Below are 72089 nucleotides of genomic sequence, written 5' to 3' on the forward strand. Positions count from 1 at the left end.
TTAAATGGGCACAAATGGAGAACAGTGACATTATACTCTTCACCTTCTGCATGGTCAAGTGCCCCGATGCTTCCAAGTCACTGGTTCTCGAAGAAAAGGTGACTGACTGACCAGTCGGTAATAATTTATAACCATCTCTCACATCAGAATTACAGATGTTTCACAGCACAGCAACATTGTTCCACCACCCACAAGTAAGGTGTATTTGTTTCTCTTTCTCCACTTAAACATAGAGAACTAGTAGTGGATACAGTTTCTTACATAACAGCCATTATTATCATATCACAGGCATCGATTATAAGCCAGGCTATATGCTTGATATTTTCATAAGGTATGTCTTTGGATTCTTGTAACGGTGATATGGGTTAAGTTGCAGACCAGGACTCCAGATATCTGAAAATGTACACGTCTTACCCAAATTTACATAGCCAAACTTTGAAAGAAAGAGGTTTTTAAGAACCTGGATCAGGATGTCTCCTAGTGCCCTAACTTCTCAAGAACTTGGATGAGAGTATATAAACACAAATGCTTACAGGGTCAGGTGTGTTGCATAATTTAGTGATGCCTGATAGGTGCATGATGTACCTAAAAAACTCGGACAGTGCTCTCTTTCCATCAGGATTTTTTCAACTCTTGGTCCATGGACCAATGCCAGTCCACTGAAAATTCCATGCCAGTTCATGAAAGAGTTAACTACCCTGATCTTGTATGAAGATTACAGACCCAATAATCTTAGTCAAATTTGCTTATGCTCAGTAATTTCTGTTTTAGCAGTCTTCGAAATACTTTCTCCTATTTTACCATTCCCTAAGTGTAAAATGGTTGAAATGCACACTTTACATCAGCCAAGTCTTGCTTGTGGACATAGAAACTACAAAATTTTAGAACGGATGTTTCAAGAGAGGACTAGATTTCAAACCAAATCTTTTACCTGAAAACTCCTGAATTTTAAATGTTTATTCTAACTTTGGGGTTTTAATTTTTCTTAAACAATGTGCTGATCTTGTGATATGTCTACCTAAAGACCAAGTTTGACATAAAATCTGCTGGCTTTAAATTTCTGTGACAAGTATTAGAAAATTTAGAATGACCTCCTCATGTATAGATATTTATGCAGTTACTTTTTTTCTGAGGATGTGATGATTCCATGTGCATGGGGGATTTATCTATGTTTGTATTGTGTGGAATTAATCTATCAATGTAACTCAGAAATTAATTTATAACATATTCCGATATTGTTTATGTTATTTCCAAAGGGGTCAATTAACTTTTTCTGTTTTCTCATCCATGTCTAATCTTAGTGATGTTCTCATCCATCACTGTGAGTTTTCTCTGTGGATCTCACTTCTACTATGCACAGTTCTTCTGGATTAAATTTCATTAAGTCTAAATTTTACCTGTACATTGTTAGCAAATACTAAATGCCCTTTGTGTATATGTTTTCTTTTCTAGTAATATTTTTTAATAATTTATTAATTGAATAAATCCTGTTTATTTATATTTGTGCCTTAGCAAACTCTGGAGAACCTGGTGGTTGACTCCCCTTGGGTAATGCTTCATCTTCTAAGAATTTTATGAAGTATTTCTGATAATCCTGTATATATTGTGCTGGCCATTGATATGAAGCTGTGTGGAGATTATTAGAGGAAAGAGAGCTCAAAGTTGGTAGAAACTGCCTTCTTTATGTAGGTTTAAACACTTGGGTATATATTTCATTCTACTGCCTGAGTAATTTAATTAAAAGTTTCACTTCCAAAATACTTGCTGAATGAGGACATGTTGTAAAGTAATGCTCATTTAACAAGTCTGACAAATATAAGGAGTCTGAAATCCATGAAGAATGTGACAGAGATTTGTAATTGATTCTGTCTTATAATCTATTGCCTCTTCTTAGACTAAGGCTATGTTTTGTTTGAAATCCAGTCCATCTTGTTCATAAGTGTTACTGAGACAGAGCCTGTAATAACTGCGTCAGCCTTCTGAGATAATACCTTGCTGATTTACCACTAACTCACTGTCAAGTCCCCTTAACCCTGGGTATTTAACCATTTCTCTTTTAATCTTGAAAAGCTTTATGTTTTTCTATGACTGTATTTACTGAAAGAAAAAGTTCTATTTTTTTGAAATATATTTAATGCTTATGTTTTTAAAGAGAAAATGGGACTTTTTAAAAGAGTTTGAGTCCTATGACAGCCTCAGGAGATAATCAAAATCTAATACCACAGGCTTCATGCTTGTTCTGTGGGGAAAACAAAATTTGATGCTGTATCTGAAAATCAAGCCAATTTAAATTGAGTGTATACAGAGTCTCCCTCTTTTATTTTCCCCGCATCGTGCTGTGACTGTGCTCCCAGCCTTCATCGGCTGACACATTATTTCACAGTTCTCAGTTTGATGTTTTGCTAGGGTTTGCCAGTCCCTTCCAAAAGCATGTCCAATCCCTTTTATTTCATGAAAAAAGAAATGGCCTAAGAGAGAGAGACTATCTATTTTGTCTTCTCTATTCCATTTATAGTATACAATAATTGTTATCATGCTAATTATAATATTACCAGTAATAGCTACCACTGAGAATCTATTCTGCTAAAAGTAGTTGTAATTCGTTTATATTTTTTCAAGTCCTAAAATCTACTCTGCAAGGAAGATAGGAAGTCTCTTCTTTTTCACAATGCAAACTTAAAATCTCAGTGGGTTGAAGTGTTTACCTGGGATCTTCTACCTCCAGGCCCATTGTTCTTCTCCTATTATCACCGTGACATATAGAGGAAGCTTTTTTCCCCTTGGTTTTAGGGAAACACGATTTTGCCTTGGTCATACAGTAAAATTTTCCTTCTTTCTTACATTTATTTTGTTTGTTTGTTAGTTTTTAATATTTTTATTGTTTGAGAGAAAGAGAGAGAAAGAAGCATCAACTCACTGTTCCACTTAGTTATTTCATTTAGTTGTTCACTCACTGGCTGCTTTGCATATGTGCCCTGACTAGGAATGGAACCTATGACTTCGGCATGCTGGGACAATACTCTATCTACTGAACCACCCAGCCAGAGGCTTCACATTCTTTTGATACCTGGTTTTAAGCTCATGTGTGGCCTAGAGAAGTGTGTGTATGTTCCCCACCTTTGTGCTGAAGAGATTTTACTTTTCTGAGAAAAGGAATCAACATTTCCAAGTTATTTTTTCCCCTTTAATGTACCAAATCCTTTAATGAGCTCTGGAGACACCTAGATATTTAGTACATAAATTATACTAACAGTTAACCTTCACTAAGCAGTCCATTACATGTTAGCCACTGTTTGAAGAGTTTTATATTCATTATTAATCCATCAAATCCTCACAATAACCCTATGACTGTTTTTACCCCCATTTTCAGATGGGGAAACTATGGCATAGAGAATTTAAAGAGTAGCTTGCTGAAGGTGATAGAGGTAGGAATCAAACTTAGAGACTGTAGACACATAGCCCCAGTTGTTATATATTGTATATATTACACTATATCATATCTCCATATTGTAATTCCTATACTCAAGGGACCCATACACTGTTGAAGGAGACATGTACAGATGAATCATATGTCCTTTCACAGGGTATCATGTTGATTTACACAGAGCATTACAGAGTAATAAAATAGGAATTCCTATAAGAACCTGGTAGATATTAAGTATGATGAACAGGGGAGAAGAGAGGACGAGGAAGGCTTCTAAGAGAAGTAGCACCTGCTCTGAGTGAGCTTTAAAATATAAAAAGTCAAGAGGGAGAAGCCTTCTGATCCAAGGCAGCCAAGATGTCAAAAATAATTTTGAAATTTTCTTTTAACTCTGTAACTTTAAATCATCTAATATGCATATGTTCTATTGTTGATCATACCTCACATTTGAATTGCACTTTACAGCTGTTTTATCACTCATGTAGTGAGATAGGCAAAGCAAAACCGTGATCTTTCCTCCTTGAGAGATGCTGAACTTGTGTTAGAAGTAAAGTGTTACTAAGATGGTTACATAGGCAATCTGGTGGTAGTGCCAAGACTCTGAGACCCCAGTTCTGTGAACTTTCTATTAGACTCTGGCTTCTGTCAGAAAGTCAAGTTAGGCCCTGGCTGGTTGGCTCAGCGGTAGAGCGTTGGCCTGGCACGCGGGGGACCCGGGTTCGATTCCCGGCCAGGGCACATAGGAGAAGCGCCCATTTGCTTCTCCACCCCCCCTCCCCTCCTTCCTCTCTGTCTCTCTCTTCCCCTCCCACAGCCAAGGCTCCATTGGAGCAAGGATGGCCCAGGCGCTGGGGATAGCTCCTTGGCCTCTGCCCCAGGTGCTAGAATGGCTCAGGTCACCGCAGAGCGACGCCCTGGAGGGGCGGAGAGTCGCCCCCTGGTGGGCAGAACATCGCCCCTGGTGGGCGTGCCGGGTGGATCCCGGTCGGGCGCATGCGGGAGTGTGTCTGACTGTCTCTCCCTGTTTCCAGCTTCAGAAAAAAAAAAAAAATCACCATGTCCCTGAAATCTTTCCAATTAACATTGATGATTATTGATCACTGAATGCATATAAAAGATAAGGTATAATGTCTTTAACTTAACATGCATGATCTTTTTAAAAATATTCTTTAGACATTTCTATGTGGTAGGTATCACTGCTTCCATTTTATAGGTGAGAAAACTGAAGTTTGGAGAGGTTATGTAATTCTCCCAGTGAAGTTTACCAAGACCGGTAATAAAGCCAGAGTGACTCTAAAGACTTTAATAAGCAAACTAGATAAGTTGCATCTAGTGGACAAATTGAAACCCGTATTTAAATGTTGGTGCTAAGATGTAGTTATTAGTAATATTTGTGATTGACTATCTTACTTGGCAATTCTGGAATATTCTTTCTGTTTGAAATCTGGATTTTTTTCCCAGTTACTGACTCCAAGACAAAGCAACCCTCAGTACTCTGTCTTGCCAGTATACTCTGACTGTCACTCAGAGCTGACTTTTAGATCAAAGATTTGTTGTAGGATAATACCTCTGGCAAGTATTTTATTTTCTGACTTCTATTTTATTCTAGGAGCAATAGGTGGGCAACTGATGAGGTGGTGGCAAAAAGAGAAAAAGAAAAAAAAGACTGGGAGTTATTCCACCAATACTAAGATGCTCGACTATGCACCCTCCTCTTGTTGGAGTGAGAGCACACATCTTAACATTTAAAGTGAACATCACAGTCCTCTTATCACACGCTGTCTTCAGAACATCAAACAGAGCCAACTATTATCATCTGTACTTCACAGAAGAGGAACTGAGGCTCAGAGCAGTTAAGATGTTGAAAGATAATATGGGTTAAGATAGAGGCAGAGTTTAGGTAGAAGTCTTCTCATTCACGCATTACTGTCCTGTGCTATTATGCCCTTTATTACATTCCCATCATTAACATTATTTTTTTGCCATGGTCCTAATTGGGATATTCTTGATACCCTTGTTCTCTCCATTGTTGGCATCTAATTTTTCAGAAGCTAATTATCCAACTTAAAATTTGTTTTAAATGATTTGTCACTTATTCTGCCAAGTCGCTATTTCTTTAGCAATTAGGTACTAGTCAAGAGAACCAAACACTGGTTTTAAATGTATTGTCTACCCTCCCCCAATCACTAAATGTCACAACATACTGCAGTGGTTTCATCTATAGAAGGCAATCATATTCTTCGTGGGAGAAATCTGAAATTAAGGTGAAGAACATGGGCTCTTGGGTAGATTACATGGGGTTCCTGTCCTGACTCTGATTATAACTCTTTTTTTCCTTGGGAAGCTCAGCTCCTTGTTAAGTGTGTATGAAAGCAGCAACAAATATTATATTGTTGTGAGAATCAAATGAGATGCATGCAAGGACTTAGCATAGTACTTCACATACAGTAAACATTACAGAAATAAATTTTATTATAACATTTTATAGGAATTTTAAATTGTATTATTTTATTTTTTAGTGAGAGAAGGAGCATTTGCCAAATTTACCATGTCACTAATATCATCTAGCTGTTTAGACATTCTGTCTATTGCTTGGACCCCATTCCTTTCATCTTCTAGAAACATTTCTGTGGATTTCTAATTGTGGCTTGGACTACTGTTCTTTTTTTTCTTTTTCTTTTTTTTTTTTTTTTGTATTTTTCTGAAGCTGGAAATGGGGAGGCAGTCAGACAGATTCCCGCATGCGCCAGACCAGGATGCACCCGGTATGCCCACCAGGGGGCGATGCTCTGCCCATCCGGGGCATCGCTCTGTCTCTACCAGAGCCACTCTAGTGCCTAGGGCAGAGGCCAAGGAGCCATCCCCAGCACCCGGGCCATCTTTTGCTCCAATGGAGCCTCGGCTGCGGGAGGGGAAGAGAGAGAAAAGAAGGAGAGGGGGAGGGGTGGAGAAGCAGATGGGTACCTCTCCTGTGTGCCCTGGCCTGGAATCGAACCGACACTCTACCACTGAGCCAACCGGCCAGGGCCTCTTTTTTTTTTTTTTTTGTATTTTTCTGAAGTTGGAAACGGGGAGGCAGTCAGATAGACTCCCACATGCGCCTCACCGGGATCCACCTGGCATGCCCACCAGGGAGCGATGCTCTGCCCATCTGGGGCGTTGCTCTGTTGCGACCAGAGCCATTCTAACACCTAAGGCAGAGGCCATAGAGCCATCCTCAGCGCCCGGGCCAACTTTTGCTCCAATGGAGCCTTGGCTGCAGGAGGGGAAGAGAGAGACAGAAAAGAAGGAGAGGGGGAGGGGTGGAGAAGCAGATGGGTGCTTCTCCTGTGTGCCCTGGCTGGGAATTGAACCCAGGACTCCCACACGCCAGGCTGATGCTCTACCACTGAGTCAACTGGCCAGGGCTGGACTACTGTTCTTTAGGCATTTTTACAGCTGCCTTAATGAGTTCTTCCAGGCAAACTACTCTTTCCCCAAGATATTCTTCTCCCTGGTCTCCTCTATTCACCAAAAGACTATCACCTGTGAGCCATCATCTCGTAATTTATTAGAATCTGATGTTTGATAATGCCTTCCAAGATCTTCACTGTTGCTGGTTTAATTATTTCTTTTCATCATACTGAGTTTTCTGGAACACTTGTACTCATTGCATTATTCTGATATAGACAGTCTCATTTGATCTTTAGAAAAAAAATCTCTCATTTAAGTGCTGTGATTTCCATTATAGAGATGGAATAACCAAGGAACACAGGGACTTATACACTTGCTCAGGTCATCCTACAGCAAGTAGCAGAATCCTTACCACACTTCGTGGTCTTAAGACTTCAAAACCCTTGTTGGAAAGAACAGCAGTGCTTTTTGGTTAGTTTCAGAGGCATTTTGGAACTGTCAAAGCCTTTCTCAGGTGCAAAATGGCAGGGGAGCTAGGAATGAAGACTCTGTCATGTCAGCATATGCACCTAGCTCAGTAAGCATATTAGAAAGAATACATGCAAATGCAACTGGCTTACAGGCTGTGGAATTTTAAGAGGCGCATCAATAAAAGAACCAAAATCACAAGGACATTTTGTTGCAAATCCTTGCCTTTGTGATGAAAGCAAGTGCCTGAATTCCAGCTGTGATTGTATCTTTTTTTTTCAGAGAACAAAGCTTTATAATAGTATCCTTGTCCCAACTAGACTGACAAATTAACACCTACTGATGGTGGTCCACACCTCTCCACCACATGGGGATGGCAGCTGTTGCTATCAAGCATACTGAGGAGAGTTGCTATTGATTTCTTAACTCAAAAAAATCTATCTAGTGTCCTTTATGGATAGTCCTTAAAAAAACAAGCAAATATATGTATACATCAAAAATATACCTATATTGGACAATGTATATATACATTTGCTCATTAATTCATCCAAAGATAATTTTATCATAACGAAATGCTAGCTCTGTGAACAAAGCATGCACTTTGAAAGTAGAAAGTGGTGTTTATTTGTTCTATATACATTTATAAAACATATTGCATGCATATGTTTCATATAATTATGTGTATTCACAATATGTTCATGTTCAATAGGTAAGAGTTTATGGCAGGGGTCAGGAAACTTTTTGGCTGAGAGAGAGCCATGAACGAAACATATTTTAAAATGTAATTCAGTGAGAGCCATATAATGACCCGTGTACATTACGCATTATCCAATAAAAATTTGGTGTTGTCCCAGAGGACAGCTGTGATTGGCTCCAGCCACCTGTAACCATGAACATGAGCGGTAGGAAATGAATGGATTGTAATACATGAGAATGTTTTATATTTTTAACGTTATTATTTTTTTAATTGAAGATTTGTCTGCAAGCCAGATGCAGCCATCAAAAAAGCCATATATGGCTCACGAGCCATAAGTTCCTGACCCCTGGTTTATGGTTACGTGTATATATGTTCCTTTAAGGCCAGTGGCCATGACCATCATTGTGCAGGTCTTATTAGATTCAGGCATATGGTAAAGGAACAATGGAGCCAGAAGATGGTGGGCCATTCTGTTTATTAAAGTCTTTCAATGGCGGACGAACAGACAGGCAGGGAAAACCACTTCCCTTTCTCCTATCTTAGGCCCCCACCAGTCTTAGCAACTCCAGCCAAACAGGCCAGGCAGAAATCAGGACTCCCAAGCCCTGACTTGGTTTTGGTTGCATGACCAGGACTCATTCTCCAGATTCACCCTCTGGACTCTCTCTCTCTACTCTCTCTAGCAAAAACAGGGGGGAAAAAAACCCTTCTCCAGCAAACAATGGCCTCTCCCAAGCAGGAAGGCAAACCTCAATTTGCAATCTGCTGCCCTGAGGGCAAGCACCCAGCCTTCCATAGACTACACAACATGGCACTGCCACAATATAAACAAGCAAACTTAAAAAACATTTGTTTACCCAACAGTTCCTAAAACTGTTATATATATGATGTATGTGCATACATTTCTTTTTATCTTGCTTCATTTATCTATATGTCTGTCTTCATTTCAAGATGTGTATGAATCTACCCACAGACTGCTACTAGAAGGAATACGGGCTTTAGAGTAAAATAGGTCTAGATTTGAAATTCAGCTTTCCCACTCAATGATTATATAACCACTGACAATTTGCTTTCCCACTATAAGTCTAGGCTTCCTTCTTTGCAAATATAAGATATTGAGAATATCTACCTTGGCATTACCATTGTAACAATGGAGAATTTAGGTGTAGCACAAAGGAAAGGGAATGGCACCTAGTAAACAGTCATAATGTTAGCTGTGGTAATAGTGAGGATTAAGATATACAGTACAGCCCTGGCTGGTGGCTCAATGGTAGAGCATCAGCCCAGTGTGTGGAAGTCTGGGTTTGATTTCCGGCCAGGGCATACAGGAGAAGCACCCATCTGCTTCTCCACCCATCCCCCTCTCCTTCCTCTCTATCTCTCTCTTCCCCATTGCAGCCAAGGCTCCACTGAAGCAAAGTTGGCCCAGGCTGAGCATGGCTCCATGGCCTCTGCCTCAGGTGCAAGAATGCCTCTGGTTGCAATCGAGCAATACCCTAGATGGGCAGAGTATCACCCCCTAGTGAGCTTGCCAGGTGGATTCCAGTCGGGCACATGTGAGAGTCTGTCTTTCTGCCTCCTCGCTTCTCACTTCAGAAAAATACAACAACAACAAAAAAGCATACAGTACATTCAATTCAGCCTTAGTTATACAGATTTTATATTATGTCACATTATATTAGTATATATGACATATGCCTATAAAATACTTACAGATACTTTATGTGTATATGATAGCACTTAATCAAATACAATGTGCCTACCTGTTTGTAGTTTTATGCAGTAAGTATATATAAATATATTTAATTCAACATGCATTAATTAGAAATTGTTTTGAACCAGCCCCCATGTTTGTTTCTGGAGTGTTAAACTGTATGTTCTGTATTTAAACAGTACTCAAGGTATTCAGAAAGAAAGATCCACAAATAAATCATTATAATGCTATATAAAATGCAATGGCAATAGCAAAATGAGAGGAAGAGAGAATCAGTTTCTTCTGCTTTGGAGGATGAAGGAAGGGATTCATGGGAGAGGAGGCAATATAAACAGGTCTTAAAGAATTAAAAGGAACCCATAAGGGCTGGGATAGAGGGAGGGGCAGCAGCCAGTGCAAAGACATGGCAGCAGGTGAGTCTGAAAAAACAGATTAGCTTGTGAGTGGCTTTTTCTGTTGTATTACATAGTTTGAACTTTATAGGTAATGAGGAGCCATCCAAGACTTTTAATTTAGAGTGTAAACTGGCTGCATCTATGCTATAGAAGGTTGTTAGGTAGAAAAGGTAAGATAAGGAGAAACTGGGGGAAAAAATCACTTTAAAAATGACTTTTTACCAAATAATTGTACTTGTGTAATCTCTTCCACTTTAGAAAGCCATATTCATTATTGTAATTGCTTCTCATGCAACCCTATAAGGCTCACCTGTATTCCCATTAGATTGTTAGCTCCTGGAGGCTCTGTTTTGCTTGTCTCCGACTCTCTAGTGCTGTGCAGAGTGCCGGAACAGAATAAAATGTAGAACAAGGGCAGGTTTAAATGTAGGATAAACGAAAGAGTGGTTTTCTTTTTCACATTATAGAGATAGAAATGGAGATTCAGTAGACTGAGGTCTTTTTGCAGCCACATCTGCTAGCTTCTAGGAAAGTTGTTCCCCTACCAACATATTTAAATAGGACCATATGTGGCATTCATAATGTTATCGTGAAATTTATTGTGAGTGGTATAAGGTGATTATCTCATTGTGCTTTTAATTTGCATTTCTCTAATGATTAGTGAGGTTGAGCATTTTTTCATATGCCTATTGGCCATCTGTATGTCCTCTTTGGAGAAGTGTCTATTAATTTCTTTTGTCCATTTTTTGATTGGATTGTTTATCTTCCTGTTGTTGAGTTTTAAAAACCAAAAAATTGGTTTGCCTAGATGCGAACCAGTTTTCATCATCTTAATATGCTTCCAAGTATAAAGTATATTGTGTGTACATAAACTCATTATTATCTTTTCTCTTGCAAGGATATTTTCAAAGTTATTTTCAATTCATCAAGGATATAAAGTGCTAAAATTTCACATAGACATGGGGAGAGCCAGAGGTACAATCCAAATTGTCTGACTACAAATAGGCATCTGTAAGTTTTGGGCAAGTCACCCATATGGATGATTCTGCATTTTTAGTCAAGTGCTAAATTGCTGTTTGCTTATGGAAGGAAGATATCTGGATTTAGCAAAATAAATGCAGAACATATATCATTTCAGATAAACATTGGGTAACTTGTTATTATTTCCCATGCAATGTTAGGGACCTTTCCCTCACATTTCTAAATTCATTCTTTCCATGCTCCATTTTAAGCCCATTGAAATTTTAGCAATCTTCCTGCTTCAACTCCTGTGTTGATACTCCTGATATTCTCAAGGTTTCCCTAGAATACACCTCTCTCTTGAGCTCTCATTAAGTAGGCCATACTGTCTTTTGATTGTTTCTCAATTTCTTTTTATTAATTGAATTTATTGGCATCATATCAGTTAATACAATAACATAGGTTTTTAGTGTACAATTCAATACTACATCATCTGTACACTGCACTGTGTGTTCACCGCCCCAGTCAGGTCTCCTTCCATCACCATTTTATCTCTCCCTCTACCCTTTTCGACGTCTCGCAACCTTCTTTCCTTCTGGTAATCACCAGTCACCATACTGTTGTCTGTGTCTATGAGGCTTTATTTATTTATTTTTTTTTGCTTAATCTCTTTTTCACCTACCCTTCAACCCCCTTCTCTTCTGACAGTTTTCAGTCTATTCTCTGAATCTAGGAGTTTGTTTCTATTTTGTTTATTTTGCTTATTAGAGTATACATATAAGTGAAATCCTGTGGTATTTGCCTTTCTCTGACTGGCTTGTTTCACTTAGTTAGCATAATGCTCTTCAGGTCCATCGATTTCCTCTTTTGCTTTTTTTTTTTTTTTTACAGCTAAGTGATATTTCATTGTGTAAATGTACTAGAGAATTTTTACCCACTCATCTACTGATGGGCACTTGGGCTGCTTCCAAATAAATCTTGGCTATTGTAAATAATGCTGCAGTGAACATAGGGGTGTATATATTCTTTTAAATCATTGTTTAGGGTTTCTTTGGATGTGTTCCCAGAAGTGAAATTACTGGATCATGAGGCAGTTCCATTCTTAATTTTTTGAGGAAACTCCATACTGTTTTTCACAGTGGCTACTCCAAATCTGCATTCCCACCAACAGTGCTTGAGGGTTCCCTTTCTCCACATACTCACTAGTACTTTTTGTTTATTTATTGATGATAGTCATTCTGGTGTGAGGTTATATCTCATTGTAGTTTTAATTTGCATTTCTCTGATGATTAGTGACATTGAGCACCTCTTCATATGTCTATAGGTCATTTGTATGTCCTTTTTGGAGGAGTGTCTATTTTAGGTCCTTTGCTCATAGGTTTTTTGTTTGTTTGTTTGTTTTACTTTGGTGTTGAGTTGTTTGAGTTCATTTTAGAAGTTTGATATTAATCCCTTATCAGATGTATCATTGGAGAATATGTTTTCCCATTAAGTGGGTTGTCTTTTCATTTAATTTTCTCAACTTCTTTACCACTAAATGAGAATAATAATCATGCTGTGAGGATTTAATGACTAACTTTTAAAAAAATATATAGAATAATTCATAAAATATATTGACTTCAACAGTATAGTATTGTCGTTATTCATTGGTCAAATACTGCTAATTTCTAACAAGAAGCACTATATGATATGGTTATTTAACATAACTATCAGTAGTATTATTGTCCTCTCACCTCCACCAATGTCTCAAGCATTTTATTGCCTCCCTCATGTGACAGTATCATCACCTTCTGCAAGAATGACCTATGAGTATGTGTTTGGTGTTCTAGCTCAGCACATGGAACATGGCAGGGGACTCGATTCTACTTTCTAGACTTCCTTGCAAAGAACCACTAAAGCAATCCTCCTAAAACTCAGGCTGTCTTGAATATCATTTGTGGCCTTATTTCTGAGAACATGTTTGTCAGAGTCCAGGGGCCCTTAGGAGGGGTGATACTGAGGGGAAAGAATGCATGTGGAGCTGACATGGAGGAAAAGGCAACAAAGCCACAATGCACTTTATTGTTCAAGGTCAGTTTTTATATAGTACAGGAAGATTCACACAGGCGCCTGTCGGCACCAGCTGAATCAGCTATAGATAAGGCAGTGGGTTATATAACGATGAAGGCAATAGCTCATGCACTCCCACTTCCAGATCATGTCCTCTGGCGTAGCTTCTGTGCAAGCACCACAGGCTCTAGCCTGCACCGGGGCCTCACAGTGTTGTGAAATGGACCTGCCACTGACTGTGTGACCTTTGAAAAGTCCCTCCACTGCCCTCTTGCCATGTCTTCTGTTTACCTGTTTCTGCACCTTTATTCACACCTGTCCTCATCTGATATATGTTCCCACTCCTGCACCATAATTTGCTTATTGCAATGCTAGTGGTTGAGGCCAGGCAGATTCTCATTGAATTTGGGATGATGGTAGAGAGGCTGCAGAGCCGGAAAGCGTTGGGCCACATTCATTTATTGGAGGCTCACAAAGACAGGGGAGCAAATAAAAAAAAAAAAAGGAAAAGAGCTGATAAACAAAGGAAAACCTGCTTTTTTACAGTGAAGGGCAAAAGAGCAGGAAAACCACACCTCACAGTGGCAGGAGAGCAATCTGGGAGAATCACCCCGGAGGGAAAGTACCCATATAGCCTTACATAGACCATACATACCTGACACTGCCAAGTGCTCATGCGCTAATCAGGCACAGTGCTTGCAGCTGGTAAACCAGAAAGCAAGCTTAACACAGCTGTCTTCCCCATATTCCATCCCTTTAGGGTTGCTCATCTCATAATCTACGCAACAGGTATCTTCGTGATGGTCCCTGTGTGAGGAGTGAAGTATGTTACATAAACAGAAACAGTACAGACTACAGCAAGAGAATTATGAAAGTAAAAGTTATGGGTGAAATGAGAGAGTGGTCAGCGGCACCAAGAGAGGCTAATCTTTCCCTTCCGGCAGAATGTAGGCCAGAGTTTTGTCCACAGACAGCACAGCAGCTTGTACCAAATGCCATGCTGGGCAGACATAACAGACCTATTGGCCTATATACACCAGGATCTGCTGGTTCTATATGCAATAAAATAGGAAAACTCATTATTGGCCATGAAGAAATTACAAAGGTTCCCTTCATAATGCTGTCTTCCTGAGCACTCAAGGGATAGTACTCTTCTATCTAAGGCGGCCAGGTACTTGCTTCCCAGGGAATAATGGGAGGTCCACCTCTTGCCTTTTACCCCATGGTGCCAACAAGACCACCCTGTAGGTGGGGAACCTGTACAGTTCAGGGCCATGTCCATTGAAGCTGTTGTATACCTGTGTCCATCTAAATAGTCTCAGTGTCTGGATGGAAGGCTATGGCTGTCCACTTGGCAGGTTGGCCCCTGCTAGAAACATCAGTATACCAGGCATCATTGGGGATGGGCATTTACCCCTCCTGGTAGGGACTGACTTCAGGTTCTGCCTCCTGAGCCCTAGCAGCACCTGACTCTAAGGTTGCATAGGCTACTATATCCAAGACTTCCTGCAGTTCTGTTAGCAACAGACTGGTGCTAAGAGCCCAGCACTGTTGCAAGTATGTGCCACACTTGGCCAGGGTGGAGGTTTGGGCCATATCACTACAAGGTTTGGTTGCCCAGTCTCTCACCCATCCTGCAATAGGGTATCTGGCCTTGACCATATTCGGAGTTGTGGTCATAATACCCACAGTGGCTAGGAAGGCAGTATACACAGCTGCCAAATGTTTCTCCACTATTTGGTAATGGACTTCAGCGCCTTTACACAATTGGGACGAAGACCCAATAGGTTACCATAGGTACTCTGTCCATTGCTATAAGCCCCAACCAAACCCCTCAGAGGTGACATGGACATCAAACTCACAGGGCCTGGCAGGATCAAACACATTCAAGGCCTGTGCTGCCTTGACAGCTCTCAAAGCTGCTGCAAATGCACCTTGTGCCTGCTCAATACAATCCCAGTGAACCACTTTCTGAGTAACATTATATAAGGGGTTCAATAACTAAGTCAAATGGGGTATGAATGCTCCCCAATACCCCAGCAGACCTAGGAATTCCTGTAACTGCTTTACCACAGCAGGATCAGGGAACACTTGAATCTTATCTATAATTGTGTGAGGGGTAACTTTTGTCTTACCCAACCAGAAAACCCCCAGGAACTTAACAAATAACCCCGGTCCTTATAATTTGCCCTCGTTGACAACCCAGCAACATGCTTTCAAATGGGATTTCAAAGTAGGGACTGCTTGTTCCAATTCCGGAAGAGAGTCACTAGGTAGCATAATATCATCAATATAATGATACATACAAATGGCCGCTGTTTCCATTTAGCCTGGTCAGCAGCCACCAGCCCATGGTTCAAGGTGGGGCTATGCAAATAGTCTTGGGGTAACACTGTAAAGGTCCATTGCTACCCTTCCCAAGTGAAGGCAAATTACTCTTGACTCTGCAGATATATATATATATATATATATATATATATATATATATATAGAGAGAGAGAGAGAGAGAGAGAGAGAGAGAGAGAGAGAGCATTAGCCAAATCTGCCACAAAGTGGTATGTCCCCAACTCATGGCTTAGCCAATTCATCAGGTTAGCTATTAGAGGAACAATAGGATGCAAAGGGGGAACAACTTTACTAAATTCTCTGTAATCTACTGTCATTCAACAGGTTCCACCTGGTTTGTGCACAGGCCATACCTGGAAGTTGTAAGGACTGTGTGCTGGCCAGGTGATCCCCACCTTTTCTAGTTTGAGGATAGTCCCACCGATTCCTATATGACCGCCTGGAAGGTAGTACTGCTTCATGCTAGTCACACACCAGGGAATGCGTAATTGCAAGGGGGAATGTGCTGCATGTCCCTGCAACACTGCCTTTACAACTTGGACTCACAGGTGGAACTCCTTGGCTATAGTTCCAACCACATAAGACATCTTGTAAGAACAAAATATATTCAGGAATCGGAGATACATATGCCTTGTATGGCTTAGGAGGCAGTCTTCCTCTCCCCAATGAAATAGTTATTGGCTTCAATCAAACAGTCTGGCCCTCATAACTGTCAATGGCCACTGAGGTCCCAGTGGACTGCCCTGGGTTCGCGTAGAGGAGAGAACAATCTGTGCCTGTATCCACCAAGGCCAACACTCATTGTACATTAGAAGGGGACCAATGGATAGCCAGTTGCACATGTGGCCTCTGGTCCCCACCTGACCCTGTTAGATAAGTCCCCCAGCCTTCCCCTTATTCAAACTGGAACAATGGGTCTTGGGGGTCCTCCTCTCCCTCAGCTGTCTACATCATGTAATCTTGTAACTGTGCCACCCATGCACCAACTGTTTCATTGGTAGCTGCTGGGGCTGTTCATCTCAGCGGCTGGAACCTCTGTTCTGATTTAAACTGCTTCCAAAGCTCCAAAAGAACTTAACTTAGGCTACAGGTGCTGAGGTATCAATGTATTGCTGATAGATGCTCTCACTTGAGTTGTTGCATTTCAGCCATAGGATTATCCTGTGGAGTAACTGATGTCATGTCCCATATTTTAAACTCAAGGAAACTGACCTTTAGAGAAGCTAAATATTTTTTTCCCAAGGAACTCACACCTACTGATAAAACTAAGATTTTCTGCCTGATGTGATTCATTTCTATCCTGACAGAAACCATATGCTCTCAAAAGAATTTTCTTCTTTAGTGTGAACCTCAAAATTGTTCTTCATAAATCTCTCTGTAATCTGTACTTTATATATTGGTTTTGTTCCCTTGAAAATATTATGAACTTCTTGAGTACAAGAATTACATCTGATTTAATTCATCTTTGTATGTCTTGTTTCACATTGCATAATAATAATGAAAGCTACAGTTATCCAACAGCTGTAAAGTATCAATACGGTGCCATCAATTTTTTTTGTCTATCTTCCTACTCCTTTGAATTAAAAAGAAATAAAATAAACAACAAGAAAAATAGCAGACCTAGTGATATTTAGTGATAATTGTTAACTATTACTAACTTTGTTTTATAAGTAAGAAATCTGAGAAATAAAGCCACCTAACTGAGTAAGGAGCTCAGAAACTCGGCTAGATGAACCTGCTGTGGAGTTCTGCTCTCTCCACTTAGTTCACTGCCCCATTGATTTCAGCATCACGGACTGAGCAGACACTTATGTGTACTACAGGTGCTCAAAGTTAAGATCAAATTGATGAGACATTGCCCATTTGCTTTGTTTGCCTTTGGAGTTCTGAAAAGAGGCAATTGAAAAGTTGTTTATGTGAAAAGACCAACATTTTAAAAATCATAACTTTCACTGGTTTCTCTCACCCGTTTCTTTTTTTCCAACAAACATTTATTGAGATTTTAGTATGTATCAGATACTGGCTAATGGTTAAGAATATAATAAGTTTAACAAGCTGAACAGAGGTAGCTGTTCCTACCCTCTGAGCGCTCATAGTTCAGTAGGAAGGACAATCAGGAATCAAGTGATTTTAGGTGTGATCAGAGTCAGTCCAGATCAAATACAGAGATGAGTTGCTGCAGGCTCAGCCTGGAAAGGCATGCATGGGACAGCATCTGGGAAGAAGGATTGTGGAAGCTTCTGAGACCCAGACAATATGGGGATAGCAAGAAAAGCATTGAAGACAGAAGGAAGAAACGGTATAAACTCACTGCAATATGAGGGAAAATATCATACGATAGGGAATAAGAGTATTTTAAAGTATGTGGTATGTGAAGACAAGGGGCTAAGGTGGTGAGCAGAGAACAGAGTTCATGGGCACTGCCACCAGGTTAAGCTGTTGGGACTTTAACAAAAGGCCTTGACAAAGCTCTGATTGAAAGATATCTTGAGTCAACCTAACCGATCAGAGCTAACGGAAACATTACAAAGTCAATGTGTGGCAGCTGTGTTAGGCTTGCTCGCTGATGTACTAGCTGAATCACTTTGCTTGATTAGTGTGTAAGCACCTGGCAAAGGCATGTGTGCATAGCTTATATAAGGCTCTGGGTGCTTATTCTTGAGAAGGATGGGGGTTGTGGATGGCAGGTTGCTTGACCACTACTGTGAGAGGCTATTCTTGCTGTTTGTGTGCCAGAGAAGAGGTTTCCCCCTGCCTGTTTGCTTGGCCACCTTTGTGAGACTTTATTAAATGAAACGGCTCTAATGTTTTCTGGCTCCGCAGTTTCTCTACTGTCGGCATGAATTTAGTGTGGATCTGCCTGGCCTCGGCTACCGGCATTACAGTCAACTATATCACCGGTCCTACCCTTGTATATAATAAATAAAGATTTAGGACTTGCTGACCCTTTTACAAGATTTCAGTATAGCTTTAAGAGAGTACAACAACAAGCCTTAATTTTCACAGCCTAAGTTGGGTTTTCAGCTCAGCTAAAAGAACAAATCGCCTTCTCCTCTGTGCCCTGAGTTTGTTTCATGGCTCACTTATGTAAGAGAACAGAAATGGAGACTTGCAGTACCATCTTCACATTGTTTTCCTGATGATAATCACACCACAAGGTGTTATTCCAGAAACGATTTTATTGCTACTTTGTCATTTTCAAAATGATGCCAAATACAAAAAAATAAAATAAATAAAAAATGTTGCATGAGTAACAAAGTTGGTTTCACAGAGAGTTATGGGGGAATCTTCTGATATTTTTTCTCCTTAGGCAATCAGTGTTTCCCTTAGTTAGAGTGGGGAGCCAATCTATCGAACTGCTGTGAGCACCCCTTTGAAATCTACAGGGTGATAATTTAAGTGAAATAGAAATGGAGAGAAGGAAAAGGTCACATCCTTGGAAATCTTTTGTGATAAAGGATTTTCCAGGCTGTGTAATAAGATGGCACAGAGGGGATCAGCATTACAATTAAGTTTGCAATCTTGTTGTACCCAGTGACTCCTTCTAAATATTATCTCTATTTAGTTTCCTTGCCACAGTAAGGGCGATAAATTCCTCCAAGGCTTCTAGCTTTGTATGAGGACTTATTTAGCCCTGACGTTTCCAGCTGTATCTAAGGAAATAGTGTTGTCGTTTTTGAATCTTCCTTTCCAGAGTCATGTCTGTAATTTCATGAAACTTACAAATTGCTTTCCAGATTTATGAGTTCTCAAATTTCCTTAAACCATACCATCTTTTGTGAATGGAGAGTAGCATGGGAAAACATAGAATTTAAGGTCAAGTAGTCTTAAATTTGGATTGTAAGGCTGCCACTATTTAACTGCAAGTCACTCAACCCCTCCAAGTCTCAATTTCCTCCTTTAGGCTTGTCAGTTTTGAATTAGATAACCTATGAGAATATGCTGTTACGTGCCCCAAGTTTAATCAGTATATAAAGTTCCCTTCTCACCTTTTGATTCTCACCTTTTTCAGGATTATCGTTCCCCTTTCTCTCCAAATTCTGGTCACTCTTTATGATCCATTAAGCCCTATTCATAAGGAAAGTTTCTGTGTTAGTGCAAAGGATAAAGTATGAATAAGACATTTTCCTGACCTTCAAGGATCTTTCCATTTAGAAAGGGAAATAAGTTACGTTTATATAAATCAAGCATGACACTGAAAATATCATCACACTGTAAGAGGAATGGAAGTTTATGTGAGTGGAGGACAGAAGTTAATTTCAGCTGGAAAAAAAATAGGGTTAAACTTCCCAAGAAGATACTGTGAAGTCTTACCCTTATGATATGGGTAAGATTAATACCAAAAGAAATCATGGGATAAAAACAAATACAAGCCCTAAGTATTTTATCTGTAATTCTAAAGACCAACACTCTCTGAAAGTAAAAAAGTTTTCCCATACTTCTAATAGTAGCAAAATCTAAAATTAATTGATATACTAGAGACTTCATCAATTTCATTTAATGTGAACATGATATGTTTTACTCCAGAAATATTAATATATTTTTTAATTAAAGAATGCCCCAGCCCTACTGGGGGCATTATGTAATATGCAGTTGCATTGGGTTATCTTTATAAAGTACTCTTCCACTTTACCAATTCTATAGCATTTATCTGGCTGCATTGGTTTTAGATAAGCAGTTTTATTGTGGTACTTTATTATATATAGATAGAGTCTAAGACAATAGTGTGGATACTGTTGAGTGAGTTAAGAAAATATCAAGTCATTTAGTAATGCTAGGAGGTTTAGTGAGGAGATAAGAAGCCTGGCAAAGATCATGAAAGGATTTTCTTTAATTGGTTGCAGTATGTATTGAGCACCTATGAAAGTTTGAGCATCATTCTAGGTGTTGAGAGCATAGTTCTGAGCATACTGAACTACTGCAATGTGGTTGTAATTTTCCTTTTATGGTTCCCAGTTGTCTGAGATTGGTGCCACTAGACCAATTGTCTTGTAGTGGGCAGTGACAAGTTGGGTATGTAATGGAAGCACAGAGAGGTTAGGTATCTTGTTCAAGCTTTTGCACCCAGTAAGTATCAGAGTCAGGAAATTAAAATCAGGTAGGCTGGTGTAAGAGGACATACCTGAGCATAACCCCACTGCACTATTTCTTTTGTATTTAATTAAAAATTATGCACGAGAGTCAAATTCCTCTGAGGGATTTGATGATATCACAGAAGGCTTGTCATAAGCTGGGTCACAAAGAATGATTGAAATGTGCTGTAACAGACATGAGGATCAGAATTCCAGGTTGAGATGAAATCTTCTGTGTGGGGTTAGACAGCACAGTGGGTAAGAAAGAGCTTGTCCTCTAGAAGCCCAACTACCTGGTTTCTGCTTCTGACTTGGACACTTAATAGTTGGATATTTTTTCTTCTTTTATTATTTTCAGTTTTTCCCACCAGGATCCACCTGGAAATCCTATCTAGGGCTGATGCTCTGCCCATCTGGGCCATTTTCACAACCAAGCTGTTTTTAGCACCTTAAAGGGAGGCTTCACGGAGTCATTCTCAGTGCCTGGGACTGATGAACTTGAGCCAGTCGAGCCATGGCTGTGGGAGAGGGGGAGAGAGAGAGAAAAGAGTGAGGGGAAGAAGTGGAGAAGCAGGTGGTTGCTTCTTCTGGGTGCCCTGGCCAGGAATCAAACTCAGGATATCCACACACTGGGCCGACACTCTACCACTGAGTCAACCTGCCAAGGCCAATAGTTGGATGTTATTGAGGAAACTACTTACCTCTCTTTGTCTTATTTTTTTTCTCATCCCTCAAGTGGAAGAAATAATAATACTTACCTTGTAAGGATTAAATAAATTATTATATGTCAAGATCTTGGGACATATGACTATAAAAAAAATAGATGAAGTCCTTGCTCTCATGTTGGCTATTTGTGTTGCTTCTACATAACACTTGCTATAATTTTAAATTATGCAATTATATTTATTTATTTGATGATGTCTGCTTCATTGTTCCTCTGGGGTCCTATGAAGCAGAGATTCATTCTGTTTTGTTTATTACTATCTTTAGCACAGTATCTCATGCATAGTAGGTCTCAACAAATATAGGCTAAAAGATGGGTACATGAATGCATAAATAGTATAAATAGATAATCAGGCTGTATATTCTTTAACAGATAAATAATTTAGTTTTCTTCTTTGTTATCTTTTTCTTTCATTTCTTTTTCTTTTTTTTTAATCCACCTTTGGAAACCTGGGACACTGAATGACTGACATTTCAAAAACATTTTTCCCAGTGTGTTCTATTTTTGAGCTGAGCTCCTGCATTAACAAAAAATGTTTCCTACTGTAGATACACACACAAGACGAGTTGCATTGTCTAGGCACATTGGATAACAATTTAATTTCGCACATCACAAATGATCAGCATCAAATAGTCAGAGTCGTATTTCATATCTTTTTCATGGAGAGCTTTAATCGTCTTCAGCTGCTTTCACATTTCATACTGTAAAACAAGGCTAAGTCAGAGCTTAATGGGGAAGAAAGAAAGGTAAAATGATAAAACTAAAAGTGAATAGTCACTCTAATCACTGATTTCAGAAAAGCACACATGCTGTAACTTTGGACCCAGAGTAAGTAGTATCTCAGGAACCAAGCATGGATGCCACCTGCTCCAGTTTTATCTACAAAGAGTCTCAGTGCAGGCTACAAAACACCCTAAACCCAATCACTAATATCTACGGGGATCCCACATTCTCTCCTTTCCAAAAGCCAACATTCTTTTAGAAGTTCAGGGTCCTTTCATCAAAATGATGCAGTAGATTTGAAGCAGTTGGAGTAAGAGAATTATCAGTTCTTAGATATGTTAACTTTCTGCTGAGTGCTTCTGCCCTTAAACCAGAAGCAACAACTTCATCTGTAGATTCTACTCAAATCCATCGTTCTCTTTATTCCAATTGACTATGTCTCTTGGTGAGACTCTCATTACCTTGTAGATGAATGATTATTCATAGGCTGCAGTAGACCTCCCTCCATCTTTTCTCTCACAACATAGCTCCCGCATCATCACCAGAGTATTCTTTCTAAAATGAAAATCTGCATACAGTTCTTTAAACCACCCCTTTCTGAATAGTACATATGTTTTAGCATGTCAGAAAAATATCTTTGAATTTGGAAACCTGCCACATTTGTCAACAGTTTACATCCTTTTGGACTCAGTTCCTAATAGGATCACAGTGAAAAATCTCCCCCAAATACCATGGATGCCAGTGACTCTCCCTCCTCCATGTCCCTGACAATTTATGTTTTGTCTCCATTAGTCTGATCCCTTCCTTTGTTCTCCTGATTGTATTTACACAATCCACACATATTGCTCATGAGTCTATGAATTATTTTTTTTCCCCTGGAATCAGGTAAGCTCAGTCACGCATCTGCAAACACTGGGGTTGAGTTGAGTAGGCAGCTATGCTGACCTGGTCCAGGCTCTCAGGTGTTTGGGGTCCAACTGGCTATAGCTAGTCTAGAAGGGCCTTGGCATGTACCAGTGGGATCTCTGTGTATTCTCTCATCCTCCAGTAGGCTAGTCCAGATTGATTCGCATGGCAGGGGCACATCTCCAAGAGAGTAGAAATAGTCAAAGTGTCATGAGGGAGGCCTTAGCTCAGAACTGGCCAATCATCATTTCCATCACCTTGTATTAAAGATAGCTCAGAAGGGCAGCCCACATAAAAGAGTTGGGGAAATATACTCTATCTCTTGATAAAAAGAGCTACAAAATCACATTGTAAAAAGCATAACTAGAGGCAGGGGAAGAGGGGATAGAAAATTGTGGCCATTTTTGTTATCAGTATACCATATCTTGTCACTAAACAAAAACTTTCTTAAATATAATCATGTTTATCCCTGAGCAACTATAACAGTACTTGGCATAGAGCGGTTAACTACTTATTGTTGGTTCTATTCGGCTGAATTATAGTACTTATAATTTGATATGCAGTTCTTAAAATCCTTTAAAATAGAGGAAATAAATACTTGCAGGGGTGCTTATAGTTAGATGGCTGTTTTATGAAAAAGTTGAGTGAAATGAGATGTTATACATGACCAGAAAATTATGTAATAGTTAATACTTCACTGACCGCATGCTATGGAAGGTAGATACTTTGGTTCCTATTTTGTATATGAGAAAAGGGACACTCTGAAAGGTTAATGAGAAGGCCAAGGTCATGTGGGTGGTTCCTGGGAGAACCCAGGACTCAAGCACACAGATTTTTTATTTTACTCTAAGTGTTGTATTTTCTGAGTGTCTCTTTAGTATTTAAAACACTGTTTGGAGTAATTTTATCAAACCATTGACATGCTGGTCATTGCCTTACTGGTAAAGGTTTTCAGGGAAGGAACACCTATGTAAGAGATTGCTTTTATGTGCAAATCTTTTCCAGTTTATTCATCATTAAAAGGGCAAACACCAATTTCTTTTGTAGCCATTGTTATTGTTTAGACTTCCAACAAATTTCACGGTCTCCAAGCATTTGATCAAATACTGTTTTATGCAAGGATAGCAATCAAAAGTCTGAAAAGTTTCTTCCTCTGTAAAAACACCACTCTGAAAAGCAAGGAGGGAAATTTTTTTCTTATCTTTAAAATTTTCAACTCTTTGTTAATCCAAAAAAACTGAAAATATTTCAAATCAAACATGGCCACCTACCATCTGGCTGAGTTAGAAGTTTAGTAATCTCCTTATCAGCCAAGCAGCTGGAAGTCTAGATAAGTCCTATATGTAAGAAGTCAGTGTCAACTTGTTTCCAGATAATAGCAATGGGAAAAAATATATTAGAAAAGAAGGAGTTCATCAGTAGGAATTAATTTAGGAGTTTTGCTGGTATGCACTGAACTTTCAGTATTGGTTAGTTTTTCATCTATTGAACCAACCAGATACTTAAAGGATATTTTGTGAGTCAGTCATCCACCAGTATGTATTATTTTAGTGTGTGGTTTTCAAAGTGTTTTCTGCCCAGGCATTTATTCAAATTTCTGAAGTGTCACTGCTGTATTTGACTTTATATTGTAGATGTGTCACTGCAAACTTGCCTGCAATTTTTTTCTTCCCATTTGCAAATGGAAACTTAATTGAAATACACTAGGAGAGGTATTGGCCAATTAAAGAAATCCTCCTATCGTGTGAAATTGCCTTTTCTCTTGAGAATAAGTATTCCTTAATGTATCTATTTTGTGAATTAAATTTCCATGCAATGAGTTTCATATAACTGAGCTCATGTGTGTGCCTTAGGGCACCTGGGAAAATACATCAGCATCAATTTAGTAATAAGCCCTTTCAGAATACCTCCCACATCCCCATGCCATGTGAGAATTTTGGATTGAAAAAATTTCACTTATTATTGAAGTGATTATGTGTACCCTTATTTAACTCTTCAATTAAACTATGACTGTTTAAAAAACCTCCACCCTGTCTACTAGATTACTCTATAAGGCAGAAACACACGATTAAGGTATCAAAGTTGTTAAAGTAAATTGATATATCAATTTAAACACCAAGTCTACATGGTCATTTGGGCATTTTCTACAGTCAGTGATGTAGAAGGCAGTTCTGCCTAAGGAAATGAGTTAGGGAGTTGGATAATCCACGACAAGTCTTGTCACTTCTTTGTGCACCTGTTAGCTCATGTGTAAAGGCCTGGCACAGATCCCTGGTATTCATCCGATAACCAGGTTGTAATTGCCACCTTTACTGGTGTCATCGTTAATGCCGTTCCCTCTCAGAGATCACTCTTCATTCCCTAGGCAGGCAGCGATGGAGCCAGGCTCTACTGCTCTTTGCAGCTTCCTCTCTTTCCGGAGTAGCCACTTCCTTCTTGATATCCAGGTTGTCTGCTTTCATTCTTTGCCTTAATTGCATCATAGCAGTAGTATGTCTATGTTGTCTTGGAGTCTATAGACACTTGGCATGAAACAGACAGAGAACCTGACTACCTTTACAGCAGGAATGCAACTTCCAAGTCCTTTTGTTATTCAGTTGCTCAGGCTTTGAAATAAGATACTGTTCCGTTTACTAATTGATTTGAGGTGAGTTATTCAGCACCTTCTAATTACCAGGTTTCTTATCTCTAAAACAGAATTCAAAAACCTAATCTTAGAGTTGTTAGAAAGAGGAAACAAATAGTGAATATACATTTTTAGCAGAGTGCCTTGTACATAGGCAGCACATGATAGATGATGGTGGCAGTTATTATTTTCCAAAGGAACTGCTTATCATACCCCACACCCAGATTCCAATTTTCTGTTGACTGTTTCCTTATAGAGATTCTGAGATCCTTTGTTTTCATGTCAGCTTTTCATCATCTATAATATTATCCATTTATTAGTATTCATAGTTGTAGTGATTGTTGAACAGTCTTTTATATATTTTATGGTCCTATTGAAACAGAGATCTGTTTAATCTTGCCAAAGAGATGTATTTAAAATAAAACAAATACATTATCCCTCTACTCAAAGCTTCCTCTGATTTCAGGGCTATTTTTGAACCGTTTCTTCTCGTCTCTCTAGTCTCACATAGGCATGTTATGTAACCCTGTTCCCAATTCCATGAATGATGTGTATTTCTCTAAATGTGTCTTTCTTTTTCCGATATCATTGTGGTGCATAGTTTGCTTTGAATGTATTTTCTCCTTTTATTCTCTGAACAATCTACCTTAAAGCTCACCCTTCTGTAGACTCATGCTTACCTTAGAGTTTGGTCTTCCTGGAATTCTTACCGCACCATTGACTGATCTACATTGCAACACTATTCCAGTAACATCGAACTTGACAGTTTACCTCTTTATACTATCATCTTATAATGCAGGGTCTATCCTTTATTAGATTTTATATTGCCAGTAACTGCTATGCCTATTAATGCTAGGTTCTTACTTTCTCACTGACTTTTTTTCCCTTTCCCTCTGTGTGTGTGTGTGCATGCCTGCACACACGTGCACGCACACACACACACACACACTTTCTTTTATAAAGAAGTTATTCAATGCCATGTAGACTTTTCTTTTTTCTAATAGTTACCACACTCCAGGGTAAATACCACATAATATAAACAAACTAGAGGAGTTCTCTCTTTACTATTTAGTTTGTGGACACATATTCCCAGGGAATAGGCAGATACTAGAATAGATATTTTCTCCAAATAGTACAATGTACATTCACAGTTGTAAAATCAATATACCATTTACTGAAAAAGGGTTAGTTTTATCTGCTGTGTGTAATGCACTACAAATTACTCAAATGAGATTGAGCCCAAACTTCCAATTGGTGAAAATTGTTCAATGAAATTATTTCTCATTCATACTATGGAATAAAGCCTCAATAAACAGTATAATTTTGTGGTTTAGTTCAAGAAGGACACTTCAATAAAATTCTTTTGTTTATATTTTTGAAAATTTCAGGCAGTCACCCATGCATTGAAATTAAACATATGCTCTAATATTTAAATGGGTAAGTATTGCTAGAAATACCATTGAAATCTAATACGTTCAAAATCAGTGTAAGAGTTTTTTCTTATAGTTGTCAGTTTGCCTTGAAGCAGGATATTACTAATTTTAAATATTGAAACAAGTTATAGAGTAATATAAATACTCATAAATTAGTCTTCACTCATAGGGTATAAATAATTAAAAATCATTTTGAACATTGGCTTCCATAACCACATATTTATTCTTAAAAATATTTCTAAAACTTCCTGATCTGTGGTGGGACAGTGGATAAAGCATCGACCTGGAACGCTGAATGGGCTTGCCTAGTTAAGGCACATGGGACTAGCAACAAGAAATTAATGCTTCCTGCTTCACACGCCACCCTCCCGCACCTCTCCTTTCTCTCTCTCCTCTCTCTAAAATCAATAAAATAAAATCTTTTAAAAAACATTTCTGACATCAAGGAAGCTTTATAATATACACACACAAAGCATGTTTGTATGTACGTATATGTGTGTTTGCAACAACAATTAACCTTTTTGTCATGCAAACTCATAAAAGAGTTTTTCTTGGTGCATTCTAATCTTTGACTTTTAGCATGCATTTTTGCAAGCTTACACACTTATTACACATAAAAGCTGGAACTATAATTAGGCTTTAAATACTCTTTATGTTAAAAGGTATTTCATATGTCCAAAAGAATTTTTTTGTTTATCACATACATAGAACATCAATAACACTCTGTGAGTTTACTTCTGAACTGTCTTTTACTTACCTTATATTATATAAATTTATATATATCTTTATGAAAATTAATATAAATACATCATAATGGATAAATTGGTGTTCACCTTTTATTAGCTTTATGAGATTCATACATATTGAAGCATATCACTATAGTTCATTTATTATTGATTCTATAGAATATATGTGAAGCCTCAAATTTACATGATAATGCCAAACTGCTTTCTACAATAGTTGTATCAGTTACACCCCTTCCAGAATAATGTGAAGTTACTGTTGCTCTATAAACTTGCCCATTTTGGGTATTGTCAGACATACTAAGTAATTACAACCTTAGTGAAATGAAAATGATATCTACTGTGGTTTTAATTTTTCTTTTTATTAATGAAAGTAGACATTTCTCAAATATTTAGTGATCATTCTTTGTTTTTTATTCTGTAAAATGTCTGTTCATGTCTTTTGGCCAGTCTTCTATTGGTTTGGATATTTTATTTTTACAAATCTAGTAGTACTGTATACATTATGCATATTATTTATTTAAATGTGTTGCAAATATATTGAAACTTGTGTTTTCACTCTGTTTATGGTAACTAGAAGAACACAAATTCTTAATTTTAGTATAGATGTATTTATCAATTTTGTCTTTATAAATTGTGTTTTGTGTGTCATACCTTAATAATTAATTGTCTATACCACCAAGTAAAAAGATAATTCATTTGTATCTTTTGAAATTTTAATTATGTAATTTATTTGGATTTGCTTGTTTGTGTGATGTGTGGTAGGGGTTATTTTATTTATTTTTTCATGATAACCAACCTTATTTGCATCATTACTGCAGTTACTAAATAATACATTCTTTACCTTTTCATTTCTACTATATATAAAATTTCCATTATATTTATGGGTTTAGTTTCTAATTTTTTTGTTATGTTTTAGTATTTATGTTTTTTTAATTTTATTTAGACAATTAATTTTAACAGGGTGACATTGATCAATTAGAGTACATAGATTCAGAGAAATCATCTCCAGATGATTTTGACATTTGGTTTTGTTATATATCCATCACCCAAAGTCAAATTGTCCTCCATCACCTTTTATTTGATTTTCTTTATGCCACTCCCCTCCCCCCACTCGCTCTATCTCCTTCCTTCCCCTCCCCCTGGTAACCACCACATTCTAGTCCATGTCCACGAGTCTCAATTTTGTGTCCCACCTATGTATGGAATCATACAGTTCTTACTTTTTCTTAGTCTTTTTGTGGAGTCATTAGGGTTTTCAATGTACAGTATCATATCATCTGCAAAAAGTGAAACCTTTACTTCTTCTTTCCCAATATGAATGCCTTTTATTTCTTTTTCTTGTCTGATTGCTCTGGCTAGAACTTCCAGCACTACGTTGACTAAGAGTAGAGAGAGTGGGCACCATGTCTTGTTCCTGATTTTAGAGGAAAAAATTTCAGTTTTTTGCCATTTTAATATGATGTTAGCTGATGATTTGTTATAAGTGGCCTTTATTATGGTTGAGATATTTTCCTTCTATAACCATTTTGTTGAATATTTTAAACAAAATGATCTATTTTATTGAATGACATTTCTGCATCTATTGATATGATCATATGGTTTTTGTTCTTTGTTTTGTTGATACGGTATATTTCATTAACTGTTTTACATATGTTGAACCATCCTTGTAATTCCGGAATGAATCCCACTTGATCATGATGAATTATTTTTTTAATGTGTTGTTGTATTTGATTTGCTAGTATTTTGCTTAGGATTTTAGAATCTGTATTCATTAGAGATATTGGTCTGTAGTTTTATTTTTTTTTTTGTCTTGTCCTTGCCAGGTTTTGGTATAAGGGTTATGTTGGCCTTATAAAATGTGTTTGGAAGTATTGCTTCTTCTTCAATTTTTTGGAAGACTTTGAGTAAAATAGGAATCAAGTCTCCTTTGAATATTTGATAGAATTCACTAGTGTAGCTGTCTGGCCCTGGACTTTTATTTTCTGGGAGGTTTTTGATAGTTGTTTTTATTTCCTCCCTGCTTATGGGTCTGTTTCGGCTATCTACTTCATGACTCAGTCTAGGAAGATTGCATTGTTCTAGGAATTTATCCATTTCTTCTAGATTTTTAAATTTGGTGGCTTATAGTTTTTTATAGTATTCTATGATAATTCTTTGTATATCTATGATATCTGTTGTGATTTCTCCTCTTTCATTTTGAATTTTGTTTATATGAGTCCTTTCTCTTTTTTCCTTATTGAGTCTTTCCAAGGATACATCAATTTTGTTGATCTTTTCAAAGAACCAGTTCCTTGTTTTATTGATTTTTTCTATACTTATTCTGTTCTCTATTTCATTTATTTCTGCTCTGATTTTTATTATTTCCTTTTCACTGCTGGTTTTGAGTTGCCTTTGTTCTTCTTTTTCTAGTTCCTTAAGATGTGATGTTAAGTTGTTTACTTGAGCTCTCTCTTGTTTGTTCATATAAGCCTGTAATAATATGAACTTTCTTCTTACTACCACTTTTGCTGCATCCCAGAGATTCTGTTATGTTGTATTGTCATTTTTGTTTATCTATATGTATCTTTTGATCTGTGCTTTTATTTCTTCTTTGACCCACTCATATTTTAGAAGTATGTTGTTTAATTTTTACATTTTTGTGGGTTTGTTTACTTCTTTTTCATAGTAGTATTCTAGTTTCATTTTTTTCTTTTTTTTTTAAATAAATTTTTATTAATGTTAATGGGATGACATTAATAAATCAGGGTACATATATTCAAAGAAAACATGTCTAGGTTATCTTGTCATTAAATTATGTTGTATACCCCTCGCCCAGAGTCAGATTGTCCTCCGTCACCCTCTATCTAGTTTTTTTTCTGTGCCCCTCCCCCTCCTCCTAACTCTCTCCCTCCCTCCCTCCTGCATCTTCCCTCCCCCCACCCCTGGTAACCACCACACTCTTGTCCATGTCTCTTAGTCTCGTTCTTATGTTCCACCAATGTATGGAAGCATGTAGTTCTTGTTTTTTTCTGGTTTACTTATTTCACTCTGTATAATGTTATCAAGATCCCACAATTTTGCTGTAAATGATCTGATGTCATCATTTCTTATGGCTGAGTAGTATTCCATAGTGTATATGTGCCACATCTTCTTTATCCAGTCTTCTACTGAAGGGCTTTTTGGTTGTTTCCATGTCTTGGCCACTGTGAACAGTGCTGCAATGAACATGGGGCTACATGTGTCTTTACCTATCAATGTTTCTGAGGTTTTGGGGTATATACCCAGTAGAGGGATTGCTGGGTCATAAGGTAGTTCTATTTGCAGTTTTTTGAGGAACCACCATACTTTCCTCCATAATGGTTGTACTACTTTACAGTCCCACCAACAGTGGATGAGAGTTCCCTTTTCTCCGCAGCCTCTCCAACATTTGCTATTACCCGTCATGTTGATAATAGCTAATCTAACAGGTGTGAGGTGGTATCTCATTGTAGTTTTGATTTGCATTTCTCTAATAACTAATGAAGGTGAGCATCTTTTCATATATCTGTTGGCCATTTGTATTTCTTTCAGGGAGAAGTGTCTGTTCATGTCCTCTTCCCATTTTTTTATTGGATTGTTTGTTTGTTGAGTTTTATGAGTTCTTTGTAAATTTTGGATATTAGGCCCTTATCTGAGCTGTTGTTTGAAAATATCATTTCCCATTTAGTTGGCTGTCTGTTTATTTTGATATCAGTTTCTCTTGCTGAGCAAAAACTTTTAATTCTGATGTAGTCCCATTCATTTATCTTTGCCTTCACTTCTCTTGGCATTGTAGTCAGGTTCATAAAATGTTCTTTAAAACCCAGGTCCATGAGTTTAGTGCCTATGTCTTCTTCTATGTACTTTATTGTTTCAGGTCTTATATTTAGGTCTTTGATCCATTTTGAATTAATTTTAGTACATGGGGACAAGCTGTAGTCGAGTTTCATTCTTTTGCATGTGGCTTTCCAGTTTTCCCAACACCATTTGTTGAAGAGGCTTTCTTTTCTCCATTGTGTGTTGTTGGCCCCTTTATCAAAGATTATTTGACCATATATATGTGGTTTTATTTCTGGGCTTTCTATTCTGTTCCATTGGTCTGAGTGTCTATTTTTCTGCCAATACCATGCTGTTTTGATTATCGTGGCCCTATAATATAGTTTGAAGTCAGGTATTGTTATGCCCCCAGCTTCATTCTTTTTCTTTAGGATTGCTTTGGCTATTCGGGGTTTTTTATAGTTCCATATAAATCTGATGATTTTTTTGTTCCATTTCTTTAAAAAATGTCATAGGAATTTTTATGGGAATTGCATTAAATTTATATATTGCTTTGGGAAATATGGCCATTTTAATTATATTTATTCTTCCTATCCAAGAACAAGGAATATTTTTCCATCTCATTGTGTCTTTTTCTATTTCTCTTAACAATGCCTTGTAGTTTTCATTATATAGGTCCTTTACATTCTTTGTTATGTTTATTCCTAGGTATTTTATTTTTTTTGTTGCAAACGTGAAGGGGATTATTTTTTTGAGTTCGTTTTCTAATATTTCATTGTTGGCATATAGAAAGGCTATGGACTTTTGTATGTTAATTTTGTATTCTGCGACCTTACTGTATTGGTTTATTGTTTCTAATAATCTTTTTGTGGATTCTTTGGGGTTTTCGATGTATAGGATCATATCATCAGCAAAAGGTGATACCTTTACTTCTTCTTTTCCGATATGGATGCCTTTTATTTCTTTGTCTTGTCTGATTGCTCTGGCCAGAACTTCTAGCACCACGTTAAATAAGAGTGGGGAGAGTGGACAACCTTGTCTTGTTCCTGATTTAAGGTGGAAAGTCCTCAGTTTTATGCCATTTAATATGATGTTGGCTGATGGTTTATCATATATTGCCTTTATCATGTTGAGATATTTTCCTTCTATACCCATTTTGTTGAGAGTCTTAAACATAAAATTGTGTTGTATTTTATCGAAAGCCTTTTCTGCATCTATTGATAAGATCATGTGGTTTTTGTTTTTTGTTTTGTTGATATGGTGTATTACGTTAACCGTTTTGCGTATGTTGAACCATCCTTGAGATTCTTGGATGAATCCCACTTGATCATGATGTATTATTTTTTTAATATGTTGTTGTATTCGATTTCCTAGTATTTTGTTTAGTATTTTAGCATCTGTATTCATTAGAGATATTGGTCTGTAGTTTTCTTTCTTTGTTCCATCCTTGCCAGGTTTTGGTATGAGGGTTATGTTGGCCTCATAAAATGTGTTTGGAAGTATTGCTTCTTCTTCAATTTTTTGGAAGACTTTGAGTAGAATAGGAACCAAGTCTTCTTTGAATGTTTGATAGAATTCACTAGTATAACCGTCTGGGCCTGGACTTTTAATTTTTGGGAGGTTTTTAATAGTTTTTTCTATTTCCTCCCTGCTGATTGGTCTGTTTAGGCTTTCTGCTTCTTCATGACTCAGTCTAGGAAGGTTGTATTGTTCTAGGAATTTATCTATTTCTTCTAGATTGTTGTATTTGTTGGTATATAGTTTTTTATAGTATTCTACAATGATTCTTTGTATATCTGTGATGTCTGTGGTGATCTCTCCTCTTTCATTTTGGATTTTATTTATTTGAGTCCTGTTCCTTTCTTCCTTGGTGAGTCTTGCCAAGGGTTTGTCAATTTTGTTGATCTTTTCAAAGAACCAGCTCCTTGTTTTATTGATTTTTTCTATAGTTTTTCTGTTCTCTATTTCACTTATTTCTGCTCTGATTTTTATTATCTCCTTTCTTCGGCTGGTTTTGGGTTGTCTTTGTTCTTCTTTTTCTAGTTCCTTAAGGTGTGAAGTTAAGTGGTTTACTTCGGCTCTCTCTTGTTTGTTCATATAGGCCTGAAGTGATATGAACTTTCCTCTTATTACTGCTTTTGCTGCATCCCAGAGATTCTGATATGTCGTATTTTCATTTTCATTTGTCTGTATATATCTTTTGATCTCTGCGCCTATTTCTTCTTTGACCCATTCATTTTTTAGGAGTATGTTGTTTAGTTTCCATAATTTTGTGGGTTTTTCCCCCTCTTTTTTACAGTTGAATTCTAGTTTCAAGGCTTTATGATCAGAGAATATGCTTGGTACAGTATCAATTTTTCCAAATTTGCTGATATTGTCTTTGTGGCCCAACATATGGTCAATTCTTGAGAATGTTCCATGTACACTAGAGAAAAATATATACTCTGTCGCTTTGGGATGAAGTGTCCTGTAGATGTCTATCATATCCAGGTGTTCTAGTATTTCGTTTAAGGCCACTATATTTTTATTGATTCTCTGTTTGGATGACCGATCTAGAGTCGTCAGCGGTGTATTGAGGTCTCCAAGTATGATTGTATTTTTGTCAGTTTTTGTTTTAAGGTCAATAAGTAGCTGTCTTATATATTTTGGTGCTCCTTTGTTTGGTGCATATATATTAAGGATTGTTATGTCTTCTTGATTCAGTGTCCCCTTAAACATTATGAAATGACCATTTTTTTCTCTGAGTACTTTTTCTTTCTTGTAGTCAGCATTATTAGATATGAGTATTGCTACACCTGCTTTTTTTGGGGTGTTGTTTGCTTGGAGTATTGTATTCCAGCCTTTCACTTTGAATTTGAGGAGTGATGTCACGGAAATGGCACCGTGAGCAGCGAATCCGACAAATCTCCCCAAAATCTCAACAAATTTATCAACTAGAAACAGAAAAATTTATCCTGGGAGCATTCCGCAGTTCCACACACACTGAAAGCAAAAGGACTGTTATCACTTGAATCTGAGAGCCAGCTAAAGGTGTGAAGGAAGCTAACTACTGCACGGACGTTCATTCAAGCCGAGGAGGGAGTACGCCTGTGGTGAGTCAACCCACGTGTGCAACTGCCTGCCCACACTCGGGAGCGGCAGCTTGGGCGCTGGTGGCCTCCCGCGTACCCTGAGAAACTGTGCGCCCCAACCGACGTGCGAGCTCACTTGCACCACCAGCATCCCCAGTGGCCCGCGCACTGCCCTGAGAAACCGTGCGGGCACGCACCCCGGGCTGCGGTCCGGTCGCACAGCGAGCTCCCTTACACCACCAGCGTCCCCAGCGGCCCACGCACTGCAAGTGAGGGTCCCCATCCACCGGTGTGCCCTGAGAGGCAGCACGCGTACCCCGTGTCGCGGTCCGGGAGGGGCGACAAGGCTGTCTTGCCCATTCTGGAGATTCTCTCTGTGGGCGGGGCACCTCACCCAGCCATTCAAGCTAACAATCAAGCATTGGGGGAGGGGCGCGCAGGCAGCCTGAAATACTTTCTGGAGCACAGCTGTGGATCCAATCACTGAAATTAGCTTAACCCATGAAATCTGCGCACCCACGGGGCTCTAATTGACAGTATCTCTCTCAGTTCAGCCATCCAAGACAAGAGACATGATATTTTTCAGTGCCTCTCGCTAAAGGGGTGGGGGCAACTTCTGATTGACAGAGCCTCCATATTCAGGGATATACGTTAACAAGAGGGACTTGCAATGACTAGTGCCTCTTCTTCCCAGCCAAAATAGATTACAAAGTGTGGAAAGCCTGGGTTGAGTGGTCCACTGAATGCTAGGCGCTGAACAGTCACCTTGACAACAATTGACTCCCAGCCCCACCTGATTACGCTGGAGGCTCTGACTGCCAGAGCATTACCCAGAGCCTTGCGCTGAGTGGGGATAGAGTGGGGATTTACCAGCTCTTTGAGCCTCTTACTCCCCAGACAGAAGCAGTGGCAGCCTCATAGCTGGATCACCAGACAGCTAATTCAGGAAGGGGAGACTAGGAGAGAGACTCCAGGAAAGCAAACTCTCTCATTGTTGGACCTTGCAAATGCCAACAAGCCTTGACTACCAGCGAGACTAAAGCCAATTATATGACATTGCCATAGAATCCCATCAACTGCAAATCCCTACCTAAGCATGACACAGGGGCAGAGCCTTGGGTAGAGTCACCGACCAAGAAGAAGGAGAGAAAAGAAAAAGGAAGAAGTTAACCTCTCAAAATCAAGAAAAATCCACAGACTTTATAACTTGTTCCACTAATTCTTCATTGTTGTTGTTTCTTTCTTCTATCTTATTGCCTTTATTATTATTTCTATTTCCTCACCTCGGTCCTTTTACTCTCTGCCCATCTTATACTTCCCTTTTCTTGAACTACACTACCCATGAGTGTTACATTTTATTTCTTTTCTTCATCATTACTCTCCTTTAAGGTTACACTCCAAAACCCTTAACTCTTACTCTCTCCCCTTTTGTCTTTTTTTTCTCTTCCTTTTTTTTCTTCCTTCGTTTCTCTCTTTTTCTTATTTTTTCCTTTCTATTCATTTCTTCTTTCCTCCTTTTACTTTTCCTCCCATTCAATCCTCAATCATGAACAAATTATTTAATTTGGGACTGAAATTTTTTTTTTTGTTTTTGTTTTTTTTTCTTTTTGCTTTTGTTTTTGGTTTTCCTTTGTTTGTTTGGTTTTGTGGCATTTTGGGTACTTTTTACATTGCTTTTTAACTCACTAGCATTCTTCCCAACCCAAGGTCTCTGTTGTAGTTAGTCTTCGCTCCACTTAATACAACAGATTTTTACTTATTATTTTTATTTTTTCTTCTTTAATTATTATTTTTTTCTCTCCTTTTTTCTGTTTCCCTCTTACCCCTCTCATTATATCTCTTAGTCAACCATCACTTACAAGCAAATCATTTTATGCTTGTCTAAGATTTTCTCTCTCTCTCTCTCTTTTTTTTTTTTGCATTTAGTAGGTCCCTACTCCCTTTTTTACCCCTTGAACTCTTCACCCCAAATCAGGCCCTTCGTTATAGGCAGTTTTTGTTCCATTTAGCATAATATAATTCACAGGTCATCACGATAATTCCCCAAGGAGGGGAGAGGAGGGGAAGAGAAGAAAGAAAAAAGAGGGAAAAAATAAATTATTACTGTTTTTTTTGTGGGGTGTTTTCCTTTTTTTATTTTTATTTTTTTTCCTTTTTATTCTTTATTAATTCTAATTAATACTATCAACAAGACCACCCTCAGATGCCAATAAGAAAAAGGAAATCAAATATTATGGATACAAAAGATAGAGAGGTAACACAAATAGATGAGGAAAAATCTATGGACAAAAGATTTAACATATTGGAAGCCTTGGAGCCAAATGACAGAGAATTTAAAATAGAAATCTTAAAAATACTCAGAGATATACAAGAAAACACAGAAAGGCAATTTAGGGAGATCAGAAAACAACTCAATGATTACAAAGAATATATTACCAAGGAAATTGAAACTATAAAAACAAATCAAACAGAAATGAAAAACTCAATTCACGAGCTGAAAAATGAGGTAACAAGCTTAGCTAATAGAACAGCCCAGATAGAAGATAGGATTAGTGAAATAGAAGACAAGCAACTTGAGGCACAACAGAGAGAAGAAGAAAGAGACTCAAAAATAATAAAAAACGAGAAAGCCCTACAGGAATTGTCTGACTCCATCAGAAAGAATAACATAAGAATAATAGGTATATCAGAGGGAGAAGAGAAAGAAAATGGAATGGAGAATATACTCAAACAAATAATAGACGAGAACTTCCCAAGCCTGTGGAAAGAACTAAAGCCTCAAATTCAAGAAGCAAACAGAACACCGAGTTTTCTTAACCTCAACAAACCCACTCCAAGGCACATCATAATGAAGATGACACAAACCAATGACAAAGAAAAAATTCTCAAGGCAGCCAGGGAAAAGAAGATTACAACATATAAAGGAAGGCCTATTAGATTATCATCAGATTTCTCAGCAGAAACTCTACAAGCTAGAAGAGAGTGGACCCCAATATTTAAAACCCTGAAAGAGAGGAACTTTCAGCCAAGAATACTATACCCATCAAAGCTATCCTTCAAGTATGAAGGAGATATAAAAACATTCACAAATACAGAAAAGATGAGGGAATTTATCATCAGAAAGCCCCCACTCCAGGAAATACTAAAGGGGGTTTTCCAACCAGAGTCAAAGAACAAAAGAAAACAAAACCACAAGTAACAGGTCCCCCAAGAACACAATAAAACCAAACTTAAACTGTGACAACAAAAGAAAAAAAGGGGGAAAAGGATGAAGATTAACAGTAGCAAAGGACGATGAAGTGCAGAAATACTCATAAGATAGGGTACTACAATGAATATGGTAGGTACCCTTTTCATTACTTAATGGTAACCACCCTTGAAAAAAATACCACAAAAACACTTGACTTAAAAAAGGTAGCAACAGAGGAAAGAAGTATGGAATACAAACAAACAGAAACAAATGATAGAAAAACAAAAGAGAAGAATCAAACAAGATACAAAACTAACAGAAAGCAATTTATAAAATGGCAGTAGGGAACCCACAAGTGTCAATAATTACACTAAATGTAAATGGATTAAACTTACCAATAAAAAGACACAGAGTAGCAGAATGGATTAAAAAAGAAAATCCAACTGTATGCTGCCTACAAGAAACACATCTAAGCAACAAGTAGTATTCTAGTTTCAAAGCTTTATGGTCAGAGAATATGCTTGGTATAATTTCAGTCTTTCTGAATTTGTTGATGTTAGTTTGGTGGCCCAACATATGGTTAATTCTTGAGAATGTTCTATGTATACTGGAGAAAAATGTCTACTCTGGCATTTTGGGATGAAATGTCCTGTAGATGTCTATCATATGCAATTGTTCTAGTGATTCTTTAAGGTCCATATTTATTTATTGATTTTCTGTTTGGATGAACAATCTAGAGCTGTCAGCAGTGTATTGAGATCTCCAACTATGACTGTATTTTTGTTGGTTTTTATTTTTAGAACAGTTAGTAGTTGTCTTATATACTTTGGTGCTCATTGATTTGGTGCATACATATTAAGAAGTGTTATGTCTTCCTGATTCAATGTCTCCTTTATTATTATGAAATGACCACCTTTGTCTCTGATTACCTTTGCTGTCTTGTAGTCAGCATTGTTAGATATGAGTATGACTACAACTGCTTTTTTTTGGATGTTATTTGCATGGAGTATTGTTTTTCAACCTTTTACTTTGAATTTGTTTTTATTCTTGTAGATTAGATGTGTTTCTTGTAGGCAGCATACAGTTGGATTTTCTTTTTTGATCCACTCTGCTACTCTGTGTCTTTTTATTGGTGAGTTCAATCCATTTACAGTTAGTGTAATTATTGACACTTGAGGGTTTCCTATGTCCATTTTATATATTGCTTTCTGATAGCTCAGTATCTTGTTTGGTTCTTCTCTTTTATTTTTCTGTCATTTGTTTTTGTTTGGTTCTATTCTATATTTCTTTTCTCTGTTTCTTCTTTTTTTAAGCCATGTGTTTCTGTGGTGATATTTTCTGGGGTGGTTATCATTAGGTAATAAAAAGTATATATATATATATATATATCATATTCATTGTATTACATTATCTCATGAGTTCTTCTGCACTCCATTCTCCTTTGCTACTATTAATCTTTGTCCTCTGCCCTGTTTTGTTGTCACAGATTAATCTTGTTTTTTATTGTGATCTTGTTGGAGCTTTTACTTGTAATTTTGTTTAGTTTTGTTCTTTGTATCTGGTCCGATAACCCCTTTTAGTATTTCTTGAAGTGGGGTGTTTACTGGTGATAAGTTCCCTCATCTTTACCATATCTGTGAATGTTTTTATTTCCCTTTTGTATTTGAAGGATAGCTTTGATGAATATAGTATTTTTGGCTGGAAGTTCCTCTCTTTCAGTACTTTAAATATTGGGGTCCACTCTCTTCTGGCTTGTAGAGTTTGAGCTGAAAAATCTGATGATAGCCTAATGGGCCTTCCTTTATATATTGTATTCTTCTTTCCCCTGGTTGCCTTGAGGCTTTTTTCTTTGTTATTAGTTTGTGATAATTTCATTACAATGTGCTTTGGAGTAGGTCTGTTTGGGTTAAGGTAACTCAGTGTTCTGTTTGCATCTTGAATTCAAGTCTCTAATTCTTTCCACAGGCTTGGGAAGTTCTCATCTATTATTTGTTTGAATATGTTCTCCATTCCATTTCCTCTCTCTTCTGCTTCTGATATACTCATTATTCTTATGTTGCTTTTTTCATGGAGTCAGACAATTCCTGTAGGGCTTTCTAATTTTTTTGGAATTTGTGAGTCTCTCTCCTCTTCTCTCTGTATTATCTCTAGTTGCCTGTCTTCCATGTCTCTAATTCTCTTCTCAATCTGGCCTGTTCTATTAGCTAAGCTTGTTATCTCATTTTTCAGTTCATGTATTGAGTTTTTCATCTCTGGTTGATTCCTTTTTATAGTTTCAATTTTCTCGATGATGTATTTATTTTGTTCATTGAATTGTTTTTTGAGCTCTCTAAATTGCCTTTCTGTGCTTTCTTGTATTTCCTTGAGTATTTTTAGGACTTAAATTTTTAATTTTCTGTCATTTAAGGTTTCCAAGCAATTAAAATATTTTTCTAGAGATTTTCATCATCAACCTTATCTACATCTCTATCCTTTTTATTCATAATGTTTGATTTCTTTTTCCTTAGTGGCATTTGAGAGTCGTATTTTTAATAAAACTAGTAAGATAATTTTTAAAAAGTAATAAAATAATAATTGAAAAGATACAGTGAAAAAAATGAAAATTCTATTGTATTATGATAAGTGGAATAAAATCTACATAGTACAGGGTGCCAGAACTGAGGGAAAATTACAAAAAGATAAAAAATGAAGTCAAAATTATGCAAAATGCCACAACAAAAACTATGAATCCAAAATAAAATTATTTTTTGATAAGTGATGATCAAATAAGCAAGAAAGAAAAAGAAAAAAAGAGAAAAGTAGAAAAAAAAATAAAGTTAAGGTTTTTGAATGTAACCTTCATTAAGAAAACAAGAATGAAAAATATAACAACTATGAATAATGAAGTTCAAAGGAAAAGAGAAGAATAAAATGAAAAGAAGATAAAATTATCAAAGTGGGGGAAAAAACAAAAAAGAATTCATAAAAAATGTAATTTTTTCCTGATTTCATCCTGGCTTTTGAGAGGTAGCTTCTTTCTTTCTTTCTTTCTTTCTTTCTTTCTTTCTTTCTTTCTTTCTTTCTTTCTTTCTTCTTTTTTGGCAGATGGCACTAAACTACAGGTTTTGCCCTGTGGAGCTCTTGAGCAGAGATTTGTTGTTGTGTCACTATGGCAATAATGTAGGCTGGTCCTCAGTCCCATTGGTATTCGGGGCTTGTTAGGGTTTGCTGGCTCTGACAATGAGAGACTCTGTTAGTTTTAGAGGTGCCTCTCCCCACATCTCTTCCTCCTGAGCTAGCAGCCTGGGGAATTAGCTGTGAGGTTGTCTGAGCCACTGCTTTCAAAGGAAGAGGCTCTAAGAGCATCCAGGTCCTTTTTCTAGCACTGCTCAAAGTACAGTTGTGGTTAAGGCTGTGCCAACCAGAGCTGCCAGAAAAAGCAGGCAGGACTGGGAGCTGATTGCAGATCAGGCACCTTTCTATGGGCCCACGGGCATGTCTAGTACACCTCAGTGCTCTGCGGGTCTAATCTCCACAGGCTTCTCCCTTGTGCATTGTTTGGTAGCCCACAGCAAGCCGCGTGCACGCCTATCCTCCACGACTTCCTCAGTGCACACAGAGGTCTGCTCCTACCCATTTAGGTGCACAATGCCTGTGATTTCAGTCAGTGCTGGAAATGCAGGAATGCACTTTGAGACCTCTATTGGCTAGCGGAGGTGTCCCACCTGGACAGGTCCAGGCCTAGGGATCCCAGCCCTGTGCACTTCCCCTGCTGTTGGTCGGGGAGCTGAGAACACATAGAAATGCTGGCTACAGCCAATGCAGAAGTCCATCACTGACAATCTCTGGCCTAGCCCTTCTACCCTCGAGCACATGCGCCGATGCCAGAGGCACTAGATGGAACCTGGTGCGATTGCAGACCGGGAGTGCATAAAGCCACTCTGGTGCTTGCCTTCACAGGCAACCCACATCAGCAACCTCCTTCAGGGCCTGCCGCCTGTGCTAGCCCTGCATCTGGGATTTCAGGCCGAGCCAGTGAGCTTTCTCCTCTGCTTGATTATTTACCCTATCCCAGCTTCTTCCCTCTGCCCCAGATATTTCATTTCTCTCAGTTCCAGACGAAAGCAGTCCTTCCTTAGATCAGTGAGGACAGTGGAATACTCCGTTCTTCGTCTTATTTCCTTCAGAGTGGATTATATATTCAGCCAACTTTTCGCCCAATCATACCTTTGTCTGGTGTGTATATATTTCAAATGCTCCTAAGATTTTTTCTCTGTTTTTAGTTGTTCAATTTGTTGAAATTTCAGGGGGAGATATTGGGAGCACCCCCTCATAGTGCCATTTCTGTGACATCACTCTAGTATTTATGTTTCTATTAATGCCTCTAACAATCCATTATACTGGGGAACAATTTTTTTATTTTTTATTTTCTGTTGCATGAGGTTTTAGAGCTGTTTCTATATATGTCTGCATCGCTGATTCCAAATCTGAAATCAATTTTTTGGTGCATGCTCTAGATTTTATGCAATTTTAATTTATTTTTGTTACAGTTAATGGCATGCATTGGTTTTTAAATTGTAGTTAAAGGGCAATGACTCTTAGCTTGAACATAACCACAAGGCAATTAATGTTTTACAAACATCACATTTACATAATTGTAGTTGTTTTTAAATTTAAAATGTTATTATCTAATAAAAAAACATCCTCTTATTTTGTTTTAAGATTGAATCATGGCTTCTTTGAGTAGGCGTAAATGTAAGAATAGTCCTGACACCTTCTGTTATATATGTGGCTGTTACACACTTCAATATCAAAGGCGCAATAATTCATCATTTGTGACATGTGCATATATTGCCTATTTTCAAGTTCCCCCTAGCGATCAAGACAAGAATTGGGCTCCTCATATTGTGTGTCATAATTGTAAGGAAATGCTTCGTGACTGGACAAAAGGAAAACGAAAAGTAATGTATTTTGGTATCCCCATGGTTTGGTGTGAACCTAAGGACCACAGCAGTGACTGTTATTTCTGTCTGATCCATATAAAGGGCATCGGCAAGAAAAAACGGCATATGATTGCTTATCCTAATATTCCTTCAGCAATACGACCTATCCCACACTCTGAGACACTCCCGTTTCCAGTTTTCAATGGTTTTATTTCTTCTAAGGACGAAGAAAGTGAACATGGTAATCAAGTGTATTTTGATAAGATGCATGAGGAAATGGTTGTAGAATCTGAAGGGTCTTCTTCTGATGCCAAGCAGTCATTTATCCCTCAGCAGTTTAGCCAACCTAAATTAAATGACTTAGTAAAAGATTTGGACCTATAAAAGAAAGCAGCTGAATTATTAGCCTCCAGGCTTCTAGAAAAGAATATACTTCACTGGTCAGCTAAAGGATCACATTTCAGGAAGCGTGAACAGATTTTTGTGGACTTTTTTTCTGAAGACAAACACTTTGTTTACTGTCATGACATCAGTAGTCTTCTCAGCCAGCTAGGTGTTACCACTTACAGTCCAACAGAATGGTAGTTATTTCTTGACAGCTCTAAACAGCATCTGAAATGTGTTCTCCTACACAACAGTAATGTTTATGCAGCGGTTTCAATTGGCTATTCAACTCATCTGTAAGAAGATTATAATGACATAAAAATTGTCCTTGACTTTTGAAGTATGAGGAGCATAACTGGATCATTTGTGTGGATCTTAAAATGGGAAATTTCCTGCTAGGGCAACAGAGGTTTCACAAAGTATCCTTGCTTTCTGTGTTTGTGGGACAGCTGAGCTCGGGAGAAACAGTGGACACAGAAGCAGTGGCTGAAACGTGAAGCTCTGGAAGTAGGAATGCAAAATATTGTGAATGAACTGGTAGTTAATCAAGGCAGGATCATTTTTCCCACAATTCACATCAAACTTGGCTTAATGAAGCAGTTTGTTCAGGCTTTGAATAGAGATAGTGGATGCTTCCAATATATTATTTCTGCTTTTCCTGCCTTGTCTTTTGAGAAGATAAAAGCAAGTGTATTCGATGGACCTCAATTTTGAACCCTCATACATGATGAAGAATTTGCCAGGAAAATGAATAAAGAAGAAAAAGCAGCATGGCAGTCTTTTGTGGCAGTTACAAAGAACTTTCTTGGCAACAAAAAAGCAGAATACTATGAACTTCTGGTTCAAAGGATGCTGTTGGCTTTCTATGACATTGGATGTAACATGAGCATTAAGATTTACTTCCTGAACAGTCAACTGATAAGTTTCCTGAAAATCTTGGAGCTGTTAGTGATGCGCAGACTATTGCTGGCATCAAACGAGATTATATTTAACAAGTACACAACACAAGAGCTACAAACACAAATTTTTGCCTAAATAGAATTTAAATAAGCTTTGCACAAATTTTATGATTAAAATAAGTGTTTTAATATGTTCTATTTTGAAATTGTAGACAAATACTGATGCAATCATATCTTTTAGTGTATTAGTGTATTTACTGCATTATATAAATTATTATATTTTCACAAAGATGATGCCCAAGAAGACATTCTACTTCATTATGTTAAACTAAATGTTGAAAATTTTACAATAAGATGAAAACCTAAAATCTTAAATTGCAAAAAAACTGTAGCTTACAGAGATAAACCAATGTCAGATTTGAGATCAGCACCCTTGAATTAGGTAAGAACAAGTGTTTCTGTGGATGCAAAAAAATTTTTGTTCCCCAGTGAGCTGTTTATCTTAAATATGGATGAGTATTATTCATCAATCTTATTTAGCTTCAGAAGTGTGCTGGTCATCCTAGGCCCTCTGTTCTTTTACATAAAATTGTTTAAATTCTTCATTAATTGCCAAGTAATATCTATTTGAATTTTGATTGGGAATATACTATATCCATTGGTTAATTTGTAGTGAACTGATATCTTTAAATTACTGGGCCTTTCTCTAGGAATATGGCATGCCTCTCCTTTTATTTAGGTATTTTGTATACTTTTCTTTTACATCTCTACTGAGGTAAATTGACATACAATAAACTACACATAGCTAATAGATTGTGACATATGTATTCACGCCATGACATTATCACCACAAACAAAATAATGAACATATTCTTCATCTTCAACAGTTGCATTTGCCTATCTCTATCCCTCCTTCCTATTTTAATAAGTTTTGAGTTTTCTCCATACAGGTCCCATGCTGTTAATATAAAATGTTTTAGCATTTTTTTGGTTTTCTTTTTATTTTTTTTATTATTATTATTATTATTATTATTTGCATTTTTCTGAAGATGGAAACGGAGAGACAGACAGACTCCCGCATGCGCCCGACCGGGATCCACCCAGCATGCCCACCAGGGGGCGATGCTCTGCCCATCCTGGGCGTCGCTATGTTGCAACCAGAGCCACTCTAGCGCCTGAGGCAGAGGCCACAGAGCCATCTCCAACGCCTGGGCCATTTTTGCTCCAATGGAGCCTTGGCTGCGGGAGGGGAAGAGAGAGACAGAGAGGAAGGAGAGGGGGAGGGGTGGAGAAGCAGATGGGCGCTTCTCCTGTGTGCCCTGGCCGGATCGAACCGGGGACTTCTGCACGCCAGGCCGACGCTCTACCACTGAGCCAACCGGCCAGGGCCTGGTTTGCTTTTTAATAACTGAAATTAAGGTATAAAAATTTTATTATCATTATTGAAATGTTTAATAATAATCTTTACCATTCACCACTTTTTTTGTTTTGTTTTCAATTTTTTCTTCTTATTTCTTCTTTATTATAACCCTTTCTTCTGAAATTACTTTAATTCTTCCTTCAGTACATCTTTTTTTTTTCCTTTTTTTTTCCTTTTTTTGCATTTTTCTGAAGCTGGAAACGGGGAGAGACAGTCAGACAGACTCCCGCATGTGCCCCACCAGGATCCACCCGGCACGCCCACCATGGGGCAATGCTCTGCCCACCAGGGGGCGGTGCTCTGCCCATCCTAGGCATCACTATGTTGCAACCAGAGCCACTCTAGCGCCTGGGGCAGAGGCCACAGAGCCATCCCCAGCGCCCGGGCCATCTTTGCTCCAGTGGAGCCTTGGCTGCGGGAGGGGAAGAGAGAGACAGAGAGGAAGGCATGGCGGAAGGGTGGAGAAGCAAATGGGCGCTTCTCCTGTGTGCCCTGGCCGGGAATCGAACCCGAGTCCTCCGCACGCTAGGCCGACGCTCTACCGCTGAGCCAACCGGCCAGGGCCAGTACATCTTTTTATAAATTTCTTTAGTTAAATAATGTTGGCTTAATTTGAAAATATTTTTACTTTTTCCTTGTCCTTAAACGTAGATTTTGCTGAATACTCAATTCTTATGAAATACTAATTTCTCTCACCATTTTCAATATAAGCTTCAACAGTCTTCTGATTTCCATGTTGCTCTGGGGAAGTCTGTTCTCCAATTTTCTTTCATTTAGACAATGTGTCTTTTATATCCTTTTACTTTTTGTTTATTTTTCAACAATGGCTTATAGTTTATTTTGATGTGTATAGATGGGAATTTCTTTTTATTTACTCTGAGATAGTGTGTTTACTGAATCTAATGATAAGTCTTTGAATAAATCCTGGAATAGTTTCAACTTTTAATTCTATGAATATTTCTTTCTCTGTGTATTTTTCTATTGGCTTCTTCCAGAATGCCAATTAATGTGTACATTTTTACTCTATGTTATATAACCCTAAATTACTTTAAAAAAATATTTTATCTGGCCCAGGCCAGTAGCACAGTGGATAGAATTTCATCCCAGACTGCAGATATCAAAGGTTCTATCCCGGGGTTGCTGGTTTGAGCCCTGGTGAGGGCATGTATGAAAGACAATCAATGACTATACAACTATGTGTAGCAACGAGTTGATGCCTCTCTCTCTTTCTCCTTTTCTCTCTCCTTCTCCCTTCTTTCTCTGTCCCTCTCTCTCCCTTTCTCTCCTTCTTTCTCAAGAAAAGTTATCTATTTCTCCTTGAACTGAATTTTTTTATTTTTCTAGTTTACTTTTAATTTTGTTAACATTCTCTTCAGCTGTGTTTAATACTATTTTAATTTATATAATTAAATTTAACTCTATTGTTTCTTTTATAAATTAACATATTTTCAATCTACTGTCTTTCTTTTGAATTAATATTTTATATGTTTAAATATTTTATCAGTAGTTATTTTCTATGTCTGAAGGCATTAGTTCTAAACATATTGCTTAGTGTTTCTGCTCATAATTGTTTTAAAGGCTCTTTATTTTCTCACACATTTGGTAACTTAATATTTTGAATTCATCTTTGACTAAACCTAACATGTATAAATTTTGAGGGTTCTCACATGGAATATATTTCCTTGAGAGAGAATTTGCATCAGTGTTTGCTCTACATAGAAATTATAACTCCACAGAAACACTGCCATTTACTTTCCTCATTTGTTCTTTCTCACACCAGGAAGCTGTTATAAATCCAACCCCAGGTCCTCTGCACAGTTAGGCTTATAGATGCAAACTCTCAGAGGATACTGCTTATGTGGGTGGTGGGGTGCTTACAAATTACACTAACAAATTGCAGCACTAACAAATTACAGACAGACACCTTTTGGGTCCCTGTGTTACCCACAAAATAATAATATAGCAAATTATTTTGCTAACAGTAAGACTTTTATGGGTCATTGATTTATGTGTGTGGGGGGCAGAATGGACATTTATAGCCCTTTCCCCATTGCCATCTTAAAAGCCTCAGGGACCCAGTCTTTCCCTTCCAGTGTGGCATTCATAAAAGTCCTAATGTCCTGGTGTTGACATATGGCTCAGGGCTGCCTCTACTGCTGAATTGGCTTATTCTGTTGCTTTCTGCTCCTGTCTTCCTCATCTTCATTTTTCTCCTCTTACTTACATCAGCTTCTTTCTCTATCTGGAACTTGGGGACTTTTGTTCCATTTTTTTTTCTGTGATTTCAGCACCATGGTCAAAGATGTTTAAGTATTTAACATCTAGATTTTCTGAAACCAAAGAAAATTTCAAAAATATCTTATCCTCAATACTGTCTAGGTCAGGGGTCCCCAAATCATGGCCTGCAGGCTGCATGTGGCCCCCTGAGGCCATTTATCCGGCCCCCGCTGCACTTCCGGAAGGGGCACCTCTTTTATTGGTGGTCAGTGAGAGGAGCATAGTTCCCATTGAAATACTGGTCAGTTTGTTGAATTAAATTTACTTGTTCTTTATTTTAAATATTGTATTTGTTCCCGTTTTGTTTTTTTACTTAAAAATAAGATATGTGCAGTGTGCATAGGGATTTGTTCATAGTTTTTTTTTATAGTCTGGCCCTCCAACAGTCTGAGGGACAGTGAATTGGCCCCCTGTGTAAAAAGTTTGGGGACCCCTGGTCTAGGTATATATTTTCTAATTATTATTATTTTTGAATCATTAAAATGTTAAATTTTATAATTATTATATTTAATGGCCTTACTATATATTTGATTGAACAAATTACTTTAAACTCTCTATTAATAAATTTAGCATCTATGCTGTTTTTATTGGTGCAGTTTACATTTTGCCATAATTTTATATAATATGTTTGTTATATATTTCATCTTTTTTTTCTGCTTCCCAATATAAGAACATTAATATTTTATCAATTTTGAGAATATTGTGATCCACTTTAAATCTTTTGCTTTCTGTGTCTAATTTATTGTCAAGTATAGTTTTGTTTTTGGCTTTACTTAATAATTAGTGAGGTAGAAGAATAGCTTCATAATGTTACTTTTATGAAACTGCCACTTGGATTCTGTTTTATCAAACATGGTATTTACTCTGTCATATCATTGGTATTTAAGAAACATATATTTTAAAATATATTTCAATCCGTTTAATGCAACCACCAGTGCCACTGAGCAATTAACATTTGTCTAATAACTTATTGAGCCGGGTGATTGGCTTTGTAGTCACCACCTCGTACCCATTGTGATCAGGATAAATTCTACAACACATCAAAACACTTGTTGAAGATCAGGCTTATTCAGGATACTTAACAAAACAAGATTCAACAAGAAAATACGACATACATTGACTCTACCTTGATCCTGATGAAAAGACATATAGGGCTCTTCTTGACATGCCACATGTATACTTTCCAGGACAGTGACCTGAATTCCTTGATTTTATACTAAAAATATAAGTAAATGGCCTTATCATTGAGTGAATAAAAAAGAATACTAGGGCACCGAATAGTCAGAGTTAACACGCCATCTTTAAAGACTTGTTTGGAAATATTATAGACCCTCCTACCAGAAAAAGGAAGCCACCCGTCTTTTGTAAGTTTATATTATGCACTTATAATATAAACCATTGTTTTTTTTAGTCATAAATATTGAAATATCAAATCCTAAGTATAAATATAAACATTGGGAAATTTGAAACAAACATTTAACATCTATCACAAAATAAAATAAAAGATTCCATTAATATTTATAGCTTAATATTTATAGCAATCTATGAAAGATTAGTTGGTTTCCTTATATTAAGGTGATACACATATTCTAAGTAAGAGTTAAAATTTCCAAAAGTGTCATTTAGAAAATATGTGTTGACTTAATATATCTCACCTATGTACAACATTTTGCATATTTCAGAGACACTCATGGGAGCTATTTATCCCATTTAATTGTCACCATTCCCATCTAAAGACAAGTCAGTATTTTCTCCATTAAATAGAATTGATAAATAAAGGTTAAGGAAGCAATATACTACCAAGCTAATGGAGAAATGGCTAAACTATATCTGTAAACCATATTATATATATATTTATATATATATATATATATATGGAGAGAGAGAGAGAGAGAGAGAGAGAGAGATAGGGAGGGAGGGAGAGAGAGAGACCTAATTAAGGAGGAATTAATTTCATTTTTAATATTTGGTTGAAACAAATTGGCAATCTTAAGGAAATGCTTTATTATTTATTAGTCATTCTTTGAGGCAGTTTTCTTCTCCCAAATTTTGATATACTTTTTTTCTTTTGATTTCTTCAAATTCTTGCCAAATTTCAGGAAAAATATTGTTATATCCCACATAATCATCCTGATCCCATCAGAAAGGTTCTGAGATATCTTCATTCTCTTAGAATTTTAAAGAAATGTGCATCAAAACTGTCTACTGTTATCCATACGCTAGTCGAAGTCTGACTTTTAATAAATGTACTGAGAGTGGATGTTTTATAAAAATTTATTCCTCAAGAGGCTCCCAGCTTTACTCTTGTATAAAGTCCGACCATGAGAAGGTTACATGTTTGGGTCACATCATCCCATTCTGTTCCACAAAATTGCTTTAAATAACTTCATTTTCCACCATACCCTCGGGGTTTACAGCAGGCTTGTGATTTAAGAGCCAGTGATACAGAAAGGCCTTCATCTCTTGTAAAACTGGCATCTAGGACATTCGTTGGTCATTATTTTGCTGAGTGCTGCATCGGCCCTTGCAGCCAATATTTTTCAGGGCTCTGAGCCAGCGAGATTGTCATTTTTGATAAACAAGTCTCCTTCCTTTGATTAGACAAATAAAACAATGTGTATTGAGAACATATATTGAATGAGGAGTGGATGTGGATGTTCTTCTTCTAGCTTTGCATGACCTTAACCAATTTATTAACCCTTTGTAAGCCTCAGGTTTCTCTTCTGTAAAATGCAGATTATAAACCCAGGATTATTTTGGAAATAAACATTATAATGGGCTAACCATAGAGTTTTACAACTGTTAGCTTTTTAAAGTCACTGCTCTGTGTTAGGTACTATGCCAGTTCCTTTGAATATGTAATATGATTTCTAAACTCAGTGACACTAAGTAGTTGTTGTCTATACTGTGTAGATGACTCAACTGAAATTTAGAGAATAGAAGTAGCCTGCTTGAAGTCACATACAGCTAATTGGTGGTTGAGCTGGAATTCAAAATCAGGACTGATTCCTAAATCAGGCACTTAACATTCCCCTGGATCTTCCACATTTAGTTTTTACTTTGTCCTGTTACGAAATATGTAGCTAAGCTACATCTTCGTTTACTGGAGTTTTCCACAGCCTGCTTTTTAGTATATAATTTTATGGCTCTCCACTGCTATACCATGCTTTGTTTTTCTTTGGGAGGTAGGGATTGAGGAGAGGACTTTCAGAGAGAGAAAAAAAAATATATATATATAGTACTTACAAAGTTAGGAGTAGAAAGTGAGGCGAACCTGAACTTAAATCCTGGCTCTACCATATTTTATTTGTATGGGCAAAACATTTCCGTTCTTAAAGTCTGTTTCTGTTTTGTAAATGTCATCTGCTTTATAGATTAGGACAAATGTGATAATGTGTATAAAGGGCCAGCATAATGGCTGGCACATAATAAGCATTTAATCAATAAATACAAGCAAATATTATTATTTGATTATGTCTAAGGTAATTGGCCTCTTTTCCCTATATAAACAACCTCAAATCTTACCTGGAATACAATAGGATAATTTTTAAATTACCTAAATTAAGTAATTATAAAATGAGGCACTTGACTTGAGAATGAGTTTAATATGGGGATTTGGAATGTAACAGAGCACTTTGAGACTCTCCTGGGAACTAGAGGACTCCACAGGCAATTAATTGCTTGAAATGGCAGATTTAAAAGGAAGCAAAGGAAAACAACAGTCCCTAAATGTATCTCCTGGGCAAATGGACAAGTCTGTTGAACAGTAACTACCTCACAGTCACAGTAATCTGTCCAGAAAGGTATGGTAGGTTTCACAGCCCAGCGTTCAACCTCAAAGCACCCATGTGCTTTAAGATGCTGGAGGTTCAGCAAAGACTACATTTATCCAATGGGAGCTCGTGCCTATCTTGTTAGCAATCTTTAGTGAATAAGATCTGTCCCCAGTGATTCATGACTGTTTCATGCCAACAAGTAGAAGCAAGACACAGGCTAGTGTCAAGAGGCTGAGGCTTCAATTTTGTTTTTGTCCTAATAGCAATGGACTTAAATCACCTTTCCCTAAGCTTTAGGGAAAGCTGGGTGATTGGCTTTGTAGTCACCACCTCGTACCCATTATGATCAGGATAAGTTCTACAACACATCAAAACATGTGTTGAAGATCAGGCTTTTTCAGGATACTTAACAAGACAAGATTTAACAAGAAAATACGACATACATTGACTCTACCTTGGTCCTGATGAAAAGACGTATAGGGCTCTTCTTGACATGCCACATGGCATATACTTTCCAGGACAGTGACCTGAATTCCTTGATTTTATACTAAAAATATAAGTATAAATAGTAAAAATAAAGGTAATTTCTCATAGGTCTTTCTTTTTCTTTTGAAGATCAAATTAAGCATGGATGCATATTATTAAATTTAGTTTATCAATAGGCTTAAGATTATTTCCTCCTAGATTTAGGAAATTGCATTTTACAAAGGACATAAAGTATCAAATATTTCATACCTTTATCTTAAAGTTAGACCATGTGATGACTCTTTCAGGTATTGTCTCATTAAATTAAGGATGATATTTGTTGTAATTCAAACAACAAAATAAACAAACAAAAAACATAGGAAGTGACCGGGTTCTAATATTGAAAGTTACCAAAAGAATTTCATCAGAAATTGCTCACATTAATTCAGGGCATTATGAGAGGCATAGTAAGGACAGTAAATTTTTTTAAATTTTCAGTTTTACTTAAATATTTTAAGTATAAGTAATTCACTATTATAGCATGCAAATATATCATATATATGAAGTATAAAGCTCTATTTGCAGGAATTTTTGAGAGAAGTTGAACATAAAAATTAATAAAATTGAGGTAAGCTTCTTTGTGCTACACACTCAAGTTCTCCTGGGGATCTTGATTTATCCTCCTTTGTCCTGAGGGCTATAGTTGTAAACACAATGCAATTGTGGTGTTGTTAAAGGGGTCAGATTTGGGGTTAGCATGGCCAATTTCAAGTATTTGCTATTGATACATCACTTTCTACTTTTGACTTCAAGTAAATGACATAATCTCTCTGTGCTATTGCCTCATATGGTAAAATGAGGATAGTAATACCTAACTCAGAGTAGATATGAAGGTTTAATCACATAAAACTTATAAAGTGCTTGTCACCAGATCTGTTTCACAACAAAGTATGAAATGTTAATAAATAATATCTTCATTTTCATTATCATTAGGAGAAAGATTTTAAGGGGAAACTTCAGAACACTTGTTCTTTTCCTTTCAATATTCCTGAAATGAAAGATGAGAGTTGTCAAAAAACCAGGATTATCACATCTCAGGAGAAACAAATAGTCCTCCTGATCATGAAAGAGTTAGCTGAAAAGATTTCAATAAAGAGCTATTTACAGGCAGATAAGCAGGGTTAAGGGGACCAACAGGAGGCAATGAGTACCTAGAAGAGAGCAAAGATGGAAAGCCATTTCCACCCTCAGGACTGAAGGGACAGAGGAGAAAAGCTGTTCCCAGAAATCAGTGAATCATTGTGGCCCCAGATGAAGGCCACCTAATAAGAACTGACCAGAGCAGCATGGACAGGAATAAATGCCCTGACCTGTCCTCCTCTTACCCACTGACCTCCTGCAAGTGTCTTTCATTGGTCAAACCCAATGGGAAAGCAGAAACAGGATCAAAGTAATCTAGGACATATAATTGATAGAGATCCACTTCCCAGGGTACAGAGTGGAAAGGGTCAGAGAATCTAAAAAGAAAGAACAGATGTAGTCAAATATCAAAACATTACCAATAGTTGGAGAAGAAAAAGTACTTATTGAATCCATTCTCAACTATTTACTAATTAGGTAAGATTAGATATAAGTTACTTAAACATTGTAAGTCCATTTTAATACCAGTGAAAAAAAATAGTAATACATTCTTCATAGGGTTTTTTCTGGGAGAAGAAATATATCTGTGTGTGTATGTGTGTATCAGCATAATATCAAAAATATATTTGATAAAAATTGGCTATGATTACATTTGTTATTGAGAATCTGAAGACTTTTATAATATTGACATAATTTAAAGAGGTCTTCAAAGTAGTGTATTAATTTTTAAACAAGTAAATATTGAGTGTCTACCATGGGCAAAGTGTTTTTAATTAATTTATTTATTCATTTTTTAGAGAGGAAAGAGAGAAAGAGAGAGAGAGAGAAAGGGGGGAGGAGCAGGAAGCATCAACTCCCATATGTACCTTGACCAGAGAAGTGCAGGGTTTTGAACTGGTGACTTCAGTGTTCCAGGTCGATGCTTTATCCACTGTGACACCACTGGTCAGGCGGCAAGGCATTTTTAGACCTGTGGATGTAACAGTGGACCAAAGCAACCTGCATTCCACCATAAAAAGTTTATAGTCAAACACACTTAATCACACAAATGGATCTTTTAAATAAAGAAACATAGTATGAAAGAACCATGTTATACTGAAGTATATACTAAGGGGCTCTAATTTAGATAGGATAATGAGAAGAAGCTTCTCCAAGAAGAGATTATTTAGGCCAAGCAGCTCAGAGTAGTGAATTTGGCAGTTCTGAATGAGAAGGAAGGCTGGGATTAAGAGCAAAGGCAAAGCTGTGTACAAAGGACCCGAGACTAGGATGAGTTTGGTCAGCAGGAGTAACCGAGAAGAGACCAGCATGAGCACAGCATAGGAGACAAAGAGCTGGGCAGGAAAGAGATGATGTTGAAGAAGTAGGCAAGAACCCCATCATGCAGGGCCACATGTAGGACAAAAGTTAGAAATTCAGTCTAAGGGGAAAGATAATCCTTAAAGCATTTCCAGCAAGGAACTAATATAGTCTCGTTTACTTTTTTAAAAGGGTACCCTGGCTTTCACACACAAAATAGGTTGAAAAGAGGAAAGAATAAAAGTGGAGACCAATTAGGAAGTTATTTGAGTGGACAGGAGCAGAAGATGACTTTGACCAGGTCAACAGGAATGAAGATGTCTTGCACCTGCATCATTATCTAATTTGATCAACCAGATGAAAACCTATTTTCCAAAGAAAGAACATAACTGCATAATGAGCTGTTCTGAAGATTGTATAAGATGGATACAAACATATGCTCAAACCCCAGGTATATAGTAAGTATTTTAAAAATATCCCTGTCTTAACATATACCAGACTGTTGGGCTTCTTGAGGTCAGATATTTATATTATTCTCACTTACATCCAAGTACTATAGATAGTGCTTTTAGAATATCTGTTGGCAAAATATTAAATGCTTTGGGAAGGACATTAGAAGTCAGGGAAAAAAAGTGTAGCACTTTCAACTTCTAGAATCTCAATTTGAATTTCCCCTGTTTACTGTTTAGACTTAGATACCATAACTCCAAGGGGTCCTTAGAGTCTATTTTGTGGATTGCTGAAGGCCATCCAAAATCCAATTTTGTTGTTGTTGTTTCGGAATGAAACATCATCCTGCACTTACAGAATTATCCTTTAAGAACTGCAGAGTGCTTTTCAAATGAAGATGCATCCTTCTGATGAACTAGAAGGGGAAATGAAGGAACTGGGTGACATATATCTGCTCTCAGTGGGAGAGGGAATTGGCAAGATAGGAAGGGATGAAATACCCGAGTCTCGCTGCATCCTACAATCATTCTGCATTGTAATATTTAACCTTCATTTTCTTCGGAATTCTTAGAATTACATTAGAAACAAAGAAAATGTAGCTGGATCCCTGTTTCCAGTGCATGTTCATCATCCCCAAGTCTCAGTGTCCATATCCCAGGATTGTTTGAAAGGCATTGACACTGATAGGCATTGAGGTGTTTTCTTTAATGAGAAACTTGAATCTACCTTGCAAATTATTTCATCAGACTATGTGTTTCAAAGCAATGGGTAATTCTAAGGAAGCATTTCCATAAGCGACACACTTCAGCAATTGTTAATGTGTCAGGGAAGAAAAAAAAAAACCCACAAAAAACCTTACGGTGAATCAGATCAATAACAAGTCAGAAAAACACCATATTTGAGAGAAAGATGTAAGCATTTTTCTGATTGGGTATAATACAGTGTAATCCTTTGTAATATTGTGGTATGATACTAAAGTCTTATGTTAGGTAAAATTTGGATACAATCAAGAGTCTTTTTTGAAAATAATTGTCTATGAAGCACTGTATACATAGTTTAGATATGAACCCCGCATAGAACAATTTAAAGCCTACATGTCTAACTCTGCTGTTCTGCCTTTAAGCTACATGAATAGAAGACTGCTAAAGAATTCTTCAGTAATCCTGATTGCCTACAGGGTTTGTGTACTCTTTGATATTATTAAGTCTCTATAAAAATTACAATATTCATTCCAGTTTGCTATTGTGAGGATTAAACAAGAGTAGAAAAACAATCTTTGGCTTGGGTTAAGTCCAAAGGCAGCACAGGGTGTATAAAATATGACTGTTGTCTTTTTCTATCCCATTGCTCTCAATACTTACTGATATACTATATAAATCAATTAATCAATTCATGAATATTAATTTATTTGTAATCAATTTTATATGTATTCTCATTTAGGTATAGTAAAATTGACAGAAGTAAAAAAAAGAGCCTAAAATAGTAGTTGAGCCAATATATGTGTTTACTGAATTTGCTAAATTTATGAATGCAGGTGTTTAAATAGAAGACCTTATCATTTCATTGCCTCTCTAGAAAATGTTTATGCCTTTACAAACACTTCCATTTAAGCTTCCTTTTCTTTATAAAATCTTTGCTACTCCTATCAGCTGTCTTAGACTTGCTGTATTATATGATACTACTAACTCATATGTACTTTAAAAAATCTTTGTACACACCAACACCAAATTTTATAATTAACTATATACCTATCTTGACTACCAGGTATAGGATCATCACAGTTAGAAACCTCTTGCCATTAATTTTTATATCAGTGATTAACAATAATTAGAACATATTAGGTGTTTCTCATGCATTCATTTGAAAATTTTATACACATTTATTACTTGAGAACCTACTGCCTATGAGTCAGTATGCTAGGTGTTGACAGTATACCTATCACAGTCTCAAACACTCTATAGCTACTTAATTTAACTTTATGGTATTAATGCACTGAAGAATATAAAATGTACTTATTCTTTCAACCCACTGAAAGAAAAATAAGCTATATTTATACAACTAGTAACTTCCTGGGGCAAAATTGAAAATCTATAAAACAAGTGATAAAGAGTAATTCCTTACTCATTCTTGGCTTTTAGTAGCATTAAAATTTTAACTCTGTTATTCAAGTATTTTTTTAACTTTTCTTTAAGACTTTATTTATTCATTAGAGTGAGAGAGAGACAGAGAGAGATAGAAGGGGGGAGGAGCCTTGACCAGGCTAGCTCAGGGTTTTGAACAGGGAACCTCAGCATTCCAGGTCCATGCTTTATCCACTGCACCACCACAGGCCAGACATCTTTTTTTTTAATTCAGTGAGAGGAGGGGAGGCAGAGACAGAGTCTGGCATGCATGCACTCTGACCAGGATCCACCCAGCAAGCCCACTAGGTAATGCTCTGCTCATCTGGGGCATTGTTCTGTTGCTCAGCAACCTAGTTCTTTTTAGCACCTGAAGCAGAGGCAAACACTCATTAAAATTTAGCTGTCATTACTAGCCACACATAGTTAACAGTGTAAAAGACCTAGGGGATTCTGATACCTCTAGAGCTTCTCCTGGTGATAACTATATAGAATGCTTCATAATATATCAATCGTATTAATACACTTCCTTTAAATTAAAATTTTAGTTTATGAAATGATTGTAGATTAGTTTTCAGTTGTAATAAATTATACAGAGTAATAATTTGTACCCCTTGATTATTTCCCCTCACCTATTTTTTCATACTTTTTATAATTTCCTATATTATCTTGCAAAAATATAATATCACAACCACGACATTGATAACAGTCAAAATCCAGTTTCATCATCACAAAGAACCTTCATGCTGCTCTTTATATCCACACTCACTCCTTACCCAGCACCACCCCTCCATCCCTGATCCCTGTCAATCACTAAGCTATTATATGGTTCTAAAATGTTGTCATTTCAAGCATGCTAGGTAAATATAATCTTGGTATGTAAACTTTGGAATTGACTTTTTTCACTCAGCATAATTCCCTAGATATTTGTCCAAATTGTGTTGTGTATCAGTAGTCAATTTCTTTTTATTGTTTGAATATTCCATGCTGTGGATGCATGAGGTGTTTCTTAACCATTTGCCCCTTGAAGAAAACCTGGGTGTTCCAGGGAGTGACTATTAAAAATAAAGCTACTATGAGCCATTGTGAACAGGTTTTTGTGTAAACTGAAGTCCTTATTTCTTTGGAAGAAATTTCCAAAAGTATTTGTGCAGGGTCATGTATCAGCCAAATGTTTTGTTTCATTTTACAAGAAAATTTCAAATTATTTTCCAAAGTGGTCATACCATTTTATATTCTGATTATATTTTTTGTACATTTTCTAATTGAATTGCTTGGTATTTTTATCGTTGAGTTTTGATGGTTTATATTATGAGTCCTTTGTCACAAATGTGGTTTAATGGGTTTTTGTTTGTTTGTTTGTTTGTTTTTTGTCCTTTTAATAGGGTCCTCCTCTTCAGAGCAAAAGTTTTTACTTTTGATGAGGTTCAGTCTGTAAGTTTTTCCTTTTGGTTTCAAATTGAAAATTCTTTGCATAGTCCTAGATACTGAAATTTTCCTTCTATTTTTTCTAAAAGTTTCAGTTCCATGTTTTATATTTATGCCTATGATATATTTGGATTAATTTTTGCACAAGGGATAATACAGGTTGAGGCTTTTGTTCTTGTTTCTTTTCTCTTCCTCCCTTTTTTCCTTCCTTCCTTCCTTCCTTCCTTCCTTCCTTCCTTCCTTCCTTCCTTCCTTCCTTCCTTCCTTCCTTCCTTCCTTCCTTTATTTTGCCAATGTCAATTCTACCATACTTGTTAAAATATAAATAGATTTTTTTTCTCTCTGTTGAACTGCTTTAGCATCTTTTTCCAAAAAACAACTGGGCTTATTTTTGTGTCTCTTTCTATTTTCTCTATTATATTACATTGATGTTTGTGTCTATCTCTCCTATATAACCGCATTGTTTTAAAATTGTAGCAATATATCAGGCCTTAATATCTGGTTGAATGCTTCATACTTTATTATTCTTTTTCAGGATTATTTTAGTAATTTAGTGTGTGGGTATTTCTATATGAATTTTAGAATCAACTGCCTATGTTTATAAAGAAAACCAAAACATACTGGCATCTTGATAGAAACTGCATTAAACCTATAGGTAACTATGGGTGAATCAGCATCTTTTTCTATGTCAGGTCTTCTAATTGATGAACACAGTATGTTTATTCTCTGATTTCTTTTGCCAACATCTTAAAATTTTCAGCGTAAAGTTTCTATACATGTTTAGTTATGATTATACCTAAGTATTTACTATCTTTCTTGGTATAATGCTTTTAATTTCCATTTCCAAATGTTCATTCTTAGTATATGAAAATGCAACTGACTTTTTTGTGTGTGTGTGTTGATCTTATATCTTGCTGACCTCACTATTATTGGCTTTTTGTTTAAACAATCATATCATCTGTGAATAGGGACCACTTATTTCTTCTTTTCCAAACTGTATGTCATTTTTTTTCTTGTCTTATTGTGCTCACCAGAATTACAACTATGTAGAATAAGAGTGGTGAGAGTGAATATTCTTTCCTTGTTCTTAGTGCAAAAGCAGTCAGTCTTTCAATATTAAGTATGATATTAGCTGTAGGATTCCTGAGGACATGCTTTGTCAAGTTTAGAAAATTCTCCTGTATTCCTACTTCTCTGAAAAATTTATAAGTGGGTGTTGGAATTTGTCAAATGTGTTTTTGTGTCAATTGATAGAACCATATAATTTTTCTTCTTTAACCTGTTGATATGGTGGGTTACATAATTTTTTAATATTGTATGATAATTTAATATTGCTTACCTGGAATACATTATTCTTGCCTAGTATGTAATTATTTTAATACCTTGTGGGACTTAGTTGGCTAGTATTTTGTGGAGGAATTTTTTATCTAAATAATAAAAGATACTGCTTCTATCGCTTTTTTTGTGACAGAGACATAGAGAAGTACAGATAGGGACAGACAGACTGGAAGGGAGAGAGATGAGAAGCATCAATTCTTCACTGCAGCACCTTAGTTGTTCATTGATTGCTTTCTCATATATGCCTTGACCGGTGGGAGGGGGGAACTACAGCAGACTGAGTGACCCCTTGCTCTAGTCAGGGACTTGAGCTCAAGCTGATGAACCTTACTCCAACTAGATGAGTCTGTGCTCAAGCTGGCGACCTTGGGGTTTCAACCTGGGTCTTCTGCATCCCAGTCCGACGCTCTATCCACTGTGCCACCACCTGATCAGGCTAGCTTTCTTTTTAATACCGTCTTTTTCTGACTTTGGTCAAAGTGACATTGACTTTATAAATAATTTGAGAAATATTCTTCTATTTTCTGGAAGAGATTAAATAAAACTGGTATTAATTTTTTAAAAAATGTTTAGTGATATTTTTCAGTGATGCTATTTGGTCCTAGAGATTTGTTTTTTCTTCTTGGTTTTTGGTGGAGGATATTTTATAATTACAAATTTAATTTATTAACTGTTATAGAACTGCTATGGAAAGGTTATCTATTTTAATTTGGTTGAGTTTTGATACCTTGTGTTTTGAGGAATAGGTCATTTTTTTAAGTTGCTGAATTTATGTTTATAAATGTGTTCATAATGGCAGAAGGACCTGTAGTGTGTCCTTGTTTCCTTCCTGCTCTCAGTGACTTCTTTCTTCCCCACTCTCTTTTAGTCCTGCTAGAGTTTTATCAATTTCATTGATTTTCTTTTTCAAAAAAATTTTTTTGTTTTTGTTAACTTTATCATTTTTCTTTTTCTAATGTTATTATTATTGTTCTTATTTTTACTATTTTCTTTCTTCTATTTATTTAAAGTTTATTTTTCTCTTCTCTTGTTAGTATTTTTGAGATAGCCAAGATATTTTTGAGATTAAAAAATGTTGCTTTGAGTAAATTTCATTCAGAAAGAGGTATAAACTGAAAGTTCCTGGGCAAATTAGAAAGTGTTGTCACCTTTATCAAGTGAGGCTACAGGAATTATATCCAAGACCTCTTCTTATGCACTGTAAAGTTCTATGATAGCTAGACGGGGCCTGTCACTTTATGCTTTGGGTCACTCTGTAATTACAAAGAGCACAACATATTTTCCTGTGAAGTTTTGTAGTCTTGTCACTCCAATGTGCACAGGATGGGTATGGATTGTTTTCTTTGGTACCAGGAGACATATGCTAACTCTTATAATAAGATTTCAGAGATGGTAACTTAATTTATGATACACTCTTGAGTGCCAGACACTGTTGTTAGACGTAGAAATCTGTGTTTACTTCTCACAATATTATGAAGTAAGTATCAAAATACAGATATCGTAGAAAAGGAAATTGAGGTTTGTAGAGATTAAATCACTTGCTTGGAAGGCAAGTAGTAAGTGAAAGAGACAGAAGTTGCGACGAGAGATGCCTGATTCCATCATACTGTCTAGCTCTGCAGTGCAAGCTTTTGTAGCAACACCTGCTGGTTGTTTTTACTGAAACAGGAGGGTTCTCTGTTCATGTGATCATATCTTTAGTTCTTAAAAGGTCCCTAATTGTATTTGATTATGAATGAGATATAGTGATGTCAGAGTAATATATGTGGTTGTTTTGATGAAGGAAAATAGTAATATATATTTAAATTGTTTTAGGAAAAGATGAGATTTGTTAAATGTCTTTTGTGCAACAATAAGATGAAGGCCAGTGATGTAATATTCAAGCTACATTACCCAGGAGATCCCTCTGGGTAATGAAGACAGTATCTTCAATAATCAATTTCTTAAGTGGGAAATATCACCAGCATATATTTACTATCTTTAGTTAGGTATTATATACACAAAGGACTACAGGTAGTGGGCTTGATCAATGGGATATATGGGGAAAATTGGAAAATTAAAATAGGATGGAGATAATCAGCACAGCTCAATAGAAAAATAAAGTGAAGGTTTTTCATGTATGATTATATTCATTTCAAACCAAATCTATTCAGTTTCATTTGATCTGCCTTACAATGAAACAAGTTACTTATTTTCCTCTTCCATTTACTAAGATATAGAGGATAATTTATTCATTCATTTATTCACAAAAACATTTATTACACAGTGTTATTAAGAAGTAAAATCTGTTGACTGTCTTTATTAAGGGCAGAGGACTTTTATAACTCAACAACAATAAGGCAAATAAAATAATTTTATTTATTTATTTATTTATCTATTTATTTATTTATTTTGTATTTTTCTGAAGCTGGAAACTGGGAGGCAGACAGAATCTTGCATGAGCCCGACCGGGATTTACCCGGCACACCCACCAGGGGGCAATGCTCTGCCCATCCAGGGTATCGCTCTGTTGTGATCAGAGCCACTCTAGCACCTGGGGCAGAGGCCAAGGAGCCATCCCCAGCGCCCGGGCCATCTTTTGCTCCAATGGAGCCTCAGCTGCGGGAGGGGAAGAGAGAGACAGAGAGGAAGGAGAGTGGGAGGGGTGGAGAAGCAGATGGGAGCCTCTCCTGTGTGCCCTGGCCAGGAATCGAACCTGGGACTTCCGCACGCCGGGCTGACGCTCTACCACTGAGCCAACCGGCCAGGGCCCGGCAAATAAAATAATTTTAAAATGAGCAAAGGACTGGAATTGACATTTTTCTATAGAAGATATATAAATGATCAGTAAGAATTTATGTATCCTTTATACATAACAATACTAATCATTAAGTAAATGCAAGTCAAAACTACAATGAGATACCATTTCACATCCATTAAGATGACTGTCATTTAAAAATGAAACAGAAAATAAATGTTAACAAGTGTTGATGAGAATGTGGAGAAATTGGGACCTTTGTGCATTGCTGGTGAAAATGAAAAATGATGCAGTCACTGTGAAAAATAACATGACAGCTCCTCAGGAAATTTAACAAAGAATTAGCATATGATCCAGTAATTCAACTACTGGCTACATAGCCAAAAGAATTGAAACCACTGATTCAAGCAAATTTTTGTACACCAAATATTATAGCAGCCTTTTTCACATTAGCTGAAAGGTAAAAAAAAAAATTCAAATGCCCATCAATAAATGAATGGGTAAACAATATGTGATATATACACACATGCATACAGACAGAGACAATAAAATGTTATTGTCTTTAAAAAGGCACAGCATTCTGACACATGCTACAACATGGATAAACCTTGAAGACATATTAAGTGAAATAAGCCTATCAGGAAAGGACAAATATAGTAGTATGATTCACTCTTTCCCCTTACTTACCTAAAGTAATCAAATTTATAAAGACAGAAAATAGAAAAGTGGTTGCCAGGTACTGGAGAAAGAGGACAATGGGAAGATACAGTCTAGTATTTGGAAGTTCAGTTTGGGAAGATGAAAAAGCTCTGGAGATTAATAGTGGTGATGATTGGACAACAATGTAAATGTACTTATTGTCACTGAACTTCACACGCTTAAAAATGATTAAAAGGGTAAACTTTATGTATATTTTACCAAAATAAAAATTATTACTAACTTGCGGTGTGCAGCTTCTTCTTTATATTCAACATAGCACATTTTTTTAAAGTATAGTTGGCATACATTATTAGTTCAAGTGTACAATATAGTGATTTGACATTTATATACCTTACAATGTAATCACCACTGTTAGTAAACATCTGTCACTGTGCAGAATCATCACAATATTATTGATTATATCCCCTTTCATCTTTTTTTACCCATCTCCCCACCTCTTTCCCTCCTAGCAGCCATCAGTTTGATAGTTTGATGTCTGGTTCTATATCTGTTTTTGTTTTGTTTGTTTATTTGTTTTGGCTTTTTACTTAGATTCCCCATATACGTAAAATCATATGGTATTTGTCTTTCCCTGTCTGACTTACTTCACTTAGCATAATGCCCTCTAGATCCATCCATATTATTGCCAATGGCAAGATTTTATTCTTTTTTACTGCTGAGTAACATTCATATATATTATCTATGCCACATTTTCTTTACAATGGTTACCTAGGTTGCTTTTATATCTTGGCTATTGTAATAGTGCTACAATGAACATAAGAGTACATAGTTCTTTTTAAATTAGTGTTTTTTTATTCTTTGGATAAAAACTGAGAAGTGAGAGCGTTGGGTTATGTGGTAGTTCTAGTTTATTTTTGAGGAATTTCCATACTCTTTTCCATATTGGCTGTACCAATTTACACTCCTCAAAAGTGCTCAAGGGTTCCTTTTTCAACACTTGTTTATTGACTTTTTGCTAAAAGTTATTCTGATGCACGAAGTGGTATCTCATTGTGGTTTTGATTTTTATTTTCCTCATGAATAGTGATGTTGAGCATCTTTTCTATGTCTGTTGTCCATTTATATATTCTCTTTATAGAAATGTCTATTCAGATCCTCTACCTCTTTTTTGATTGGATTGTTCATTTCTTTTGTTATTGAGTTGTATGAGATTCTTACATATTTTAGATAGTAACCTCTTATCAGATATATCATTAGCAAATATATTCCCCCATTCTGTAGGTTCTTTTGATTTCGATAGTGGTTTTCTTCACTGTGCAGTAGTTTTTTAGTTTGAAATAGTCTCATTAGTTTATTTTTGTTTTTGTTTCCTTTACATAAAAGGTTATAGCACAAATTATAAACTCATCAAAGCAACTAAATAAATTAATGTTTCATATATTTCCTGAAAGTTGTGTAACTATTCCCTTTAATTTTTTTTAAATTAAAAGAGTATGTTAGGCCCTGGCCAGTTGGCTCAGTGGTAGAGCGTCAGCCTGGCGTGCAGGAGTCCCAGGTTAAATTCCCGGCCGGGGCACACGGGAGAAGGGCCCATCTGCTTCTCCACCCCTCCCCCTCTCATTCCTTTCTGTCTCTCTCTTCCCCTCCTGCAGCCAAGGCTCTATTGGAGCAAAGTTGGCCCGGGCGCTGGGGATGGCTCTATAGCCTCTGCCTCAGGCGCTAGAATGGCCCTGGTTGCAACAGAGCAATGCCCCAGATGGGTGGAGCATCACCCCTTGGTGGGCATGCTGGGTGGATCCCAGTTGGGTGCATGCGGGAGTCTGTCTGACTGCCTCCCCATCTCCGACTTCAGAAAAACACACACATACACACACACGATGTTAGTTTGTAGACTTGCTTTCCTCCATTAAAAATACTATTATTATTATTGAGTGAGATATTTATTATTGAATGAGATAACATGTACACACGCACGTGATAGTTTTTATGTAGTGAGCTTCTACATTCCAGGTGCTGTACTATTTTATACAAATTAGTTTATTTATGAGCCACCACACCTCTAGGTACTATAGTTATTGTCATTGTAACAACAAGCAAAGCAAAAACACTAAATGTTTTAATAAACTGTCTGAAAATACAAAACCAGTATATGGTGTGTCTAAGATTTGAACCCAGCTAGTTTAATTCCAAAAACGTGCCATTTATTTATTAATTATTTGGCTAATTAGTTGGAGAACTATTACTCCTTATCTTGTTGAGGATTTGTTTTTTCCACAGGTAATTTTGCAAAAACTTTTGTATCTATAATCATGTGTCAACCCTGTGATAAACACTTCTATTCATTATTTTACCTTCAGACACACAAGTTCTATTAAGATAAAAACTTTATCCCATTTGCTTCTGTATCTCCAATATTTTAATAAGTGTCTGGTACATAATATCTAATAAATAAACTTAAATAAATGATGCAGAGAGAATATCTGATGAATAAGAAATGGAATCATTTTCAGTTTTGTCACCAGAAACTATTCCTCACCATCTCCCTAGTATGTCTAGGATCCATTGGAGCACATGCTTTCAAGTTGCTGTTCAGACACACTGCAAAGTTTTATTTTTTACTTATTTATTTTTTATTAAGTGAGAAATGTGGAGGCAGAAACTGACTTCCTGCATGTGCCCAGCATGGGATACACCTGGCAAACCCCCTACCAAGCAATGCTCTGCCCATCCGGACCACTGCTCTATTGCTTGGCAACTGAGCTATTTAAGTGCCTGAGGTGAGGCCCTGTAGCTATCCTTAGTGCCCAGGGCCAAATTGCTCAAACCATTTGAGCCAGGGCTATGGGAGGGGAAGAGAAAGAGTTGGGGGTGGAGTTGTAGAAAAGCAGATGGTCGTTTCTCCTGTGTGCCCTAACTGGTAATTGAACTGGGACTTTCACATGCCAGACTGACACTGTACCACTGAGCCAACTGGCCAGGGCCAAAATGCAAAGTTTTAAATATTTATTCTGAGTTTCTTTAAGTTTTCTACTTTTTGATGATTCTTTATAGATGCCAATACCAAAATAGTCCAACTTCACACTAAAATGGGGTGATGGGGGGGACTGTGCACTGACTTAAGAAACCTGATGAAAATATGATTCTGTTTGTAGTATTCAGGGATGCTCTCTATAAAACTCTGTATATGCAAACTTGCCTGTAAATACGATTTAAACATTCAAATTTTAATTAGCATTCTACATCTACCTCTAAAACTCAGAGAAGATTGGACAAAGTTCTGAAACTTTTTTTCAATACAATCCTTTATAACAATAAAACAAGGGGGAGGTGCTATTTTAGAAATAATTCATGGATTAGCCTAACCAGGCAATGGTGCAGTGGACAGAACATCAGCTTGGAATGCTGAGGATCCAGGTTCAAAATTCTGAGGTTGCCGGCTTGAGCATGGACTCACCAGCTTGAGTGCAGTGTCACCAGTTTGAGCGTCGGATCATAGAAATGACCCTATTGTCTCTGTCTTGAAGCCCAAGGTCCCTGGCTTGAGCAAGGGGTAACTGGCTCTGTTGGATCCCCTTCCCCCACCCCTGTCAATGTACATATGAGAAAGCAATCAATGAGCAGCAAGGTGTCACAACCACAAGTCGTTGCTTCTGATCTCTCTCCCTTCCTATCTGTCTGTTCCTGTCTGTTTCTCTCTCTTTCTCTCTGTCTCTCTGTCTCTCTCTCTCTCTCTCACACACACACACACACACACACACACACACACACATACACACACACACACACAAATTCATGGATTAAATAGAAACATCAAAGACCTTGGTCCCTGTCTTGGTGTGGTTTATGTAATAGCCTAAAAGAGGACAGCTTTCACATTGATTCAAGAAAAAAGGATGAGTTATTCTATTCTTGATGGTAAGGCTAATAAACGTTAAGTAGAAAAATAAGGCAATTTTGCCTGGCTTCACAGCAGAGAAAAAAAATAAAAGTACACCCAATCGAACCAAAAATAAATGTTTTGTTTGAAGTAACTAGATTCTTGAGGCAAAAGCAATTCTTTATGCCTTCTTCTGTGTGAAATTATCTATCTCATTCAAGTAGAATTGGTTTTGTTGCCATTATCAAGGTTTTTAAGAAACAATAGTTTTATTTTCAGGAGAAAAGTAGGTTTGTTCCTATTTACTTGTTGTTTAGTTGGTTGGTTGACTGTTATGAGGGAGCAGGTGTGAAGGCTGGCAAGATAATTGTCCCAATCAATTATTTTTCTCTAGTGTGTAGAGTTGCTCTAAATAAGAATAGCAGAATGGCAGGTGACCAGGCTCGCCTGCTTTCTAGGTAATAACAAACTTAAAATCTGACAAATAACCAGGGACATCTTCCTCGGAACCCCACCCAAGTGATGGTACTTGTCTAGCTGATTAGATGTTCTACATTTACAAATGAGCCAGAATGCAAGTGGAACTTTGCATTATTAAAATGGAGATTTATTTTTATACTCTTTGCGAACAGATGTGCCAAAAGGATCATTCTAAAATAGACAATAAACAGACTAGAACAGAGCAAAGTGATCATGCTCTTAGTCAAGAGATTTTGCTTTCATTTTATTTTCCTTCATTGTATGAAAATGCAATCTATAAGTTAGTTGTGTTGATTAAAACAAATTTAAAAGAAATAAATAAAAAATTACCTATACTATATGATTATATATTTAGATATTTGCATGTATATATATGTGTGGGGGAAAAATAATGGAGTTAAATTAATTCATATTAAGAATATTAATTTCTGGTTTGTGGAATTATAAGTACTTTTTTCTTTGAATTTTTAGAGTATTCTAAAAGGAGAATTACTTTTATAATTAGTAATACTGTTAGTTTATTCAAAAGCAAGCTTATTTTCCCCATATGATAAATAAATGGACCTTGACTCAACCACAGCTAACTGCTGTTTTAGTTTTGAATGTATGCCAATCTGTTAGTTTCAGTTATATACAAACCTGTGTCTCAAATTCTCAGGATTAGATCACTATCTTTTATATAGCTTGATCTTAATTTAATAAGTAAGGTAAAAGAGAATTCTTTTATGAATAGGATGATTTTTTTTGTTCCAGTTGCTATTTGAAGAATATGTTGAATCAGAACAAAGGTAGAAACAGAGAGACTAGTGAGGAATCTAATAAAATAATCCAGATAAGAGATAATGGCTTTAATGAGGGTGCTAGAAGTGGAATCAATGAGAAGTAGTAAGATTCTAGAGACTTTTGAAAGTGGAGTCAAAAGCATTTCTGGTCTGTGGAGAGGGAGAAACCAAAGTTTTGGCCTGGCCACATAGTGGGATAGATTTTTCACTTATTGAAATGAAAAAGGCTGTGTGGAACAAATTTTTATAGAGACTGAAAATTCTGGGTTGGACATCTTTAAATTGAGATGACTTTGGGTGTTCCATTGAAAATATTGATTCAGCAGCAGCTATACAAGTGTAAATTTCAGAAAAGCCTTTTGGTTTGAAAATATAATTTTGAAAACTGTTGACATAAAATACATTAAAACTTTGTGGACACGTATGAAGAGTGAACTGTGAGGCATAATACCAACTCTCAGAGTTCAAATAGACACAGAAAAATCAACAAAAAGTTCTAAGAAGTAGAGAGGTGTAGGAAGACAACTAGAAATGACCATCGCTCAAGGAGGAGGGCAGGATCAAATATGCCAAGTAATTGGCTAATAGATTAAGCTGACTATAAATTACCCATTGAATTTAGCTACATGGAGGATATTTGTGATTTTGACAAGAGACGTTTTAGGAAAATAACAAGAAAAAAATCTAACTGGAGATTCTTGAATGGAAAAAAAAGAAAAGGTGATTAGAGATAGCAAGTTCTGCAAAAAATTTTGTTTAAATAGAAGGTGAGAAATAAATAGAATAGTAGGTGTGATTAAAAATAGATATCTTTTTGCTTGTTTGGGGATGAAAGAAATAATAATATGTATTTACCTTGGGAATAATCCAGTAGACAGGAGAAATCTATAGTAAAGGAGAAAGAGAGAAGAAATGCACAATGACCTTAAGTGCATGACCTAGTGCTCAACTCAGGAAAGGGCTTTTATCACAGATTCCTGTATGTTTTTAGAGATGAGTTTCAGAATAGGTGGAAATTCTCTTCTGAGCACTTTAATTTTCTCAGCAAAGTAGGAAATCAGATTTCAGACTGTGTACACATTTGTATAGTTAACACATTGAGCATATTTTGTGCACCAGATAATGTGCTAGACTGTGATGTAAACATAACATGCATTACCCTGCCTTCAGGGAATTAGGACTCTGGCAGAGATACACAATTAAACCGAAAAAAATTATAAATTCTGTGTTATAAGTACAGATTTCTGTAAACTATAGAAGAAGGGGATTTGAGGGCGGCTGATAACAAAGGAAGCTTCTCTCAGAAAGTGATCTCTACATTGAAGTGTGAATATTAGTGGTGGATAGAGGTTTAGGGGTTGCAACAAGTATTTCAGGCAGGAGGAGCAGTGTCTGAAAAGGCTGGAATATGGAAGTTCATGGAAATGGCTATGAAAGTAGCAGAGAGGACTGAGTTTGAAAAGACTGTCAGAGGCAAGATTATATATCCATGTCAAAGGGTTAAAAATAAACAAATTATCTTTGAACATCTGGGAAAATTTTAAGAAGGGTATGATATGGACAGATTAACATTTGCTGTATTTCCCCATGTATAAGATGCACCCTTTTTCAAAAATTTTGGGGTCTAAAAACTGGGTGCGTTTCATACAGTGGTTGTAGATTTTTTTTACTTGTATTTCCTGCTTTTTTGCGCTTGTTATCTTTGCACTAATTGTTTCACACCTGATACCGGTATATTACAGTAGGTTACGTTTTGCCACATTCTACCCAAAAATGGCTCAGAAAAAATTTTAATACAGTGATGAATTAAAGTTAAAAATGATTCAGTTTGCAAAAGTGAATGGAAATCGTGCTGCTAAATGTAAGTTTGGTCCTCCTCTAACAGAGAAATCAATCCGAGACTGGTTACAGGAAGAAGAAACCCTACTAAAAATGCCCAGAAGGCCAGGAGAGGCAAGTCAGCAAAATGGCCTGATTTAGAGAAGGAATTGAAGATACAGATTGAAGAGCAGAGGGCAATTGGAAATCTTGTGTCCACAAAGATGGTTCAGCATGAGGCAAGAAGAATTTCTGATGAAAAAAAGTTACTGATTTCAAAGAAGGACACAACTGGTGCTTCAGGTTCTTGAAATGGAATGGACTAAGCATGTGTACATATACCAGACTTGCCCAAAAGATGCCTGAAAGCTATGAGCAGAAGGTCCTTGAATTTTATCATTTTGTCATTCAATGTCGGAAGACACATCAGTTTGAGTTGTGACAGATTGCAAATATAGACAAAGTTCCCCTTCAATTTGGTGTCCCAAGTAACAGAACTGTTGATAAGAAGGGTGTGAAAACTAACTGTGAAGACAAGTGGACATGAAAAGAGCCATTATACAATTGTTCTAGCTTGTTTTGCCAGCAGAACCAAGCTGCTTCCTATGCTGATTTTCAAACACAAAACAATGCCAAAAGAAGACATTCCTGGAGGAGTGATTGTCCACATTCATGACAAGGGTTGGATGGGTCAGGATGGGATGAAGATCTGACTTGAGGAAGTTTGGAGAAGGAGACCAGCTGGGCTCTTACATAAACCTGCCCTATTGGTGCTTGGTCAGTTCAGGGCACACATAACAAAAAACACAAAGAAGATTGCTGCAGAGCAAAAAACAAAACTTGCCATCATACTTGGAGGCTTGACATCTGAGCTACAACCACTTGATGTCAGCATTAACAAACCTTTCAAAGCTGCCATGAGACACAAATGGAACCAATGGACTAACTCTTCTGGGGAGAATTTGACACCAGCAGGAAGAGTAAAGAAACCACCTGACCAGGTGGTGGCACAGTGGATAGAGCATCAGACTGGGACGCAGAGGATCCAGGTTCGAAACCCCGAGGTCGCCAGTGTAGGTGCAGGTTCATCTGGTTTGAGCAAGGCTCACCAGCTTAAGCCCAAGGTTACTGGCTTGAATAAGGTATCACTCTGTCTGCTGTAGCTCCCCGGTCAAGTCACATATGAGAAAGCAATCAATGAACAACTAAGGTGCCACAACAAAGAATTGATGCTTCTCATCTCTCTCCTTTCCTGTCTGTCTGTCTGTCTTTATCTGTCCCTCTCTCTGTCCCTCTCTGTCCCTGTCACAAAAAGAAGAAAGAAAAAAGAGTAAAGAAACTGACAATAAGAAAATTTTACACCTGGGTGAAAAGATTCTGGGATAATTTCAAGATTGAGATCGTTGTCAACTCATTTAAGAAGTATAACATTTCAAATGCCATAGATGGAACTGAGGATGAGGCAATATATGAAGACAGTGATTCATCATCAGACACAGATGAGGACAAACTAATGCATGAGAGTTTTGACAGTGATGAGGAGTTGTATGAATTTTATGATGAATAAAACTTGATTTCAATATCTTTATGTAATACTTTTTTTTTCAAATTTCAGGCCCCAAAACTAAGGTGCATCTTATACATGGGGAAATCTTATACATGGGGAAATCTGATACTCTATAGAAATATTATTGTATCAAGTATAAAGATTGGAATGGAGTGGATTAAGCAGTTAAATCAGGTTAGAAACCATTTCATTAGTGGAGGTGGGGGACATAGCTCAGACTGCTAAGCAGCAGTGGTATTGGAGGGAATTGTAATCATGACAAATTTCAGGAAGAGGACTCTACGGGGTGTGAGTAGTGATTTGATGCAAATGGTTAGGGTAAAGGAGATGAAGTGCCCATGATAGGGTATGGCAAAGTTGTAGCTCTAAATGCAATGGAGATGAAGGAGGCTTTCGGGAAAAAGGTGATGATGGTCAGCTTTCAGCAATGTTACATGACAAGTAAAGTTTTGAAGAAGACAAGTAAGGTTGGAACTCAACAAAAGTTGTTTAATTGAATTATAAATATAAAAGTTATCTGCATAAAAATAGTTCAGCTT

The sequence above is a fragment of the Saccopteryx bilineata genome, chromosome 1 (assembly GCF_036850765.1).
Source record: "Saccopteryx bilineata isolate mSacBil1 chromosome 1, mSacBil1_pri_phased_curated, whole genome shotgun sequence".
In the NCBI taxonomy this organism is placed as follows: Eukaryota; Metazoa; Chordata; class Mammalia; order Chiroptera; family Emballonuridae; genus Saccopteryx; species Saccopteryx bilineata.